Source organism: Cajanus cajan, chromosome 8 (genome assembly GCF_000230855.2).
Source record: "Cajanus cajan strain Asha chromosome 8, NIPB_CcT2T_4, whole genome shotgun sequence".
Taxonomy (NCBI): domain Eukaryota; kingdom Viridiplantae; phylum Streptophyta; class Magnoliopsida; order Fabales; family Fabaceae; genus Cajanus; species Cajanus cajan.
Window position 1 is genome coordinate 54886112 of NC_138524.1, and position 72089 is coordinate 54958200.

At 34.4% G+C, this 72089-nt stretch overlaps 3 protein-coding genes, 3 long non-coding RNA genes and 2 pseudogenes across 8 annotated transcripts; 4 read left to right on the plus strand and 4 right to left on the minus strand.

Moving 5' to 3' along the window:
* Positions 1 to 10435: 10435 nt before the first annotated feature.
* Positions 10436 to 11020, minus strand: LOC145950561 (uncharacterized). The gene has a single exon (XM_083061660.1). It carries the CDS (start codon positions 11018 to 11020, stop codon positions 10436 to 10438), a length of 585 nt encoding a protein of 194 aa, XP_082917786.1.
* Positions 11021 to 25327: 14307 nt separating this feature from the next.
* On the plus strand, positions 25328 to 25885 carry LOC145950613 (uncharacterized). The gene is made up of 3 exons (XR_014428407.1): positions 25328 to 25529; positions 25590 to 25712; positions 25821 to 25885. It is a non-coding gene; the product is annotated as an uncharacterized LOC145950613 (long non-coding RNA).
* Positions 25886 to 27909: 2024 nt separating this feature from the next.
* On the plus strand, positions 27910 to 29109 carry LOC145950702 (uncharacterized). Its single transcript, XR_014428571.1, has 4 exons — positions 27910 to 27983; positions 28108 to 28142; positions 28311 to 28360; positions 28983 to 29109. It is a non-coding gene; the product is annotated as an uncharacterized LOC145950702 (long non-coding RNA).
* Positions 29110 to 30356: 1247 nt separating this feature from the next.
* LOC145950562 (uncharacterized) lies at positions 30357 to 31066 on the plus strand. Its single transcript, XM_083061662.1, has 3 exons — positions 30357 to 30386; positions 30464 to 30890; positions 30980 to 31066. Exons 1-3 carry the CDS (start codon positions 30357 to 30359, stop codon positions 31009 to 31011), a joined length of 489 nt encoding a protein of 162 aa, XP_082917788.1. The 3' UTR covers positions 31012 to 31066.
* On the minus strand, positions 31064 to 37391 carry LOC145950563 (uncharacterized; annotated as a pseudogene).
* Positions 37392 to 38442: 1051 nt separating this feature from the next.
* Positions 38443 to 42834, minus strand: LOC145950703 (uncharacterized). The gene is made up of 2 exons (XR_014428572.1): positions 42217 to 42834; positions 38443 to 38658 (listed from the first exon to the last, which is right to left on the minus strand). It is a non-coding gene; the product is annotated as an uncharacterized LOC145950703 (long non-coding RNA).
* Positions 42835 to 53210: 10376 nt separating this feature from the next.
* On the plus strand, positions 53211 to 69161 carry LOC109799280 (flavin-containing monooxygenase FMO GS-OX5). 3 transcript variants are annotated; one of them, XM_083062368.1, is made up of 6 exons: positions 53211 to 53876; positions 64546 to 64683; positions 66164 to 66246; positions 66766 to 66901; positions 67729 to 67902; positions 68808 to 69159. In XM_083062368.1, exons 1-6 carry the CDS (start codon positions 53283 to 53285, stop codon positions 68991 to 68993), a joined length of 1311 nt encoding a protein of 436 aa, XP_082918494.1. In that variant the 5' UTR covers positions 53211 to 53282; the 3' UTR covers positions 68994 to 69159. The 3 variants fall into 3 exon arrangements, with proteins under 3 accessions (XP_082918494.1, XP_082918495.1, XP_082918496.1); XM_083062369.1 differs by lacking the exon at positions 64546 to 64683 and having other exon boundaries at positions 68808 to 69161; XM_083062370.1 differs by lacking the exon at positions 66766 to 66901 and having other exon boundaries at positions 67776 to 67902.
* Positions 69162 to 70798: 1637 nt separating this feature from the next.
* LOC145950564 (secreted RxLR effector protein 161 pseudogene) lies at positions 70799 to 71116 on the minus strand (annotated as a pseudogene).
* Positions 71117 to 72089: the final 973 nt, after the last annotated feature.

Below are 72089 nucleotides of genomic sequence, written 5' to 3' on the forward strand. Positions count from 1 at the left end.
GGCTTGATAAAGGCGTTATCAAACATGTACGAGAAGCCATCAACATCAAACAAGGTATTTCTGATTCGTCAACTAGTTAATACGAAGATGCGAGAAGGTGCTAGTGTTACAAATTATGTTAACGAATTTAATTCCTTACTATCAAGATTAGTATCAGTGGATATTAAATTTGATGATGAAGTACAAGCCCTATTGTTGCTTTTCTTGTTTCCTGATAGTTGGTCAGGAACTATCATAGTAGTCGCTAGTACATCTAGGACTACAAAATTGACTTTCAAAAGGAATTAGGGATTTAATCCTTGGTGAGGATGTTCGTAGGAGAAACGCCAAAGAATTAGTAGGTTCCTTATTAAGCACAAAAGGTAGAAGCAAAAGGCCTGAAAGGGGGCAAGGTTCTAGGCGTGACAGATCAAAGTCTAAGAAGCGAGAAATGTCCAATCCTTGCAAGGATATTATCTGTTGGAATTGTCAACAAAATGACTACTTCAGAAACTAGTGTATTGCTCCTATTGCTCCTAAAGAAAAGAGGCATGACAACACAGTGAATGCAACACAAGAAGACATTGATGATGCGTTGATCTATTGTGTTAAAAGTAAGTTTGAATCCTAGATCATGGATTATGTTTCATCTTTCCATGCTTCTCCTTACAAGGACTTGATGCAAAATTTTAGAACTAGGAATTTTGGCAAAGTTCGTCTAATAGATGATGAAGCTTTGGACATTATGGGCATGGCAGATATAAATCTTAGAACTTCTACGGGTACAATATGGATACTGAAGGATACCAGATATATTTCAGGACTCAAGAAAATGTTAATCTCTGTGGGTATGTTGGATGTTCAAGGATATCGAGTTACATTCAGAGATGGTCACTAGAAGGTGGTGAAAGGTAATCTAGTTGTTGCTCGTAGTTGGAAGAAAGGAACCCTTTACATGGTAGAATTACCTATAGAAGAAGTAAATCCAGTCAGTGGTGATGTTGGCCACTCTTCAATTCTGTGGCACCAAAGACTTGGTCATATTAGTGAAAAGGGTATGAAGATACTAATCTCAAAGGAGAAAATTTCATAACTAAAAGAGGTAGAAGTTGGTCTCTGTGAACCATGTGTGTTTGGAAAGCAAAACAGAGTTACTTTTTCCAAGTGAGGGAGGATCCCAAGATTGAGAAGTTGGAGCTTGTTCATATAGATATGTACGAACCAATATTAGTCTCATTATTGGGAGGATCACGATATTATGTCACCTTCATTGATGATTCCACTATAAAGGTATGGGTTTATTTTTTTAAGAAAAAATCAGAAGTATTTAATACTTGTAAGAAGTGGAAAGTTACTGTTGAGAATGAAACAAGATTAAAAATTAAATGTTTAAAGTCTGATAATGGTGGTGAATACAATAGTACTGAATTTTTTAATTATTATGCTGAGAATGGAATTAGAATGCTTAAAACTATTCTTGAGACACCTTAGTAGAATGGTGTTGTTGAAAGAATGAATAAGACCTTGAATGAGAGGGCAAAGAGTATGAGAGCTCATGCAGGGTTACTGAAGACATTTTGGGTAAATGCAGTGAGCATAGTAGCATACCTCATTAGTTAATTAAGGATCCTCAGCTCTCATAGGGTTCAAGATTCTTGAGGAGGAATGGCAAAGCAAGAATGTAAATCTTTCTCATTTGAAAGTATTTGGTTGTGTTTCTTGTGTTCATGTTAGAGATGCTGACAGGGACAAGCTTCATCCAAAAGCAAGAAAGTGCCTTTTTATTGGCTATGGAGCATGATATGGGATATCACTTTTGGGATGAAAAAAACAGAAAGATCATTAGAAGTAGAGATGTTACTTTCAATGAAAATGTAGTGTACAAGGATAGACTTGAGACAAATGTTGAAGCTGAAAAGAAACCAACAAAGAAGCAAAAGGCAGTGTTAAATGACATTACAGAAGATGACCTTGCAAGAAAAGATGAAAGCTCAGGAAACAGGATAGTTGAGGAGACCATTCCAGTCACTCTAGTAATTGAAGTGAGGAGATCTAGTAGAGTTATTAGGCCTCCTAATAGATTCTCTCCCTCAAAAAATTACTTGTTATTGACTAACGATGAGAACCTCTATGTTATCATGAGGCATTGCAGATGGATGCAGCTTAGTGGGAATTAGCCATGTAGGAGGAGAAGAACTCACTTGAGAAGAATAAAACTTGGTGTTTGATTGACCTACCAGTAGGAAAGAGGGCACTGCAGAACAAGTGGATGTTTAGGGTCAAGGAAGAACATGATGGAAACAAGAGATACAAGGCAAGGTTAGTGGTAAAAGGTTTTCAGCAAAAAAGAGGTATTAACTATAATGAGATTTTCTTTCCTGTAGTCAAAATGACTACCATTAGACTCTTGTTGAGCATTGTGTCTGCAGAGGATCTACATCTAGAGCAGCTAGATATTAAGACAACATTCTTACATGGTGACCTTGATGAGAACACTTACATGGTGCAAATAGAGGGTTTCCAAATAGCAGGGAAGGAGAACTTGGTTTGTAAGTTGACCAAGAGTTTGTATGGGTTGAAGCAAGCACCAAGGCAGTGGTACCTGAAGTTTAACAATTTTATGAGTAGGAAAGGGTACAAGAAATGTGTCATGGATCAGTGTTGTTATTTGAAAAATTTTGGTCCATCCTATATCATATTACTATTATATGTTGATGACATGTTAGTTGTAGGATCTAATATGGATGAAATCAATAGATTGAAGGCATAATTTTTTGAAGAGTTTGAAATGGAGGATTTGGGTACTGCAAAGCAGATTTTGGGCATAAACATTAGTAGAAACAGATTTAAAGGTTCCTTAATATTATCTCAAGAGAAGTATATTAGGAAATTGTTAAAGAAATTCAGCATGCAGGATGCCAAGATCGTAAGTACACCTTTGGGGGTTCACTTCAATCTCACAAAGGAGCATTCACCTAAGACGAATGAAGACAAGGCAGCAATGGCTAAGGTTCATTATGCATCTACAGTTGGTAGCTTAATGTATGCAATGGTATACACTAGACTAGACGTTGCTCATGTAGTGGGCATTTTTAGCAGATTCATGTCTAATTCAATAAGGAAACATTGAGAAGCTATCAAGTGGTTGCTATGCTACTTGAAAGGTACTTATAAGATTGCATTATCTTTCAATAAGAATGATGTTGTTTTGGAAGGATATTTTGATGCCAATTTGGGAGGTTGTTCAGACATAAGGAAGAGTACTATAGGATTTATTTTCATAGTAGGTGGTACAACAGTTAGTTGGATGTCTTGACTTCAAAAAAGTATTGCACTTTCAACCACAGAAGTAGAGTACATGGCTATTTCAGAAGTTGGTAAGGAAATGATTCGGTTGAAGAATTTTATTGAAGAGTTGCGCAAGAAGTAGTGTGATAGTGCTCTTTATAGTGATAATCAGAGTGTCATTCATCTTGCAAAGAATCTTGTGTTCCATGCGAAGACAAAGCACATCCAGTTGAGTACCATTTCATTAGAGGACTAATCAGTGATGGTACTTTGTTCTTGAAGAAGATCCCCGGGTCAGATCTAGAATCCTGCAAATATGTTAACCAAGGTGGTTACTACTAAGAAGTTGAAACTTTGCATAGCTTCAACTAGCCTTTATGAATAATTGTTGAGAAGGCATTGCACTAGCTTGGAGGTGTTACGATTTTGAGATTTACTAGATTTACTTTGGAATGCAGTTGATGTGATCAGCCTCTAAGTGGGATATTGTTGAGTATGTGGAGTCTGAAGGGTTTATTGGGCTTGGCCCATTTGCTTGTATTTTTTTTTTTATATAAATACTCATGTAATTATAAACCTAATTATGAAATAGAAAATACCATCTAATGAGGTCGTGGACATAGGTTATTTTGACCGAAGCACGTAAATCTCTGTGTCTTGTGAATTTACTTTGAGTGTGTTTGCAATCCCCAACACATTCTCACACTCACAATGCCTTCAATCTTCATTTTCTCATCATTTCACATCTTGAAATAACCAAACTCTCCATTAATGTTCAAGGTGTCAAACATTTCTCAATCTCTACAAATGTGTTTTAAATCAACAAAATCCATAATCTATTATTGACTTAACAACCTCCTGAATTGTTGGAAAAAAAAAAAAACACACATCCATCTTTATCTTCAAGGCCTTTGACCATATTAGTTTGAAAGTTTTCCCTATCTTTGTTCATAATTAACTTTTACTTTTTTTTCATTCCTCCCTCATTTGAGTGCATCTTTCTTGCTAATGACCTTGCTCCCTACAATAGTAACATGACATGATAATTATATCTCATTGTTATGTGGTTGAGATTTTAATCTTCCTCTTGACCCTTCTTGTCATCTTGAATGACTCCTTCTCTCGCTCAAACTCTTTCATTACTATTGTTTGACCTTCATTATTAATATTTTCGCTTCTCGTTATTATCTCATTTTATCTTAGAGTGACAACCTTGTTCATCTTCAACATTATCCTCCCTACCAGGAATGTTTTAATCCATAGCAATTTGGCCATTGTTTCTAAAAACTCCACCGCCCAAGGGTTTGTGTGCGTTTGTTTTCCCATTTTAACCCTCATTTTTTTTACTTACCATGAAACTAATTGTGATTTTCCATTGATCGGTTTTGCAAACACGTGTAGCTTTAGATTGCGATACATAGTTGTCATATTTCAGTTTTTTAACACACAAGTTATATGTGACCTTTTTTAACACAAAAATTACTAATTATTAATTATTATTTGAGAAAGTTATATTAAATATATTAATAACACTATAGATTCAGAATTATATATGATTTTCATGTCAAAAAATTAACTATTTTAATATTATATAAGAAATTTAACTTCTATTCAATCGATCATCTTCTTTCATGTAAATATATTCGAATAATTAACATTAAAAAACAAATCAAAGTCACACAAATATTCATAAAGTAATAAAATGAAATAACATCAATTCATATTTTTCCCTTTATACTATTTATGAACGTAACATATGTACATTTTCTAATTTGTATTTATTTTTATTAAAAGTATCTAATGATATTTTTAAAATAATTTTCTTAAAGTACACAAATAATTCAAACCTTTAAATGTTAAACATTTATTCATTAAATTAAAAAATTAAAATCATTTATTATAATTTAAAACGAAACCATGCACCACATACATCAGGTGAAATACACATATATTGTATATGCATCTATTAATTAATGATTCCATGAATTGCATATTCTAAACTTCCTTTTTTATTGGCCAAAAGCAGAAATAGTAAATGAGTTTCTAGGCTATCCTATTCTTAAAATAAAATAAAATTTACATAACCTGCCAAGACCTCTTATATTCTACCAACGTTGTAACTCCAACAATCCTACATTATATCCATAAATAGACGTAGTACTTATAATCCCTTCGAATTGAACATTCAACGGGATTCATTGACCACTCATAAAAAGAAATGAAAAATTATTCATTCTATTTGACAACCATAGCTAAGACTTGAATACATTTGATCAAATCAAATGCATATTACATGTTTGGTCTTCATTTTTGAAAATTGTTCTTACTGGAGATCTGTCGTAGAGATGATCCGCTGGGTAAGATCGGCGAGCCTCTTTCACCGGTACGTTTGATGTTCCAAGATGGGGGTGGTACCTGCAAAAGAGACTCCGATGCTAAAGTTAGTGTTTGTGGGTGTATGAGTCTCGTATAAGTAATGCACGTACCTTTGTGTGGATTAGGGTTTCGTTGGGCCTTAGGCCTGAGATCAGTTATGACCTATTTAGATAATGGACCTCGTCTTAGCCAAGGTCTCCCAACGCGTGTCCGAGGTGCGTATCCGAGGTCGTTCTGCGTTGTGATGCCGAGCTGGAGTTCGGCTTCGCGGTACGGATAGTACACTAGCCCCCCGAGCTCTGAAGACCGTGGGTCGAGGAGTTAATGCCGAGCTTGGAGGGGAGCCGTGACTCTTCGCATACACTTCCTTGCCATGCTGCCATGTTTCGAAACTGTCACCTCGTTCTCATAACGCGTGGGCGGCGCGTTAATGGGAAGTGACGGTTACGCAATGATGACTTGTGCTCGTCATAATGGGGCTCATTAAATGTGTCGCCAGTTTTGTCCCTTGGCTGACACGTGTTGTGGCCATTTGAATTTTGGAGAACCCCTTTTCTTGCTCTCGCGCCTCTTCTCCTTCCACTTTACTCTTTGCATTCTCTTTCCTCTCTAGCTTCTTGAGCACGCCGATTTTCTTTGCCTTCCTGCTTCTGCCATCTCCGTTTTCCTCCGTCGCCTTCTCCGGCAACCGAGTTTTCCTCCTCTCATTTATGTCTTTTCATTTGTCAGAGGAGTACCAGGTACTTCTATTTCTCAATCTTCTCCCTCTTCTAAAATCTTTTCTCCTTCTTGATGGCTGGTAATAGTGGTGCCGCTTCTTCTGCGCCTGCCAAGGGCAAGGGCAAGGCGCGCGGCAAGGCGGTGGCTACCGAGACGGCCGCCTCCGAAAAGAAAAAGGCGGAGAACCAGCCTAAGGAGCCCATCCCCGGCATTCCTGGCTACGACTGGGTCAGGAGTGACGTGGGGGAGTCCCAAAGTGTGTTGAGGTCGTTCATGGAGATTAATACGATACGAAAATCGCATAGGATCTGTGACTCTTCCGTCTCCAAGTTCATCTGACTCGAGCCTTGTCAGCCCGATGAGCGTGTCTGTATGAGGGGTCCTTCTGACCCTCCTTTCTTTTATGTGTACCAGTGTCTTTTTAGGGATTTAGGCGTGTGTCTTCCTTTTTCACAATTTGAGTGTGATTTTTTGAATTTTATCAACTCGGCACCTTGCTAGTTGCACCCCAACAGTTAGGGTTTTTTGCGGGCTTTTCAAGTCCTATGTTCAGCCTTGGGGATAAAGGTGTCTCTACCCGTTTTTCTCCATTTTTACCAGTTGAAAATGGGTGTTCCTCCTTATGGCTTGATGTCCCTAAGTGGGAGTAAGGCTGGGAGTCTATTTTCCCTTTATTCCCAGTCGTATAAAAATTTTAAACAAGAGTTCTTCCGGGTAGTGCTTGTGGATGTCAACCCGTTGGAGGATGGGGTGTTCTATTTCGGCGGGTTGCCGAAGTTCCCCTACTATTGGTGGCCAGCCCCGGCTAGATTTCACGGGGTGGGGAATTTGCAATTGTCGGCTTTAGAGTCCGCTGCCATTGCAAACCTTGAAGCGCTCCCTCGACCCTTGGATTGTAAGCTCGTCTTGTCGCTTGCTAATTCGGCGTACAAGGAGAGGGGTCTAGAGTGTGAGTATCTTGTCCTTTTCAGGTGTTAGGGTTTGTAATAATTTCTGTTGCTGATGTATTTGATTTCTTGTGTTTGCAGGCATAATGGGCAAGAACAAGTGGCTTGAGTTGAAGCACCGCTACAACGTTGCCGAAATTGAGGTCCTAGAGCCTCAAGAGGAGGAGGTGGCCCCCTGGAGACCCGGAGAAAAAGAAAGAGGGGAGGAAAGGAGGTCAGGGGGACCTTCGCCCCTCGAGATGCTGAGGAGGTGACCTCCAAGGCCGCCGATGCTGATGCGGTCGATCTAACCGGGGGTTCTCCGCCTGGGGGAGCTCCTCAGGTGGATGCCGAGGAGACCGCCCAGGCCGCCGAGCAGGTTTCCCAGGCCACCGAGGTTGGTGCCATCCTTTGTGGTTTTTCTTTTGTATTTCTCTTTTGTTGCTTGTCGACTTAAGAGGAAATTTGTATTTTTTGTAGGTGAGGCATGCTGCCGAGGTCCCGGTGGCTCCAAGTTCGGAGGTACAAGGGGCGGGTGCCCCCGTGGCTGAGCAGGAGGCGCCTGCCTCTACCTCTGCTGAGGCCCGCGGAAAGGGGCCAAGCTCCGAGGTCCCGACACCTACTCTCGCAACCTCGGCGCCACCGTCTGGCTCGTCGAAGGGGCACCCCAGAAGCCAGTACCTCGCCCATCGCTTCAGGAATGATAGTTCTCGGGTGCGGCTGGATCATGTGAGCGCTTCGGAGGACATAAATTCTCTGTGGAGTGTGGGGGTGACCTCGGAGAAGTTCTTCTCCAAAGAGTCGCTGAGTTTAGCCGATCAAGCCATGATCGAGACGGCCGGGCCAGTGGAAGGCCTTGATTCTGCTGAGGTCTTCCTGTAGAGGACCATTGCCATCGTGGATCACTGGAAGCACAAGTGGTCCAAGCAGCAGGAGGACCTGGCGAAGTTGAAGGGCCGAGTCCAGCCTTTGAGGGAAGAGAACAAGGCCTTGACGGATGAGAACCGGGCGTTGGCGGGCGCTCTCGGGGATGCTAAGTTGCAGAATGAGGCCAAGCTTCAAGCCACCCGGAGGGAGTTGGAGAGAGTTCATAAGTCCTTAGAGATTGCTCTGAGGTCCAAAGAGACTCACGCTGCCCATGTGAGTGAGCTGCAGGAACTCACCAATTCTTCCCGGAGTCGGGTTCGTTCCCTGGAGGACGAGGTAACTTCCCTCAAGGCTGATCTGGTGGCGGCGGTCGAGAAGCACCTTTGTGATGAGGTGCTTCTTGGTGGAAAAGAAGAGGAGGTTGTCGCTCTTAAGGTGGACCTCGCGAAGATGGCTGCAGAGAAGGCGGAGCTGGAGAAGAAGCTCGAGGAGACTGAGTGGGCTGTCCTATTCGAGCATAAGAGGGGATTTCTCAAGGCAGCTCGCCAGGCGAGGCTACTCGCACCGGGGTTCGACCTCTCCGCTATGCATGTGGATAAAGAGGTGCGCTTCGGGAGGCTGGTGAAAGAGGATGACCTCCAGGACAGCTCAAGCGAAAATGCTTCTACCTAAGCCGATTTTGTCATAGCTTAAGTTATTTTGTTCTCCTTTGTTTTTATTTTTCTTGAATTCATGTATTGAACTCGTGGAATTCGTTGTACATATATTGTTTTTTCGAGATTTTGTCTTCGTGCTTTCGATAGTTCTATTTGACCTTCTATTTTTGAACTTATGTGTTTTGCACTTGTGTGTTTTGTGCTTTTCTGGGGCTCAAACTTGGCCTGATGTAAATAATTCGTATTGAGGTTCAAACTCGACCTTAGGCTTAGAATGAAGTAAATCGTACCAAGGTTTGGATTCGACCTCGGCGTAAAGCAGAATAAATTGTTCCAAGGATCGAACTCGACCTTGGTTTTAGAGTGAAATAAATCGTGCAAGGTTCGAACTCGACCTCGGCGTAAGGTAACTCTTACTAAGGTTCGAACTCGACCTTAGATTTAGAGTAATATGGATTATATCAAGGTTCAAACTCGACCTCAGATTTAAGCAAAACGTATTAAGGTTCGAACTCGACCTCGGCGTAAAGTAAAGTAAATCGTGCTAAGGTTCAAACTCGACCTCGGATTTAGCGTAAAGCATCTTATGGTAAAATGATGTAAAATTAAGAAAATATGAATGTAAAAGAATGAGTTATTTTATTGATTGTATATATGTGCCTCGTTAAAAACCCTCTCAGCCAAAACCCATTTTTCTGTTTTTTGGGACAAAAACCTGAGGCGGGAAAAAAGTGCACAGCTCATTCTTACAAGTTTAGCTGAAATAGAATTTAAGGTGCGTGGCGTTCCAAGTCCGCGGGATAACTTTGCCGCTGAGTTCTTCTAGCCTGTATGCCCCATTTTCTAAGTCTTTTACAACTCAGAATGGGCCACCCCAGTTGGGTGCAAGCTTTCCGTCTGATGCATCTCTCCGTGCTTCGCCCAACAGTCGCCATACCAGGTCGCCAACTTGGAAAGAGCGAGGTCGCACTCGCGTATTGTATCTTCTGGAAGCTCGAAGTTTGCAGGCTTTTTCATGAATCCGAGCTTCGTCTCTGAGCTCGTCAATCAAGTCGAGGTCAGCTGCTAACTCTTGAGCGTTCTGCTCGCTGTTGAAGACCTGGCGTCGGTGAAATGTCTCTCCGATTTCCACTAGGATCATTGCGTCAGCTCCGTAAGTCATCATGTAAGGCGTTTCTTGCGTTGTTGACTGGGGGGTGAAATGGTATGCCCAGAGGATGCTAGGGAGTTCGTCGGCCCATTGCCCGTTAGCGTTTCTTAGCCGCTTCTTAAACTCTCGGAGGATGACCTTGTTGGCGGCTTCGGCTTGGCCATTAGTTTGGGGGTGCTCCACCGAGGTTGGAAGGGGTTTAATACCGAGTTCCCGGAGGAAGTCCTCAAAGCTTTGTGTGATGAACTGCCTGCCATTGTCAGTGACGAGGGAATGAGGGATGCCGAACTTGCATATGATGCTTTTCCAAGTGAATTTTTGGGCATTGTCGGTGGTGATCTTGGCGAGTGGGCATGCCTCGATCCACTTGGTGAAATAATCAATTGCCACCAGGAGAAATTTGAGTTGACCTTTCGCGGGGGGAAACGGTCCCAGGATATCCATTCCCCACTAGGCGAAAGGCCACGGAGACATCATCTGGTGGAGAGCTTCGGGTGGCTGTCGATGTGTGTTGCCGACTTCAAGGTGGGCCAGTAGTAACCAGCTCGGAGTACCCTGGCCGCCATCGAGCGCGCTCCGGAATGCATGCCACATATACCTCGGTGGATTTCTTCGATGACAAAAGCAGCTTGAGGTGTGGTCAAGCATTTGAGCAAAGGGGTGGAGATGCCGCACTTGAACAGTTCTTCTCTGACAATTACGAACTTAGCCGATTTTACCCTCATCTTCCGAGCTTCATCTTTATCCTCGGGTAGAGTTCTTGACTTCAAGTAGTTCCAAATACCTATCATCCACCCTTGTTCTTCGCTGTCGCTGGTGTTGACGACCTTGTCGTCCAAGCAGGGCGAATGCAAGGTTTCTTGGATAATGGTCTGATGTTGTCCAGGGCGTTTGGTACTAGCGAGCTTTGATAGGAGGTCAGCTCTGGTATTTTGCTCTCGCGGTACATGTTGTATAGTGAACTCGTCGAAGGACGAGATCTGGTGTGATGCCACGTGGAAATACCGTTGTAGAAGAACATCCTTGGCTTGGTATGTCCTGCTGAGCTGCTCTACCATGAGTTTTGAGTCGCTGTTGCAACTCACTCTCCGTGCTCCGAGATCGTGGGCTAACCTTAGCCCTGTGAGAAGTGCCTCGTACTCTGCTTGGTTGTTCGTCACCTTGAAACCGAACTTGAGGGACTGCTCCAAAGTGACTTGATTCGGTCCTTCCAAAATGATACATGCACCACCACCCTTAGAGTTGGAGGACCCATCAACATACATGTCGCCACCGGCCCGAAACGGGCTTTCGGCATTCGCGAAGGATGGTTGGACTCTCATTAGTTTTGAAAAGTGGTGGATTGTTAGAACGACTTATTCTCAAACTGAGACCTTATCGAACTAACAATTTTATTAAATGATTCACCAATCCATGTTAATCCCAAGCGGGACCCTCCATGGATTAGTAGTTTTCGCAAAAAGGGTTCTTGGAGTCGCCACCAATGTTTTACTCAAAACATTGGAAAAAGAGTTAAGGCAATTGATTTCGCAAATCAACTTAGGCCATTACAACCAGAGTTGGGTAAGGGAGTCGGTTACGTGCGGGGAAGGTGTTAGCACCCCACAACGCCCCTTTCGGGTTCCCTATGACAGATTATTTCATGAATAATAGCTTAAAATTATTAAATTACCCCTATTTATTAGAACGATATTAAGTGAATTATCTACATGATGAAAGCTTTAAATATGCAATGCAACAATCAGAAAGCGATAAAGAAAGCAATAAAAGACGAGTTTTGGAAGAAAACCTCTTGAAGCGTGCTTTTATATATTTAAAAGAACTAGGAGGCTTTTTGGCGCTCCTTCCCACTACACGCTCGCTTTCTCCTTTCCCTAAAATAAAATTTTTACTATGGAAATCAAATAGATTTCCCTTCGACTCGTTCGAATCTCAAGCAAATGGCTTATGATTCAAGAACTTCGTCGGATTGGCTTTCAGAGAGATTTCTAGGGCAGAGCACTGCTCAAAAACCCAAGAATACTCAGCCAGGGGGTCCAGAATAGCTGGAAAAGTGTGGAATGACGTCCAAATGACGTCTTATTTATAGGGGTGAGGCGCAGTACGGCCTCTGACATCAATACGGCCCGTACTGAAGATTTGAACTACAGTACGGCCGTATTGAATTCAGTACGGTCGTACTGAAGTTTCAAAAACTTCAGTACGGCCGTATTGGTTTCAGTACGGCCGCACTGAAGTTCAAAAACTTCAGTACGGCCGTATTGGGTTCAGTACGACCGTATTGTAGTGCAAATTGTTCAGTACGGCCGTACTGAACTTCCAGGAGGCCGTATTGAGCTTCAATTCTCCCACATCTTTATTTTAAGCTACTCTAAGACCTCTAAACCTACAGATAATCATCCTAGGGTCTTCCAGGAGTCCTTCTGGCTGACTTTCCTTCGGTCTTCGAGAGTCTTCGAGTCTTATTTCCGACCCGGACAATTTTAGGGGTCTACAGCTGCCCCCCCTTTACTTAGTCAAACGGCTTTTTGGTGTACTGGTTGACAAGTAAAGGAGTTGACCCAACTGTCCGGGGAATAGGCCATCCTTCTGACTTGTAGTGTCTTCCGGTGGAAAATTGTTGAGTAGCCTCTCCAGGTTTTGCTTCGCTCGCTGCCCGAGCCGGAAGCTGCATACCTCCGTGCTTCTGAACACTTTGGTAGCGTGAGTACCGCCTCTCCAGGCTCAACTTCACTCGACGCCCGAGCTGGAAGTTGTGAGTACTGCCTCTCCAGGCTTTGCTTCGCACGCCGCCCGAGCCGGAAGCTGTGAGTACCGCCTCTCCAGGCTCTGCTTCGGTGCTTCTGACATCCTAGGCAGTTGAGTTTGCCCTCTCCAGGGTTAGCTTCGCTTGCCGCCCAAGCTGGAAGCTGTGAGTACCGCCTCTCCAGGCTCAACTTCACTCGACGCCCGAGCCGGAAGTTGTGAGTACTGCCTCTCCAGGCTTAGCTTCGCTCGCCGCCCGAGCTGGAAGCTGCATACCTCCGTGTTTCTGATCACTTCGGTAGCGTGAGTACCGCCTCTCCAGGCTCTGCTTTGGTGTTTCTGACAACCTAGGCAGTTGAGTTTGCCCTCTCCAGGGTCTGCGGTTTGCCCTCCCCAGGGTTGCGTACCTCCGTGCTTCTAGTCACTTTGGTAGCATGAGTTTGCCCTCTCCAGGGTCTGCGGTTTGCCCTCCCCAGGGTTGCGTACCTCCGTGCTTCTGGTCACTTTGGTAGCGTGAGTTTGCCCTCTCCAGGGTTTGCGGTTTGCCCTCCCCAGGGTCTGCCTCCGTGTTTCTGACGACGTTGGCAGTGTGAGTTTGCCCTCTCCAGGGATTTGCCTCTCAACATGGGCAGCTGAGTTTGCCCTCTCCAGGGTTTTGAGATAAGTTTGTCTCCACAGTCCACAATGCTGCTTCGACGGTTTGTTTTTCTGATTTTGTGCCGCTGAGGGCTGGATAACGCAGGGATCCGTCTAGGGGATGTGCAGTCATTCATAGGTTTTTGTGCCCCAACTTGCATTGCTTAGTTGGTACCCATGGGGAATTTCTGACTCCTTGGGGTGTAGACACAAATGCTCTCTCTCTGAGTTGAGCGATGCCTTATGTTTGGCTAACGTCCTTTTGACGTAAGTGGAGTATCCCGGTTGTCCTTATTCGGGTGACTCTTTTTGATTTTCTGGTTTTATTGCCTCTGTGTAGGCTGTTATCCATTGGGGGATTCTGTTGTGATGATTTTGTCTCCACAGTCCACGATGCTGCTTCGACGGTTGTTTTTTTGATTTTTGTGCCACTGAGGGCTGGATAACGCAGGGATCCGTCTAGGGGATGTGCAGTTACTCATAGGTTCTTGTGTCCCAACTTTCCATTGCGTAGTTGGTGCCCACTGGGAAATTATGATTCCGTGGGGATGCAGACACAAAGATGCTCTTCCTGAGGTGAGCGATGCCTTATGATTGGCTGACGTCCTTTCGACGTTGGTGGAGTATCCCGGTTATCCTTATTCGGGTGACTCTTTTTTGGTTTTCTGATCTTGTTGCCTCTGTGTAGGCTATCATCCGCTGGGGGATTTTGTCGTTTTGTTGTGATTAGCCTCTTCTGTTAGGCAGATCATCTTGACGCTTGATGTTTGGCTCGATGCCGAATTCCGCTTGGGGAATATTTATTGATATATTTTTTTATTTTTCTCCTTTTGTAGGGGTGCCTCTTGAGTAGGCGACTGGGGATTTAGGGATCTTATGTATCCCAGAGTATTATTTAGGAAGCCTCTGCAGGCTTAGCCTCACTCAGCGCTTGAGTCAGAGAGCTATCTTCCACTGAGGAAGTTTCAAGTCCTTTGACTGAATATTTTGCTTGGATGATCGCGCTTCCATTGGGGATTTTGACGATCTTGCTTTGATAGCTCTCGCTGGGGATTTGTTCCATGAGCTTAAGCTGAGGTTTCTCTGGGGAGTATTATTTCTGCGAGCCTCTCCAGGCTCAATTATTATGTGAGAGTATTATTTCGGCGAGCCTCTCCAGGCTCAATTATTCTGTAAGAGTATTATTTCGGCAAGCCTCTCCAGGCTCAATTATTCTGGGAGAGTATTCTTTCGGCGAGCCTCTCCAGGCTCTATTATTCTGTAGGAGTATTATTTCGGCGAGCCTCTCCAGGCTCAATTATTCTGAGAGAGTATTATTTCAGCAAGCCTCTCCAGGCTCAATTATTCTGAGAGAGTATTATTTCGGCAAGCCTCTCCAGGCTCAATTATTCTGTGGGAGTATTATTTTAGCAAGCCTCTCCAGGCTCAATTATTTTGTGAGAGTATTATTTTGGCAAGCCTCTCCAGGCTCAGTTATTCTGAGAGAGTATTATTTCAGCAAGCCTCTCCAGGCTCAATTATTTTGTGAGAGTATTATTTTGGCAAGCCTCTCCAGGCTCAGTTATTCTGTATGGTCAAAGAGTATTGTTTCGGCGAGCCTCTCCAGGCTCAGTTATTCTGAGAGTATTATTTCGGCAAGCCTCTCCAGGCTCAGTTATTCTGTGGGAGTATTATTTCAGCAAGCCTCTCCAGGCTTAATTATTCTGTGGGAGTATTATTTCTGCAAGCCTCTCCAGGCTCAATTATTTTGTATAATTTGTTGGATTTTCTGTATTTTGCCTCTTTGTTGATTTTGGCTTTTTCTGTGTTTTTTCCTTTTTGTTGATTTCAGCTTTTGCTGTATTTTTTGTTAATTTTGGCTTTTTCTGTATTTTTGCCTTTTTTGTTGGTTTTGGCTTTTTCTGTACAGAAATGTCTCTAAGGAGTATTATTTTGGCAAGCCTCTTCAGGCTCAGTTATTCTGAGAGAGTATTATTTCGGCGAGCCTCTCCAGGCTCGATTATTCTGAGAGAGTATTATTTCGGCGAGCCTCTCCAGGCTCAGTTATTCTGAGAGAGTATTATTTCGGCAAGCCTCTCCAGGCTCGGTTATTCTGAGAGAGTATTATTTCGGCAAGCCTCTCCAGGCTCAGTTATTCTGAGAGTATTATTTCGGCAAGCCTCTCCAGGCTCAGTTATTCTGCACGTTTTATTGATTTTGTTTGCTGCTGTCATACACAAACAATTTTTCTATTTTTTCTATTTTATGTGATTGCCTCATGACGAGGTCTTTGAAAATTTCTTTGTAACCAATACGGCCATATCCATTTCAGTACGCCCGTATTGAATTGAAAATTTGTTCATAACCCTAATTTTGGTACGGGTGTACTGAACATGATACGGGCGTATTGTTTTTCTGAAGTTTATATTTTTTGTTTTTTTTTTCAATAAACAGAGAATAAGTGATCTTCCATTACACCTATCATCTGTATGCAGTATGATGCACCTAATTCTATTTGATTCACTTTTCAAAAGAATTAACCGATGCGTTTCTCTTTTTGGATTTTTGCCATTCCTCTAGACGGGCTATGCGCTGCCGATTTCTGTAACCGAGGAATGATGCATGTTACATTGAGATGGGTGTCATCAACCCAGTGATTTTTCCCTTCCTTTAGAAGACATGTCAACCCTCTTATTGACCACTATATCTCCATGTTTCCACTAGATTATCTTAAAATCGTTTGGGACAAGAGAGAAAAGAAAGGAAAGGTATATATTTTTCGAAAGTTTGTGTTTTAGAGGGGTTTTTATTTTCATTTTGAAAAATGGTTTTTGTAAGAATGGCTGGCCAAGGTAGGCTTATGTGTTTAGGCTTGTTTGATTAAACACTTATGAAGTTAAGCACGTCTTGGTTATTAACATTTGTGATTTGACAACTTGGATAGCTTTTCTTGAGCCCCTTTGTTGAATTCAGTTGGTGGTACCATCATGGATTTATTCTGTTTTTCGATTGCCCTAACTTTTGCCTAAAACACCCATTTGTGGAGTTTTAGCGGGCTTTTGTTTTTGTTCATTATTTTGGAACCCTAATTTTTGCCTAGGTCACCCTTTTGTGGGATTCCTAGCGGGTCTTTTGCTCTTATTTTTGCGCAGTCCCCTTTTTGGGTTTCCTGCCGAGCTTTTTGTTTTTTAGGATTTTTGTCCTGAATGGATTTCTTTTTATCCATGACGGCACTTATTGAGGCCAAGAAAAGGTGCTCCAAGTTGTCGTGCACATTTCCACACAAAATGATGTGGGTTTATTGATTATTAAGACGATTTTAACCTCACTTATGTTCATTCAAACAGGGTTAAATAATGTGGTTTAGAATTTTATTGCAAGCAAGAAAAGAAGCAATAAGAAATAATGAAGAATGATTTTATTATAATCATAGTGGAAACATGTGCCCTATCGAGGCTCGGGGGTCGGGCTGTCCCCGAGGAGTGATCTCTAATAGTCATCAGGTCTATACATCCCTATCGGAAGGAGAAGAGCACTTGATGACGACGACCGGCCTTGACGCTTGTGAACCGGCCTTCCTAAAGATCTGGCTTAAAGAACGTCGAGAAGGATCTTGATTCCTCTTCGTCCTTTGATCTTTATTAGGGTTGTATCCTAACCCTTGTTTCCCCGGATTATCCTTGATAATGGGTAGCTCGGGAATTCCTTGGGAATCCTTGCCAAGTCCTTGTCCTGGCAAGTATCCGTTCTAGGTGAGCATGGAGGCTACCTTCTTCATTTCTCGGGGAAACGTTTCAACATTGGCAATTTCCAATGCTTGGAAGGCGGTTTCTAGAGCTTCCTCCGCTGCATCCACGTAAGGTATGGTGGATGGCTTGCTGATGAGTATGTCGTCTTCAGCCTGTACAGTCACCAGCTTGTCACCCACTATGAATTTGACTTTCTGGTGGAGCGTAGAAGGAACAGCTTTTGCATCATGAATCCAAGGTCGGCCGAGGAGACAGCTGTATGCAGGAGTAATGTCCATCACTTGGAATTTGACATTGAAAATGGTGGGCCCAATTTGGATCGGAAGATTGATTTCTCCCACCACTTCTCTTTTGGACCCGTCGAAAGCTCGAACGATCATGTTGCTCGGGCGCATTTGGACTCCCTTGATTGCCACTTGATCAAGTGTTCTTTTTGGCAACACGTTCAAGGAAGATCCATTATCTACCAAGACTTTGGCGATGTGATACTCCTTGCACTTTACAGAGATGTGCAAGGGCTTGTTATGGTTCGGTCCCTCGTCGGGGATTTCTTCATCGGTAAAGGTAAGGTGATCATTAGCCGTAATGTGACTAACAATCCCCTCAAACTTGTCTTGGGAGATGGAATGCGACACATATGCTTCGTTCAAGACTTTCAACAAAGCTTGTCGATGCGGTTCAGAGCTTAGGATCAACGACAGCAGAGTGATTTTCGCTGGCGTCCTGTGAAGTTGATCCACGATGGAGTACTCACTTTGTTGAATGTACTTCAACAGCTCATCAGTCTCCTCCTCGGATTCCTTGTTTTCCTCGGTTTTCTCTTCTTTTTCTTTCCCTTTATTCTTGGGAGCTTTATCATGAAGATCTTCGGGAGTGTAGATCCTGCCACTCCTAGTCATGCCCCCAAGTCCAGCGATGTTGGAGATATCGCTGTCGGCAGAAGAATGGATGTCGTATATCCATGGCACAGCCTTATTTGATTCGTAAGGGAAAGGCCTTGGAGCAATGATCCTTAATGGTGTCGGACCTTCCCCTTTATTCGTCTTGATTACCAACAACGGAGTTGACGTGTGTTCGCTTGGTGCGGTTGTTGGCTTACACTTGATAACGAACGGCGTGCGATCCATTCTTTGAACATACGCATCGATTTAATTCTTTCTTTTTATTAATGTTTATTAATGGATTACTAGGAGAGATGTATGAAATGAATGACTCCTAGATCTCTCCATGATCTATATGCATGATATGAGATGATGGAGATGAATATACATGCATAGTGTTTATTCAACTAAGCATTATCATGTTTTGGGATTTTCCTAAGATGATGCATGATATTGCTTGGTTTGGATAAATACATATTTTTTCTTTTGGATATTTTGTATCTTTTTTGTATTTTTTGGGTGAAAAGGGAAACTACCTATATGAATGCAATGAAGGTAGATGTTAACACCATGTACTAGAAGATCTTTATTTCTATTTATTCTTATTATTTAAAAAAGAATGTTGTATGTTTAAAAAGTGCAATGTATGCTCATACAATTTCACATAATCAATGCACAAACAATTCACTCATCCACGAACAGTCACGAGCGAATCACGAGGTAGGGGTCTCCTGCAGAAAAGTGCATATTCAAGGAGGTTCTAACTGTTCTCACTTGGTCAAAGGCCCCCAAGGTGCCCCCATTATAGGGACCCAATTCCTCTCGTCGTAAGTCGATGGAAAGTTCCAACGCACTGTCGGACTTGAGTTCATGGTTATCACCTTGAGTGATGCTTTCCGACAACGGTCTACGGGCACCTATAGACCCATTCGACAACCGGCCGTACTAACATCCACTCCCTATGGCTTGCCACTCATGCCCCCGGGTATAGAGGGAACTGTTGTGTGCAAAGGTTTGTGTGCAATTTATATTTCAAACAATTGCGGAAATTAAACATACAACAGTTATTTAAAGCCACAAAAATAAATCATGTTATCATACAAGTAAGGGGTAATGAAGTAATTTTTAACTATTATTTGTTAAAAACAATCTGTCACTAAATGGGACTGACTCTCGAGGCTTCCCCAGTGGAGTCGCCATCTGTCGCCACCGGCCCGAAACGGGCTTTCGGCATTCGCGAAGGATGGTTGGACTCTCATTAGTTTTGAAAAGTGGTGGATTGTTAGAACGACTTATTCTCAAACTGAGACCTTATCGAACTAACAATTTTATTAAATGATTCACCAATCCATGTTAATCCCAAGCGGGACCCTCCATGGATTAGTAGTTTTCGCAAAAAGGGTTCTTGGAGTCACCACCAATGTTTTACTCAAAACATTGGAAAAAGAGTTAAGGCAATTGATTTCGCAAATCAACTTAGGCCATTACAACCAGAGTTGGGTAAGGGAGTCGGTTACGTGCGGGGAAGGTGTTAGCACCCCACAACGCCCCTTTCGGGTTCCCTATGACAGATTATTTCATAAATAATAGCTTAAAATTATTAAATTACCCCTATTTATTAGAACGATATTAAGTGAATTATCTACATGATGAAAGCTTTAAATATGCAATGCAACAATCAGAAAGCGATAAAGAAAGCAATAAAAGACGAGTTTTGGAAGAAAACCTCTTGAAGCGTGCTTTTATATATTTAAAAGAACTAGGAGGCTTTTTGGCGCTCCTTCCCACTACACGCTCGCTTTCTCCTTTCCCTAAAATAAAATTTTTACTATGGAAATCAAATAGATTTCCCTTCGACTCGTTCGAATCTCAAGCAAATGGCTTATGATTCAAGAACTTCGTCGGATTGGCTTTCAGAGAGATTTCTAGGGCAGAGCACTGCTCAAAAACCCAAGAATACTCAGCCAGGGGGTCCAGAATAGCTGGAAAAGTGTGGAATGACGTCCAAATGACGTCTTATTTATAGGGGTGAGGCACAGTACGGCCTCTAACATCAATACGGCCCGTACTGAAGATTTGAACTACAGTACGGCCGTATTGAATTCAGTACGGTCGTACTGAAGTTTCAAAAACTTCAGTACGGCCGTATTGGTTTCAGTACGGCCGCACTGAAGTTCAAAAACTTCAGTACGGCCGTATTGGGTTCAGTACGGCCGTATTGTAGTGCAAATTGTTCAGTACGGCCGTACTGAACTTCCAGGAGGCCGTATTGAGCTTCAATTCTCCCACATCTTTATTTTAAGCTACTCTAAGACCTCTAAACCTACAGATAATCATCCTAGGGTCTTCCAGGAGTCCTTCTGGCTGACTTTCCTTCGGTCTTCGAGAGTCTTCGAGTCTTATTTCCGACCCGGACAATTTTAGGGGTCTACAATACAAAGTCCATACTTGTGGCTCCTCGATCGAGGTTGGCGTCACGACTTTCGTACTGGATGCCAAACTCGGACAACTCGACTGACAATGCTATCATCCGTCCAGCGAGCTCTGGCTTTCTCAGGATTTGCTTTATTGGGTAGTCGGTCTTGACGACTACTTGGTGGCTTTGGAAGTAAGAATAGAGACGTCGGGCTGCCGTGACAAGCGCCAGTGTGAGCTTTTCAATCGTCTGATATCGTATCTCCGTGTCTTGGAGGACTCAGCTGATAAAATAGATCGGCGTTTGTGTTTTTTGGTGCTCCTGCACTATAACCGCGCTAATTGCGCTTTCTGCCACGGCCAGATAGAGGAGGAGGTTGGCTTGGTGATTCGGCCTCTGGAGGATTGGCGGAGTCGTGAGGAAGGTTTTGAAGCTTTTGAAAGCCTCCTCACATTGGTCCATCCACTCGAAGTTCTTCGGTTTCTGCAGCAGGGTGAAGATGGGCCCTACCTTGTCCGCCAATCTAGGGATAAAACGGGACAAGGAGACCAACCTTCCTGCCAAACGCTGGACATCTTTCACTGTCTAGGGACTCTTCATCTGAATGATGGCTTTACACTTCTCCGAATTGGCCTCAATCCCTCTACTAGTGATCATGAAACCAAGGAATTTTCCTCTTTGGATGCCGAAGACGCATTTCTCTGGGTTGAGACGCATGTTGTGTCTCCTGATCTGGCTGAACACCTCGTCCAGGTCAACAACATGGTCCTCGACTGAGGTGGTTTTGACCACCATGTCGTCAACATAGACTTCCATGTTCTGCCCGATCTACTGGTGGAAAACCTCGTCCATCAGTCGCTGGTAAGTGGCTCCTACATTCTTGAGACCGAAGGGCATCACTCAGTAGCAGTAATTGGCGTGATCGGTAATGAATGATGTGTGCACCTCGTTTGGTGGGTACATCATGATCTGGTTGTACCCGGAGTAAGCATCATGGAAACTGAGGAAGGCGTGTCTGGATGCTCCATCAACCAGCCTGTCGATGCTCGGCAAGGGGTATGAGTCCTTGGGGCATGCTTTGTTCAAGTCATTATAATCGACGCACATTCGCCACTTCCCCGAGCTCTTTTTTACCAACACCACGTTTGCCAGCCATGTGGTGTACCTGACCTCACGGATGAAGCCAGCGTTCAGTAACTTTTGTGTCTTGGTGATGATGGCCTCCCGCCTTTCACCACTGACTTTCCTCTTCCTCTGGGCCACTGGCTTCGCCTCCTTGTGAATTGCCAACCTGTGATAGATGAAGTTAGCATCTATACCTGGCATGTCGGCGCTGGACCATGCAAAGAGGTCGGCATTTTTGGAGATTTCAGCCTCTAGTTGTTGCCGTAACTCCGGGCTCAACTGCCTGCTGATTTTCGTGCACTGCCTAGGGAGCTTCCCGATCTAGAGGTCGTCGAGCTCGTCGATGGGACTCGGTCGTTCATCATGGGAGTTGGACCTCGGATCGAGGTCAGTGATATCCACGTGGGTGATGTGAGCCACTGTGGGGGGATCATTCTTGCAACGCTCGCCGGACGGAGAGATTTTCAAGCTTTCGGCGTAGCACTAGCGAGCCGTCTTCTGGTTTGCCTTGACAGAGATGATCTTGCCATCATTCCCTGGGAACTTCATGGTGAGATGTGGGGTGGACACCACTGCTCCGAGTTGGTTCAGCGTCGGCCTTCCAATAATGATATTGTAGGACGTGTTGGCTTCTACGAGGAGGTATCGGACCATAATCCTCCTTGTGGCGGGAGAGGTTCTGAAGGTTGTCAGCAGGTCCACATATCCTCGAGTGTGTACTCGCTCTCCTGCAAAACCGACTAGGGGCTATGTGTGAGGTTGGATGAGAGAGTGAGGGATATCTAACCTGAGGAACGTCGGCCAATACAGAACGTCAACCGAGCTTCATTGGTCAATCAACGTCTTGTGGACCTCCCAATTGGCGACCTCCATGGCGATAACCATTAGATCATCCTGGTTGGGGCTGACGCCAACGTAGTCGTCGTTAGTGAAGGTGATCGGCGGCGAGCTTTGATTCGAGGCCGAGGTAGCGGAGTGAACATTGTTGATGCTACGCAAATGTCATTTTCGCGTCGAGCTGCTAGAGCCTCCCCCTGCAAAGCCACCTGCAATTGTGTTGATGATGCCACGTAAGGGGGCTGAGCCTGTTTCCTGGCATATCTCGGCCTGCACTGCTCCACCAGCATTTTTCTGAGAGCCAGAGGGTTGGTCTGTGCGGGCTCCTGAACCACGACCTATGCCTCATCCTCGTCCATTGTATCCTCCTCGGTGGCCTTGTTGCCGCTGGACGAGTTCCTCTATGCGATCTCTGAGGGTGCGACGTTCCTCAGTGGTACCATGATTCTTATGGTATCGATAGTGCTTGAATTTGTCTAACTGTTGGGGCTGTGTCCTGGTGGTGGCAGGGTGAGTAGGTTGTTGTTGCTGGCCTCCTCCAGGATATGTACTCGGGGCACATTCAAAGGGGTGTAGAAGTCGTATCTCCCTCCTTTATTTACCCTAGCAGTCTTCTTGAACTGACTGTCGCTGTTGACTTTCACCTTGTCCTTGTGACCATTGTCTGGTTTCGCTTGTGACTTTCCGCGAACCTGATCACGAAAAGCAGAGTGTTCTTCCATCTGGATGTACCCAGCAACACGGGCACGGAGCTCGTCCATGTCGCGAGGAGCTTCACGACATAGGCTGTCGACGAACGGTCCAGGCTTGAGTGCCATGAGCATGGCGTGTAAGGCGACCTCGGGATTCAAATTTTGAATTTTCACCGAGATGGCGGCAAAGCGTTCCATGAACGTCCGTAGTGGTTCGTCGTCGCTCTGTCTGAGACTGGCCAGAGCAGCTGACGTTATGTGATGAGGTCGGCTCATTACATATTGCGCCGTGAACTGTCTGACCAGAGTGCCGAAGTTGTCAATCGACTCGGCTGGTAGCTGGGTATACCAGTTGAGTGCAGCCCCCTTGAGCGAGGTCGGAAAGACCCTACACAGAATAGCATCCTCATTAGTGTAAAGGTTTACCTGTGTAGTATATAGGTCGATGTGCTCATCCGGATCTGTCGTACCGTCGTAACGGTCGATGTGGAGAGGCTTCCATCCAAAAGGGAGAGGTGTTTCCATGATGCCATCCACAAAAGGATGACGGCGGAAGGTCGCTTGATTTCCCGTGACGTGGGCAGGAGCATTCCTGACCTCATGGGCCGACCTGTTCGTTGGTGCGTTTGACCGATGTGTGGCAGGCTGGGGAGTCGGTGCCCTAGGTTCTGTCGGCGGTTGAGAAATTGAGTGCCCCTTTTCCTCGTGTAGGTTACTCGGTTGAGGGGGTTGATCATAGGGGCGCCGAGGGAGCTGAGCGCGAATACGCTCATTCTCGGCGCATAGTGCCGCTAGGTCAACTTCATTAGAGGTACGCATCGCTGCTAGGTTAGTTTTGTGCTTGGCATGCATGCTTTGCAGATCGGCAGTGTGTTGCTGCCGCATCTGCTCGACCTGTTCGATCAATCGTCTCAATGCTGCTTCGTTGTCCATGCTAGCTGTGTGATCTAGGTCGTCAGTTGCGCGTCTGCTATGGCTTCTGGTGAAAACCATAAGCGTGGCCGATAAGAGCTGTCTTGATCGGCCCCACGGTGGGCGCCAAATGTTCTTACCGGAGATCTGTCGTAGAGATGATCCGCTGGGTAAGATCGGCGAGCCTCCTTCACCAGTACGTTTGATGCTCCAAGATAGGGGTGGTACCTGCAAAAGAGACTCTGATGCTAAAGTTAGTGTTTGTGGGTGTATGAGTCTCGTATAAGTAATGCACGTACCTTTGTGTGGATTAGGGTTTCATTGGGCCTTGGGCCTGAGATCAGTTATGACCTATTTAGATAACGCACTACAAGAAATCCATTAAATAGAGACTTATTTAGAGACGAAATTTATATAGTCACTTTAGCAACTTATTTAAATACTATTTTAGAGATTGATTATAGTTAGTCTCTAATTCAATCTCTATTGTCATTAATATTTTTAATGTAATTAGAGACTAAACTTTTAGTAGCTAATAATATAAAAAATATTATTTATTTAATTAGATACAACTTTTTTGGTCTCTAATTAAAATATAATCAGAGACAAAAATTTGGTCACTATTAAAACACTTTAGAAACCAATATTTTAGTCTTAAAGATGCACTAAAATTAGAGACTAAATTTTTTAGTTTCTAATTTAAATATTACTAGAGACTATTTTTTTGATCACTATTGACTCAAATTTAGATATCATTTTTTTAGTATCTAATTGTTCTATATTAGAAACCAATATATTAGTATCTAATAAAAATATAACAAGAAACTAATATTTCAGTCACTATTAAATTATTTGACACAAAAATATTTGGTCTCTAATTAAAATACACGAGTAAATAATAATTGATTTTTTAGTCTCTATTAACTCATTTTAGATACTTTTTAGTGTCTAATTATACTATATTAAAGACCAATATATCGATCTATGATAGAAATATAATATGTAACTGATTTTTTAATTAATATTAATTTATTTTAGATAAATCGAGCTCTAATTAAAAAATAATAAAGATTATTTTTGTAATTACTGTTAACTCATTTTAAAAATTATTTAAGTATATAATTAAAATTAATAAAAACTAAAATATTAATATTATGTATATAATATTTAAATTAGAAATACCTAAAATATCAAATATCTGCCACGCAAGAAATAGACTTTAAGAGTTACTTAATAATAATTAATAAAGATAAATCTTAAAAAAAAAAACATTTACGTGTGGAGACGAAGAGCCTCCACGAATTCTTCTTATCCACGTGTAGAGTCTTTATGAAGACAGGTCTTTTGAAGAGTGGAGCTCTGAGACATTTACGTGTAGAGAAAAGGATCTCTCTGAGACACTCACTCATTAAAGGAGCTCTGCAACTCTGTCAGCCTCATCGGTGTGGTGGCCACGGCCGTCGAACTCAAACACCTCCCCTCCGGCAAGGTGGTGGCGTGGACCCGCCTCTCCGTCAAGAAGAAGGCCACGTAAGCGTCCTCCATAAGCCTCACTTTCTGGGACGAAGAAGATTAAGGGATGGGAGTTGAATCCAGTAAGTTTAGCAAAGTTCATAGGAATCCAGTAAGTTTTTTTGTAATTCGAATTCAATTAGGAAGCTAAAAGGTATGGATCATCCGAGTTTCGAGATCTTCAACAATGGGGAAAAAGCGGGCGATGACGCCGGCGGAGGATGTTGACTTGTCCTCCATCAAGTACGAACGAGAGGTTGTGCAAGGTAACTTCACTGCCTTGCTTCTTCTGCAATCAATTTTGATTCAATTTTTTTCCTCTTTTGTTTAATTTATTTTTTTGCAGCTCTACATTTGACTGGATTTGTATTTAGATTCTTTGTGAGGATACTCGAAGCTCCGCTGGTAGGCCCTATCATAATAAATTATTTGAAGAAACAAAATAAAATTAACCAGGTTTATGTATGACTATTTTTTTCCTAGAAGTGTTTTGTTTCAGTTGTTCATTATCATTTACGAATGATACAACAGTAGCATAGCAAATTGACTAACTGTTGTCTATCTTTTTGTTCTTACGATTATGAACAATTATTGCAGTACACTGTGATACCTGAGGAACCCATGTTCAAACCTGAATATCCACCTCAAGGTGATTCTCTCTCCACATTTGTGAATTGTCAATTTGCAGTCTCAATATATTTTTATGTTTAAATTGTCATTTGTGAATTGTCAAAACAGAGTGAAAAGATTTTTCTTCTAGTGTATAAAGCACAAAGGTATTAACAAAAATAATCTCATAAATTCCATAATGTCCATAGAGATTTATGAATTTCAATTGAATAACCTGAAAATCAATAGAGATTTGCATGTAGCAATACGAACATGCCTTCCTTTCCTATTGTAATAAAAAGTTATGAATGAACTATAATCAATACACACCAGAAAAATGATAGTAGCTGCAGTTGTACTTTGTTGAGATTGATTGCATCTTCAAGTTGTATGTGAATAACTATGATGTCTCTATTGTTTGTGATTCAGGGGAAGAATATGCAAAGGATGGAGAAAGGAAAGGTTTGGGTGGAATTTGCAACGAGCTAATGTTTCCTTCCATCATTTCCACCACTTTACTCATTGCAGGTCGATTGGAAGGGTCGGTTTGTATGCACCACAAACTCACTATTGTCATTTTTCTCACCATTTCTTTTATCACTTTGGTTTTTAATACCTCGCAATTGAAACTCTTGGTTTAATTCAAGATGGCTGTAAAGCCAATGTGGAAACTAATTTTCACTTGAAAAATCAACTCTGCCATTAGTATTAATCTCTCTTGCACCAAGCATTTCCAAGATCATCATTCCATAACTATAGACATCTGATTTATGTGACACTCCACCAAAATTTCTGCAGAACAATTCAGGAGCAATATATCCTACAGTTCCCCTTGCAACCAGCATTGATATAGTACTTTTTTTCTCTTGGACATATTTTAGCAAGCCCAAAATCTGATATTTTGGGGCCAAACAACTCATCTAGCAGTATATTGTGAGGTTTAATGTCAAAATGCAAGATTCTAGTGTTACAACCCTTGTGCAAATAATAATAATTAACTTTTTAATTACTATTAACTCATTTTAGAAATTATTTAAGTATATAATTAAAATTAATAAAAATTAAAATATTAATATTATGTATATAATATTTTAATTGAGTCAATCAATTAATAGAAATTTAAATTATATTCTATTTTACTTTATTTTTAATATTTTTTTAAAATAAATATCAATGTTTTTGATAATTATCAAAGCCCAATCTTTAAACTTATATTTTGTCTAACTTACCAAAGCCCATTGTTAATTTTTAGAAATATAATATGCAACTAATTTTTCACTCATTGTTAATTTATTTTAGATAAATTGGACTCTAATTAAAATACACTAAACATTGATATTTTTTTTGTTATTGTTAACTCATTTTACAAACTGTTTTTTTTAAGTATATAATTAAAATTAATAAAATTAAAATATTAATATTATATATATATATATAATATTTTAGTTTAGTCAATCAATTAATAAAAATTTAAAATATTAATAAACATCATAAATATTCAATTATATTATATTTTTTTACTTTATTTAAAAATAAAATAAATATCAATTTAATTTTATAACTATCAAAGCCTAATCTTTAAATTTTGATTTTTAAACTTATAAAAACTCAAATTTTGATGGACATAAACATTGTTTTAGAGACAGATGGTTAAACAATTATTTTCTAAAATGTATCGCACAAATATATACTTATACAATTATATTATATTTTTTATTTTTTGAAAAAAAAAATAAAATATTTGCATGCTGAGATGAAGAGCTTCCATTAGAAGCACAAAATTATGCGTCAAGTATAGGAGCATTAAAAACTCAAATTTTGATGGACATAAGCATTGTTCACGTGGCCAATGAGGACACAAGAAAAAGCATGAGAATGGAGCGTCTTATTAAAAAGTAACGTGGAGTAACAGAAAAGATGCTTGTGTGGTATGAGTCTTCTCCTTTCTGATTTCTCTCTCTCTCTGTAATATTCATTTCTAATTCTCATTTTTCTTTTCTGTTTCACATTTATAATCCATAAGTTTACTCACCTCATTCACTCATTTTTCAGTCTGCGCAACTCAACTTATTTGCTCAAACCCTCAGGTATTGTTTCTTCTTCTATTTCTACTCATTTTACTCAATGCTCAAACCCTATATTCTTTCTTCTTCGTTTTCTACCCATTTTACTAGATACATATTCACCTTGAGGTAATTTTTTCTTTTTTTATCTTTTTTTTTCTTATGTGATGATAATCGTGGATTCTTCTATAGTCTCGCTCTGATGCTTGTGCCATAGCCACTATCTCCTCAATTTCGTCGAGGTATTTTTTTCATTATTTGTGGTGCTTGAGATATTTTTCTCACTATTTATGATATATCACAATGTCTATTATAGTTGTTTGGATTGATGTCTAATTTTTCTTATAATTGAAACCTTTAGTTGTTCTTAATTGTTCCTAACTTTCTGTATACAATTTCTATTGTTCCTAACCTTTATAAAAAGCAAAAACATTGTTGATTGGGTTCAATTCTATTAAAAAACAAAAGACACGGTTCTATCATCTTTGATAAAGTATCAAAGATAGTGTAATCATGTACTAAGATTGGTCAATTAGAAGAATGCACCCCTCAGAACAGAAAATCCTTTGTACCTTCAAAAACCATACTTTCAATGTTATGTCATATTCCTCCTATTCCTCTATATGAATTTGGACTCATGTACGTGAGAACAAAAGAATTCACTTTAGAACAACTCTCGAAAGAAAACAAAAACAAACTAATCTAATAATAATAATAATAATAATAACAATATTAATAATAATAATAATAATAATAATAATAATAATAATAACAGAGAGAGAGAGGTATCTTTGGAATAAGAAAGATTAAAACATTGCTTACCTTTTTAGATTTATATTAATTATAATTTTTTATACACAACAGAAGATGGATATTCGGCAAAGTCGTGGTTGGATGTATGATAGACTAAATTTAGATCGAAGGGGATATACTGACGCATTTTTAAATGGGGTAGATGAATTTGTGTCTTATGCATCCCTACAAACAAACTTATCAAATGGAAAAATGAGATGTCCTTGTTCTAAATGCAAAAACTTGAAGTTCTTAACTTCTGAAGAAGTTAAAGTTCATCTTTATAAGAAAGGATTCATACCTGATTATTGGTATTGGACATGTCATGGAGAAAGTGATCCAGACCTGTGTGCAACTTTAAATACCCATACTACTACACACGAGGGATATAATGATCATTTAAATAGATTTGAGAACATGGTTTATGATGTTGTTGGTTCAGACTATGAAACCCATTATGATCAAGAAATGGATGAGTCTCCAAATATAGATGCCCAAAAGTTTTATGACTTGCTACATGAAGCTCAAAAGCCATTATGGCCAGGATGTAATGATCATACTGAATTATCTGTTGCCGTTAGATTGTTGGCAATTAAATCAGAGGGAAACATGTCCCAACGATCTTTTGATCAAACAGTGGCTCTTATGAAGGAGACACATCCTCCAAATAATCTTATCCCAAAAGATTATTATAGGACAAAAAAAATAGTTTCAAAACTTGGTTTGACAGCGAAAAAGATTGATTGTTGTATCGATGGCTGTATGTTGTTCTATACTTTTGAAGATATGCAATTAAAAGAATGCAAGTTTTGTCATAAACCTCGTTACCAAAAAAAAAAGGTTGGCATGGGTAAACACAAAGAAGTACCTGTGAAGAGAATGCATTACTTACCACTCATTCCTAGGCTTAAGAGATTATATGCCTCAATGAGTTCTGCTCCACATATGAGGTGGCATTATGAGAATAGACGAGAACCAGGGGTGTTGTGTCATCCATCAGATGGTGAAGCCTGGAAGCACTTTGATCAAATGTATCCTGAATTTGCAAGTGAACCAAGAAATGTGAGGTTAGGTTTAAGTGCCGATGGTTTTGCGCCTTTTACTAATACTGCTAAACATTATTCTTGCTGGCCAGTAATTGTCACACCTTATAATCTTCCTCCAGAACTATGCATGACAATTCCTTATATGTTTTTGACATTGCTCATTCCTGGACCACATAATCCCAAAGGTAAGATAGATGTGTATTTGCAACCGTTGATAGATGAGCTAAAACAGTTATGGAATGAAGGACGCAACCGTTGATAGATGAGCTAAAACAGTTATGGAATGAAGGAGTGGTGACATATGACATTTCGAGAAAACAAAATTTTGTAATGAAAGCTACACTAATGTGGACTATTAGTGATTTTCCTGCATATGCAATGTTGTCAGGTTGGAGTACATATGGTAGACAGGAGATCAGAACAAGTTAATGTAATAAACTTTAATATTCTACTTTTAGTTTGTTTTTATTTTTGAAGTCATAACTATTCTTAAATTGGTGTTAATAGGAAAAATTTTCACGCATATTTGAAGAATTAACCCAAAAAGCAAATGAAGAAGGAACTACTCCACCAAATGAGTTAGATGTGTGGTGTGATGTAGCTGGAACCAAAGGAGGAAAAATATATGGCCTTGGAATGGAATCTTCTGTAGTGGCAGGAAGACCTTATTATCGTGGCTCTTCTTCTTCCTCAAATGAGTGGGTACAAAGACAAGAACTTGATGAACTAAAAAAAGATTTGGAAGAAGTTAAAAATGAAAGAGATGAGCTTCGAGTTAAAGTTTTAAATATTGAGAAACTCTTTGAGCAAAACAATGCAATGATACGACAATGGATGGATAGTATTAATCGTCATTCCATGCCACCTAGTATAGAGGATAGTGAAGATGAGGATGAGACACAACCACCCAGTCAACCATTTAATCCTAATAGAGGTAACTTCTTTGTGATAACATTTCAATTTTGTATAACATGTTTTTTTTTATCAATTATATATTTATTTATTTTGTACTTGTTTGTGTAGATGACTATTTTAGAAGAAACAAAAGAATGTGATGTACAAGAAGAGTTCTACGCACAACATAAAGGACATTTTGCTTTATGGAAGTCATACATGGATATGATTGGTTGCATTTTGCTTTAAAGTTTAATATGCATCTGCTAATAAATGGATATGATTCATTGGATTTTGCTTTAAAGTTTAATATGCATCTGCTAATAAATTGGTTGGATTTTGCTTTAAAGTTTCATTGTTCTAGATTGTAGATTGTAGATGTAGGTGCAATTTAAAACCTTGCTTTTGAGTATGCTGACATGTTGATTTTTAAGTGGTTTTTAATACTAGTGAGAATCAATGATCTATGAAATCTTGAGTTGCATCGTTTTTAATCTGCCTTTTCCTTTTAAGTTGCTTCCTTCAATTCATTGAGGATTTTGATGTTTGCAATTTGCACTATGTACTGACTTTGATACCAAATAAAGTATAGACCCTAAGCTTAGAGATCTAATTGTGGATCGCTTTTATTTTTGTGTTAACAAACTTCTGGTTTAGGTTATAAATAAATCTAGAAATGAAAACGAGATTAAGTTCAATTATTTTGAAGCTGAATTCCAATATTCAATTACCAAACCCCAATAAGGGTCAAGCCACAAATATGATATTCACCTATGTTTGCTAATTTATGTACTGCTTGTTGTGACAGAATTGCTTATATTCGAAAAAGTTAAACAATTATTGTAGAGAGTTTTAGGCTTTTAGTACTTTTCTATTGATAAAACATTTATATTGCAAGGTTTTATTGTATTGATTATTGATTCTGTTTGTCTTTTGCATTTGTGGTATTTGCTAAGAAGCATCCTACACGCTTCCTAAAAGGTTGCCTTTCAAAATCGTATTGGACATTCATTAGACATGTGATGTGTAATTGAGACTTATATTTAAGAGTGTGGGACAATTCAAATTCTAATTTTGCTGTATGACAATCTTTGCCTTTTGTGTCCATTGTGTGGGTGCATGACTCTTATTGTTGTATGACTATTCAAATTCTTGTACTGAATTTTGTGTGCCTCATGATTGCAGGAAATGGGAAAAATGCTTGACAAGGAAGAAGTTAGGCTTTCCAAGGAACCATCTTTATGTAATGAAACAATTACTATTGTTGTTCGAATGCTAGATGGTCATCGTTTAAACATCGCTTTCTCAAATAGATAGTGAGGATTGTATGTTTGGTGGATATTATGTGTAGTTTTAAAAAATTAAAAAATTTAATTACTTAATTTTCATGTTATTATATAGTGTATGATGACTTTTTGCATAATAGTTTAACATAAAATAAATATGTGAAGTAAATAAATAATTAATATTATACTTAAATAATTATTATGTTTTAGTAGAAAAATAATTGAAGTTAGGTATGTGGTGAATTTGAATAAAGAAGACAATAAATATGAAAGAAAATGGCATAAATAAGAAAGATGAATAAGGAAAAATTTTAGCGACTACTTTTTTTTATATTATATCAGTCACTTTGAGTCATTGAAAAATGGGTCACTAATTCAATTATTTTAAAATTTGGTCACTAAAATGGTTACTTTAGAATTAGTTATTATATCAGTCACTAAGTTGATTATTACAAAATAAGTTGCTAAGTTAGTCATTATAAAATAGGTTACTAAATTAGTTGTTATCAAAATTGGTATCTAAATTGGTTACTATAATATTGGTAATTAAAAGAGTTGCTATAAAATTGGTCAATGAGATGGTCATTAAAAATTGGTCAATAAATTGGTCATTGTAGAATAAGTTACTAAGTTGGTCAATATAAAATTAGTCGCAAAATTGGTCATAAAAAAATAGTCATTAAATTAGTTTTTAAATCAGACTTTAGTTTGGTAGCTAAAATTAGCAACCAGTAGTTTAGCTACTTTCTATAATTGGTATCTAATTTAGTCACTTATTGATTTAGTAACTGATTTTGTTAATTTAGAGACTAAAAATTTTGTCTCTAAAGACAAGTTTTCTTGTAGTGACGGACCTCGTCTTAGCCGAGGTCTCCCAGCACGTGTCCGAGGTGCGTATCCGAGGTCGTTCTGCGCTGTGATGCCGAGCTGAAGCTCGGCTTCGCGGTACGGATAGTACAAAAATAATGTTATTTTTATGCAACCATTTGGACCAAAAAGATGAAAACGTACAAACTATCATGTTGTGTTTTTTTTTTCTTTCCATATAATTCATCATACGTGTGTTGTAGAAAGTGAGCTTTACACTCCATGGGTAGCACTACCTTGACCTCGAACCCCCTATAGCAAAATTTCGAAATGGTTGACGAGAATTTGCAAGTGAACATGATATATATGGACAGTTGTTTCCTCCATGTCACATAATGGGAAAGAATAATCAAGATTTTGTACACCCTCTGACTCTCTCAAATCCAACCAATCACTCATCTTTTACTCTTAACGTATCATTTTCTCATAAATTGGAGCCAAGACGCATATAGAACCACAATTTCTCCGATACGAACTCAATTTGCACAAAAAAAACTCCAAAATCTACATATAAGAACCCTAACTTCTAAAAGAGGCAAACACATGACATAAACATAGGTTAACAATGAATTTTACATTAAATACATACAACCATGTTACCAGCATTTGCTTTAAAGTATTCATAACCCCTCCAATAACATACATTAACGTCCTAATAGATTGACGTACAATTCTACTACTCACAATTCCTATACATGCTATACATGCGATGTGAAGATAATTCTCAACCCCCTTTTCTCTTTTAACTTAGATTCACTACAAGAAATGTTACATATAGTGATATACAAAGTGTCATTATAGGTACAATATATGTAGGTATATGTCTATTTGACATATAGTTACACACAATGTTAATGTTGATTTTGAATGAGATTTAACAACATATTTTGTGTGTCACTATAGCCTATACCCACACTTTTTAATAATATACCAACATATATTATAGTTATTGTGTAGGTAAAAATAATTTTTAATGACATGTATAATATCATTATAGAGTGTGTGTCACTATATGACAATTTTCTTGTAGTGATGACTATCTATGATATAAAAGGCGCGGCCTCACACTTCCAAATGTTGCTATCAAAGGCTCATCGATAGAGTCACCTCTGCAAGTTCTCTCTAAATGTCAGAAGCCAAAAGAGTAAAGTTATTGAAAGTAACTCTCTAACCTCTCATATACTAATCTGATTTGGCTAAGTTAATAGTTAGGCTTCTAAAGTCCAAACCCAAAATTAACTCTTTAGCTCATCAACCCATATTTATTTATTTTTTATAAGAATAACCTTTATTATTTTGAAAGTCCATTAACTAAATTAATTAAACCAATAAAATAAATAATAACTAAACAATAATATTATTTTCATTTAATGAAATAGTGATGTTGGAATAGTGTGTTTCATTTATTTTATGGTGAAATGGCCTAAACTCATTAGATTTATCAAATTGTCACAACTAAAGTCACTGTGACAAAAAAAATTATGAAATAGAAGACTTGCCAACACAATTTATTAAGAAAAAAATACAAAATCTTAAAAGCAGTCTTAAAATTGGTTTTAGAGTCAATTATGCATAGAAAATATGTTAGAACCATTAAATGTCCACCCTCAGATGGTTACTCTTTGACCTAACGTGTAAACACTACTAGAAAAGTGTCATTTTCTTGCAAATTTTTCTACAAAAAAAATATTCGCAGAAATTTTTTGCGAATTTTCCTGCAAAAAAATATTCTTAGAAATTTTTTGTAAATTTATTTGCAAAAAATAATTTACAGATATTTCTTACAAATTTTCCTACAATTTTAATAATCATAGAAATTTTTTTCCATGGTAAAAATTTGCAGAAAATATTGTAAGAATTTTATTTTGTTTCTTGTAGATTTTCTTGCATAAATAAATTCACAAGTAATGTTTACTAAATGGTAGAAAAATTTTGCAGGTAACTTTTCTTGCGAATTTTCCTGCAAATTTTAATTTGCGGGAAAAATAAAAAAAATATTTAAATTTATAAGTTTAATATTTTATAAAAACTTCAAGTCCCACATCGATTGAAAATAAAGCAATTAAAGAATATATAAGTTGGGGCAACACTTACCTTACAAGCTTTTGTATGGTTGAGTGTTAGGTTTATAATCTACAATCTTATAATTTAAAGGGGGTGTATTGGATTAGGATTTTAAAGGACTTTTTTAGTTAAAAAAAATCCTGCGGATTTTAAAAGACTTTGCAGGATTTTCATGACTTTTAAGATTTTGTAGGATTCTACAAGACTTAAAATCAAGATTTTAATGGATTTTACAAGACTTTTAAATCAGGATTTTAATGGATTCTGTGGAATTTTGTAGAATTTTCGTGAATTTTTTACATTTGATAAGATTTAAAAAAAAAATCATACATTCAAATTCAAAAAGAGTCAAAGACAAAAATAATAAAAAAACAACAATTTCTAGATAAATAATAATAATAATAATTCTCCATAATATCCTATCCTCTTAAATAACATTCACCCACATATCCATAGCTATACTAGTCCTCCAAGCATTAGCGTCTTCTCGCTCTTGCTCCTGGGTTTGAATAATAGGCTCAAAAGTATGATCTTCATTAACCGGTAACGTTGAAGATGAAGGTTCATCCACTGCTTCAAATGGAAATTCATCAGAACGACATTTTTTACGTAGAAAGTTATGTAGTGCTGCACATACTAACACAAGTTCTACTTGTGTCTTAAATAAAAATGGAGGTGCTGACTTAAAAATTGTGAACCTTGATTTAAAAATACCAAATATTCTCTCGATCACATTCCTTAAAGACGCATGACGAAGATTGAACAATTCTTTCTCATTTTCAGGTTCATTACCATGACCTGCAAAATCTTGTAGATGATATCTTACACCTCGAAATAGAGCTAAAAATTGGCATTAATTAGGAAATACACAATCCACCAAAAAATATTTACCTAATTACATATGCAATATATATAATATTAAATACTGCAATGTCTTATGTTAATTTTCTTTTTTTAAAATATAAAAAAAATCATAATTTCACAATATAAAAATTAAAAAAAAATTCATAGTAAAAAAATATATATTATAGATTATGATATCAATTTCATCTTTCACCTTTTCCTTTTCTTGACGTGTGTTATAAAAAAAATTACCACTTGAAAGTTGAAATTTCAAGCATTTTTTTGTGTTATATAAAGGAACAAATTCAACTACATAAAATAAAATAAAGCAAGTCAACCAAAGAGAACAAACAGAAAAATAGAGCAAGTCAATGAAACTATCATTTACATCAGAGTTTCATAAAATAGGAGAATGAAATGGGAACAGTACTACAATATTATATATGAGCAATGAACAATAGTGCAGTATTATTAGCAGAAAAAAAAAATGGAGAAGACAGGAGCATAGAAAAAAAAGATGAAAAGCTTACTTGAAAATTCTTGAAACACTTGAAAAGTCACTTCAAACAATCCTTCAAATCCGATGGGTTTGGATGGGATTGTTTTATGAATTTGGTATTTATAGATAACACTAGAAAGTCCTTCAAAATCCCTCTCACACAACAATCCTTTAAAATCCTTATATTTTTGAATACCAATGGATTATTTTTAAGTTGTAAAAAATATCAAATGAATACCAATGAATTTTAATGGACTCTTAAAAAAATCTTGAAAATCCAGATTGAATATCATTGGATTGTTTTTAAGTGACATAAAATCCTGATTGAATATCAATGGACTTTTTTCCTCAAAAAAATGTCTTTTAAAATCCTACAAAATCCTAAACCAATACACCCCCCTAAAAGATTATGTATCACATGTTGGAGGCATGGAAACAAATGTTTCGGATGAATTCATTCTGAGCATTTGAGAGTTGAAAAATTATTGATAGAATTTATAGTAATTTTTTTAATTTTTTTCATAAAAAATATTCCTGCAAAAATTTCTTGCGAAAAAATTCGCAGGAAACTTTCCTGCGAAATTTTCTTTGCAAGAAATTTTCCTGCAAATTTTTTTCGCAAAAAATTTCGCAGGAAGATTTCCTGCAAATTTTAAAATTCGCAAAAATATATTATCCACGAAAGTATTATCTATAAATAAAATTTCGCAGAAAAACTTGCTGGAACAACGTTTCTTACGAATTTTTATGAAAAATACGCAGGAAAAGCTGCATGTAATAAGAGAAATTCTAGTAGTGAAAATAAAATTATCTTCCCATCTTGCTAATTAAGTTATTTACGAAACAAAATACTTTTTATTTACATTATAATTCTAAAAAAAATACATTATTTTTCATCTTAATCATTTCTAAAATTTTTGGAAATGGATATTTTGAAAAATATTTTGAAGTAAGGATTACCAAGATGTTGAATCTCAGGCATTCCTTAATTTCTCAAGCTAAAATCCACAATAGAATACCAACCACAACAATATAAATTAAAAGTTATTAAATTTTACTAATAATTAATATAGAAAAAATTGATTAATTTTGGAATAAATTATTTGCAAACAATATAGTTGAAAAATTAATTATTTTAAATTATTTAACTAGAATCTTATTGACAATTTACTATATGATCTTGATATTTTTGTATAACTAATATCTAGTTTTAAATTTAATATGAAAATATTATGATATAATTAGATAAGATTTTAAATTAGTATTTTATTAATGGTTGATAATTAGAAAATAAAACAAGGATAAATACATTTTTTGAATTTTATATCTTATATTTAAGATGAATAAATATATTAAGTTAATTAATAATCTATTTAAAATATTAAAATTTAATTTATAAAAATCATATTTTAAAAGAGAAGGGTTATAATAACACCGGTGTAACTTTTACTAAGTATTACATCGTTCAATAATTTTATATTAAATGTGAATTTTATAAATTCAACTGTTAGATTGAAAGTTTTTTACTCTTAGATCATATATACAAAATTTTATATTAATTCAAGATAATTTGATACTTCATTCTTGTAAAACAAAATTGACGTAATATATACATTTCAAAATATACTAAAACATGAACACTTTGATTACCTTAAAGTTGTTGTTTAATTTTAACAAAATTTGATATAAACATATAAAGTGATATGAACTTTCAATCTAACGGTTGGATTTACAAACTTCGCATTTAATATAAAGTTATTGAGCGGTGTAATACTTAGTAAAAGTTACAGCAATGTTATTATAATCCTTCACATTTTAAAAAATATAAATTATTATTTAAACTTTTAAATTTATAATAAATAATTTACATTGTATCATAATATTAATTTTAAATAGAAATAAGTAAATTGTTAATTATAAAAGTAAGTATATATATAAATAAAGAATAATTAAATATAATATAATTATTATTATTGATAATATAATTATTATATATATTATTATATTTTTATAACGGTCCGGATACACCGAAATGAGAGAGATCCAAAGATAATATAAGTATGAAATTGTATAGTTGAGGATGACTTAAATAAATTAATTTGTACTACCTATACTGATAGCATACATTTGCCTTTTGGTAGCTTATCTCATCAGAACTCCACAGTTAAACGTGCTTGACTTGGAGTAATATAAGGTTGGGTGACCTTCTAGGAAGTTTTCCAGAAACTGTGCAGTAAGGGCAAAACACGCTGAAATGTGAAATGTCATGAAATAGAATCTTTGAGAGGCCAAATATGCGGGTTGTTACATTAATAAATTTATTAAAATTAAAAAAAAAATTTCGACGGATATATCCGTCGGAATCATATAATAAAGATTTTCAAACAATTTCTAACGTATATATTCATCAGAAATTTCTGACAAATTTTTTTTCTGATGCCCATTTTTTCGACGAATTTGCATCCGTTGGAAATTTGTCGGAAATAAAGAATTTCTGATAGATGTTTCTTCTTTCCGACGGATTATGTCCGTCGAAAATTTACATTTTTCTTGTAGTGAAACAAGTAAGATATGTTTTTTTAAATACAAAAAAACTATCAATCTATATCAGTTGAGGTGAGAACAGATGTAGATAGGGATCTACATTCTACATTGTTTATCTTCATAACCTATAAATTTACATCGGTTTAAGCCAGAACTGATGTAAATTTATGTATAAATTTACATCAATTATGAAGAAAATCGATGTAGATTTAAGTATATATTTATATCGGTTTTCCTATAGAATTGATGTAAATTATGCATAATCTACATCGGTTTAAAAATTGATGTAGAAGTATATCCATTTTCTGAGTCACTTTATTTTACATCAGTTTTAGAATTGATGTAGATGACTTCATAGAACTGATGTACATAATGTGTCCTGTAGTAGTGTAACTTGTATATGCATATGATAACTTATCTCAAGGAGTAAAATCTCTTAGACTATCAACAACATTCCAACATGCTATCTTGTGATAAGAACCTTGTTTACCTTCACAAGAATTTGCACACCAAAAGAAAACTGGAGGAAAGTTTAAAAGACAAACTAAAAAAGCAGAATTAAGATAGATAAACTCAAATATAAGGAATATGTGTGACAAACTCAAAGAATAACAAGAATATAGATAAATAAAAATTCAAGCACAATTTGGAAACTAGGACATCAAAAGAGTAATCCTAAGATTGATTCTAAATTTGGATTACAAAATCAATAAAGAATTAAGTCTACTTCCAAATCAAATGTTAATTTATATGAAATGAAATGTGACAAATATTTTTGTAACGCTCTTAAAAAAAAAAATCTCCCCACAATATTTTTTTATATCAAAAATATTTTTCTCCTTTTTCTTGTAATTTCTTTTCCATTTTTTTACATTTTTGTTTTTCCTTCTTTTGGAGTTATTTTGTGACTACTATCTTTTTATTTTAGGTACCGTATCTATGTCACAAAATGTTCCAAAAATAAGAACACAAAATTGCAAAAAATTTAGAAGTAGAGAAAATTCAAAAGGACTCCAAAAATTGGTGAAATTTTGACAACTACTCTTGTCAAAATTTCAAAGTAAGAGTTCAAATGTAACATTACTGCAATCTCAAGAGTTTTCAATGATTCACAAAATTTTAGAATCAAATTGAATCACAAAAAATTTAAGGAAATAAGAAATAGTAAAAACTACTAAACATATGAAAACCTAACTCTACTAAGAATATGTTAATATATGATATAATAATATGCAAGAACTCAAATATTATAAACTAAAAGCACATTAATCAAGTCAGTCCATACATGTATATCATGTATTTTGCAAGTTTCAAAAAGAAAAAGGACTACTAGAAGTGATGACAAAACAAGGACTAAACAAGACTTCTGAGACATAATCATTTGCATAGATTTCAATAAAATTGACTCCTAAACTACATGAACTACATTCATAAATCAAACAACATATTAGACATCAAAAAATAAAGGAAAGCTTATAGAACAAGAATCCTAAGGTAATACAAAAAGATTTAGTTCATAGAAACTAGTACTAAAAATTGTTGAACCAAGATTTTTCAAGACATTTTAGATCTATCGTATAACATTCAAAAATATAGATATGACCAGCAAACATACTACAAGACATCTAAGAAGCACTAGACAACATGAAAATCTTTAGAAGAAACCTCCATGAAAGAATCAAAGCTCAGGTTACCAAATATGATGAAATTGGTTTAGAGATGGTTGATGCTTCTCTTCAACTAGGCTCAAAGTGCTCTCGACCTTCTTCCATGGACTTGAAAGGTTCAAAGAAAATCAACAAAGGTGGAGGAGGTATGCACCACTTCAAGTGGGTGAAGAACTTGTCACAAGGAAGAATTTCTTAATAAAAGTTCATAAGGAGAAAATTTTTCCAAAAAGAGAACTAAGCCTTTTGGAAGAGAACAAATATGAATTTAATTCTCAAAATACATCAAAAGTGGTCAAGTACATTGAAGAGAAAGAAAATATAGAGTTTGGTTAGTTTATGGTGCAAGGTAGACTAATCTTGGTTCTCCTTGGTGTCTTCGACAATGTAAGCCTCATTCAATATAGATAGTATGTAAGGGTACCAAGTTAATACAATTTGGATTATATTATTAAGAGAGAAATTAAGCTTAGAAGATTAATCCTTAACTAAGGACCATATTACCCAATTTATAATTAAAAAGGCCAAAGTCCATCAACCCAAAAGTGCAATGTAGTCAGCATAAATAGTGACATAAATTGACAAAAAACTATTATTCATTAATTACTTACATAGGCATCTCACTACTATATCAAAGACTTTTTATGTCGGGTATTTTGTACATTCTATGTCAAGCCTAAACGTGACATAGATCTCAATAATATAGAATATCCACATATTTTATGATAGGTCAACATGCAAGATAAAAAATTCACTTTCTAAGTCGGATAATCAACACTTGTCATACTATAGGTACCAAATATGATATTTTAATCACATTAACATTCACATTCTATGATCAGTGTGACCACATGCAACATAGAATGTGCACTTTTTATGTCGCATGTGGTCACATTCGAGTTCTATTTAACTTACATTTTCTAATTCATAATTTAGTTAAATAAACCTAAAATATGATATGCGTTTATTTAAATAATCCCTAAAACTATTTATAGTGTCAACTTTGTGAAGCTAGTTTGTCACGAAATTGACAACTAACATATGTAAGCCAAATCATATCCCCCAAGAGCTTGAAAGTAAGCACCAACCCCAATAGTTAAGCATTATAAGAAGATATCAAACAACCCAAATTAGCAACTTATAAAACCCCAAAATAGCCTCGATCAGCAACATATAAAGCATAAGTTTGATAATATATTTTACCCAAATCAACCCACAAAGCCCCAAAATAAGCAGTTATCTAAACCCCAAATTTAAGCAACACCTAGTCAGCCCCAACAAAAGTCCCAAATTTGACACATACATTTTACCAAAGGATTCAACTAGTACCACATAGACCATAAAAAGCCCTAATTTTGGTACATGCATTTCATCAAACACGTAATGTGCATTAACATAAAACAATTACACAAAGAGATTTAAGCATGTCTATGAACAAAAAGTAAAAATATCAATCAATCCCAGCTAGAAAACTCAATTAATCACCAAAAATTCGTATAAAATTGCAAGATGAAAACAAAGGTACACCAAAAATTAATATAAAAAACTAGGAGCTTGTCGAAAAATGAACGTCATTGCTCTTGGTTGTCGAATTACCTTGAAGCATCGTCGCAAGTCACCAGTATAGGAGTAGATGCATTGCACCCTTGCTAACTAGAGAGAATGAAGGAGAACAATGCACGAGAAAAGAACAATGTTTTGTTCTTAGAGAGGTGAACAATGCAATTTGGGCATTCCTAGCCTTATTAATAAGCTATGACAAGTGTGACTCTAGCCATCATAGAAATAACACATTTGATGACGGGTGTAATACTATCTGTCATAGAAAGATTAGAGTCAACTTAGAAGTTGACTTCACTAAGACATTCTATAACGGGTGAAGTTATACCTGAGTAACCCAACATAGAATGTTCTTTATATGGCGAGTAAAATCACACTCGTTATAGAATATTTTCTTATATTTACAAGTTTGTTACCGTCTCACTTTCTGTGGCATGTGAATTAGTTAACATCACCAATACATTTTATGATGGGCAAAGTTATATCTTACATAGAATATTCTTTTTACGATGAATAATGTCACTTCCATCATAGAATTTTTTCTTATATTTACGAATTTAGCATCGTCCCACTTTACATGTGGATTGGACCTCACATAGAATTTCCATCCTAGAAAGTGATTTGTACATTAGTATTTATGTCAAATTTTTATTTAAATGTTGAAGTGTTTTTTTTGCAAATATCATATACCCGACCCTTTGAATTTCACTATAGACTTATAAGATTTCAAGACCAAAGACAGTTGAAGTAAGTTAAGAAAAATGACTTATGTGTTATTCGACAGGTACAACTTTGTTATATCTTTCGTGTGCCAATCACGTTCACACAATTTAATCATCTATACAAACCAACTGATTCTACCAACACAAATCCTAATCACAAAACTGCAACACTTCACCTATGCACGTTACAAAATCATTATTTTTTTTTTGGCATTAGATTGTTATTCGCTTCTTGTTGTGAAAAATGTTAACGATAATGAACTATTAATTATATATAAATATAAATATAAAAGATAGAAATGAAAATTTGCATATTCAAGTCATTAAATTTTTTAATTTATATTATATATTTATAATTAACTTTTTATTAATAAATTATTTATTTATATCATATTGAATATATATATATATGTAAAATTATACTAATATATTTTAATTTATATTCATTACATTATTAATTTTTTTATAAATATATTAATAATATTAATTATTAACATTGATTTATCAATAATATTATCAATACTAATAATATCATATAGGGTTTTAAATTGCGGACTGCATCACGCATTGTTGCCACAATTTGTGGTTGCGACCTTATTCGTAACGGCATCGAACCGCAATTGTAGTGAGATTATAAATCACTCATTTTTTTTGCAACATAATGGTGTTGCGTCCGCAACATATCCGTAACGCATCCACGGTACGACAAATTAATACAATAATTATTCATTTTTCACTCTTTTTTTTTAAGAAAAAAAAAAGTAACGAGAATCTTCAGAGAATCATTTCAGAGAGAAATTAGAGAATATTTTTAGATCAATAATGTAGAAGATGACTTAAAAAATAAAATAAAAATGATAACTTAGAAGCTTAGAAACTCACTTTCGTACGAAACTCTAGAATGTGGATAATCCTCTATACCAAATAGGAAGCTTGCACTACTAGAATTTTTCTTATTACATACGACTTTTCCTACGAATTTTTCATAAAAAATTGCAGGAAACGTTATTCCTACAAATTTTTATGCGAAATTTTATTTGCAAGTAATACCTTTGTGGATAATATATTTTTGCGAATTTTAAAATTCGCAGGAAATTTTCCTGCGAAATTTCTTGCGAAAAAAATTGCAGAAAATTTTCCTACAAAAAATAATCTGTAAGAAAATTCGCAGGAAAGTTTCCTGCAAAAAAAAATCGCAGGAAACTTTCCTGTGAATTTTTTTGCAAGAAATTTGCAGGAAACTTTCCTGCGAATTTTTTTGCAAGAAATTCTGCAGGAATATTTTTATGAAAAAATAAAAAAAAAATTACTATAAATTATATATTTTAATAATTCATAATTTTTTATTTTCATGCCTCATACATAATCTTTTAAATTCTAAGATTGTAGATTATAAGTCTAACACTCAACCATACAATTCAACTTGTAAGGTAAGTGTTGTCCCAACTTATATACTCTTTAATTGTTTTATTTTCAATCGATGTGGGACTTGAAGATTTTTTAAAATATTAAACTTATGAATTTAAATATTTTTTTTATTTTTCTTGCGAATTAAAATTTGCAGGAAAATCCGCAGGAAAAGTTACCCTCAAAATTTTTCTACCATTTAGTAAACATTACTTGCGAATTTATTTTTGCAAGAAAATCTGCAAGAAACAAAATAAAATTCATAATATTTTCTGCAAATTTTTATCATGGAAAATTTTGTTCCATGATTATTAAAATTGTAGCAAAATTTGTAAGAAATATCTGTAAATTATTTTTTGCAAGAAAATTGGCAAAAAAATTCTGCGAATATTTTTTTGTAGGAAATTTTGCAAAAACTTTCTACAAATATTTTTTTTCAGGAAAATTTAAAAAAAAATGACATTTTTCTAGTAGTGTTGTTTGCTAACTATAAGTTTTCTTCCTCTTATCTCTGTTTTTCTTCGTTTCTTCTTGTTGTCGGTGTTGATCTATACAAGATCTTTGTAGCAAGTAAGCACATTCATCCTCAAAACACTGATTTGCATTACCACGTTGGATTTTGCAAACGAAACCCCTTTGTGCGAGCTAGAGCTCCCACAATTTTGAAGAAATAGGGGTCCAATGGTCCACTAGTCCAGCACTGACTACTAAATGAAATGGGATTAGTGATTTTGACTGCATTCCACCTCGCTAGGGTCCACAATTCTAGGGTGTATTTAGATATTTTGATATATTTTTTCAAAAAATATTTATTATATTAATTGAATATTATAAAACTTTTTATGTACTAATTTGAACGAGTGGCTGTGTGGCACTGTGAATTAATATGGCATTACACTTGGCACCCTTTGGCCTTTACTTCTGCGATTCTACCATATAACACTCTACTTATGGGTTCGAAATTTGGATTGGGGCATGGGGAGTAGCACCTGCACGGTTGGCAGGCAGCACCACAACACACAACAATGGAATTAATTGTTTGTGTAGGGTTGGAAACTTGGGAAATGAGAGGAAGAATTTTTTTTGTGAATTTGGAGGACATGGGGTTTTGTGAATTTAGTTTTATTTTTATGCTAATTTATTAACCATTAATTTAATTATTGATTCATATTATATTTCTAAAATTCTAATAAGATATATATACACAATGCTATTAAGTGAAGAATTTCCTAAGAAAATTAGAAGGTGCTCCAAGTAACGATATTGAATGGCATTTTGAAGTACCTATAGTAGGAAATCGCAACAATGTCCAATGTAAACTTTGTCAAATAATAATAAGGGGTGGCATTACAAGATTTAAACAATACATAACACATGATAAAGGTCAAGTAGCAGGTTATCCAAGAGTGATGTTATTTGTTAGGGAGAATATGATGAAACTTCTCAGAGATAAAAAAGAAAAGAAAATTGACTCTGGAAAAAGAAAAGAAGAATTTGAATCTTGATTAAGAGAAGATGATAAAGAAGATAGTGATAAGGAGATGAGGATACATGCACACCAAAGTATTAGATCACAACGTGAATGGGAAGATAGACAACAATTTAGACAAAAAACAAAGGGATCTAATAACATTTATGAATCAGGTGAAAGCTCTCGCGTGAGTGTTAGTTAAGCTTCAAGACAAGCAGATACTACTTTTGCTTTAAGATCTACAAATGTGGATCTTGTGAGAAGTAAAAGTATGAAACAACCAAATTAAAAAAGGTGGTAGTCTTATGAAAACATTAAAGAAGAAACTTGAAGAAGCGATAAGAAAGTTTATAATTTATGAACGCTTGCCTATGAATTTATCAAATTCTCCATGGTTGCATAATTTGATTGTTGCAGCGGCTGAGGTAGGCCCACCAGTTAAATGCCTTACACCTTATAGAAGTTTCTTATGTGTATTTAGAAGCTAACTATAAAAGCATGCAAGAATGGATAAGCAATTTGGAAACTACATGGAAGGAAAAATGGGTAACAATAATGTGTGATGGTTGGACAAATAGTATAAATCATACACATATTATGAATTTTCTAGTGTATTGTAGTAACGGAACAATTTTCTTGAAATCTATTGATGTTTCTAGTGTTGACACTAGAAATATTGATTACTACTTTCAATTATTGGATAAGGTTGTGGAGGAAGTGGGAGAAGAATTTGTAATTCAAGTTGTTACAGATAATGAAAAAGCACTTAAAGCATCTGGTCAAAAGTTGATGGAAAATAGACATTTATATTGGATTGCATGTGTAGCACATTGTTTGGATCTTTGTTTGGAGGATATAGGGGGAAAAAAGAATGTGCAAAATTTATTAAGTGATGTAAAAGTAGTAAAAACTTTTACCTACAACCATACAAGGATTGCAAATTTCATGAAATTACAACATGAAATTGAAAATAAGGCATCAAATGAGAAAAGTCAAGAAGAAATTGAAGGAAGTTTTAATCCAATTAATCTTGACTATATATTTCGAGAAGATGATCCATTATCTCCATGGATAAAAGAAAGAGAAAATCCATTTTTAGATGGAGTTCAAAATTCAAAATGGTTGCCTCGAATTGATATAGATGATGAAGGTGTGGAAGGTGGAGATAGTGATAATGATGGTGGTGACTTAAGCCCACCAAGTAATAATAGTGGTGATGATGATATTGATATTGAAGGTGAAGAAAATGATGGTGAGGATGAACAAAGACAAAATGATCCATATTAGGAGATTCTGTATAATAGGTGTGACACAAATCTGGTAATTGATTTCACTACTTCTATGCCAGGTATGATTCCTCTTGATTGTAACAACCCACCCTAGGCCGTCACATCCAGAACCAACCAAAGATAAAATATATATAATAAAGAAAATAGAGCAAGGTCCAACTACGCTAGAGTGTAAATATACAATAACATATAAAATTGTTTCCAAAATATATAACATATTTTTATAATAAAGTCATTATCCTCAGTAAGGTTATACAATAGTACAAAAAGGTAATATAATTACAACGTCATGAAGACATCAAAATAAGACACCCTAGGTGCTGGTCAAGCTCTAAACCTAGCCACTTCTCAAAGCAGCTATCCAAAAGACTCCTTGTTATCCCAAGGCCTCACACCTGATCTGCTCCCCCACATAGTGAGATCATCACAGTCCATCATGGAAATATAAGGGTTAGCACATATAAAACCAATCATAGTACATCATAATAAAATATCATTAAACAGATATTTATCCACAGTATTTATCCAGACCAACAAGTCATTTCCAAGCTAAAAATATAGACCAATCCAAAATATAATGTATACATATCCATGCTAACACATACATATTTTATGATAATAAAGAATCCATAACCAATGTATACAATCCATACCATATGTATACATATTCCACATCCAAAACAAAGTCACACCACTGTATAATCCATGATGTAACCAACACATCGAAACCAAATGTTGGCCTCAACACATCCAAACCAAGTGTTGATACGGTGAAACATGTCATCAACCCATGTCTCACGCCTAACCTCTCATGGAAAATATACAGTTGGATTACGTCGTCACGTAACCCTGGTGATCATGGCCACCTCATCCATCGGTATGACTCGGCCTGGACCCATACCGGTAGCAAATAGAATACTTAATTAGAGGAGTACTTCAGAATCCACCTAACATCTGAAGTGGTTTATTATATAACCTTTGGAAAAGTTCCATATTGGAATCCTCACCATGGAATTCCCAAATTCCATATTTTCTAAAGATTATATCCTGATCTCACCAAGAGATCTAATCCATACCATAACCTTACTCCTCTAAGTTCTATTAGCTTTCCAAACCACACATACATAGCATATTCCATAATTACATACAAACTTTTCCATAACCATGCCAAATCATTCAATATAATAATATAAATAATTAAACACCTAAAACAAATACCAACTTAAATAAATGACAATCTTCATATAAACAAAATAGTATATTAAAAGTTATACTACCCCTATCATGCTCATACATACTAGATTAAGTCTTATAAGTACTACCCTTACTTGGATAAACAAGAATCGAAACTAGGGCAGAATCTCCTCCTCTCCCTTCTCTTTTCTTTCCCCTAGCAGAACCTCCTTCTCTTGGATTTCTCTTTCTCTTTCCTCTTTTCTTTCCCCTCCTCTCTCTTTCTTTCTCTCTCTCTCCTCTTTCTCTCTCTAGGACCTCCTCTCTCAAAATCCTCCTTGTGAATCGGGATACTCCTTTTCCAAACACCCCAGCCCCTATTTATAGAGTTTTGCCCTGCCTAACCCGGAACGACCCGTTCTAAAAGTGGAACGCTCGTTCTGGGCCCTTTAAATCTACGCAAATTTTTGAACTGAAACGGCCCGTTCCAAAACCAGAACGGCCCGTTCCGAGACTCATCCAGAACGGCCCGTTCTCCTTCCAGAACGGCCCCTTCCAAAACCAGAATGGCCCGTTCTCCTTTTGGAACAGCCCGTTCTTAACTTCTTAACTAGTTCATTTTTGGTGCTTGGAACGGCCCGTTCCGCTTTTGGAAAAGCCCGTTCTAAATTACCAAAACACCCTATACCTTTATAAAAATTTACGAAAATGCCATTAATAAATAATAATAAAAAAATGGATATTACATTGATCATTCATTTCCAGGTAATAATAGAAGAGACAATTCACGAGTTAGAAGAGGAAAAAAAATGCATCATGTAAAGATTCTCCATCTTTATATATTGAACAAAGTTTTAGTGATTTCAATATTGATGATTCTTCAGAAAGTAGTCAAGGGTACTATCCACCACCAGTTTATCAATATCCTTATTTTAATGCATACAATCAATATGCAAGTAACCAAGTTCCCTCATACCATTAACCATCAATGAATTATAATGATCTTTTATATCAACAACAAAGTGGTAGATTTTTTTATTATGTTTTTGGACAAGGAGCCACAAAAGAGGATAGCCAAAGCGAGAGTGGAGGTTATAATCATCCTCGTCACTCTACTATGTGGTAATAAATATTATGTGAGTTAAAATTTTATTATATATAATTTTTTACTTGTGAAAAAACATTCATGCTTTTTATAGTTTTACAATATTAAGAATTTTTTTTTCATATTTTTTCCTTGTAAGTGAAATGCATCTCTGAAGGATGACATTATTTGTCAAATAATTGATAACAATGAAACTTGTAGGCAATCATTTTACTCTATGTCAAGCCATTTCCTTTTTTCTTTCTTATCTATTTGAAATTTGTCTACATGTATATGCCTTTAATTTTTTATTTGTGTCAATGAGACAATTTGCTTTTGAGAAATTATGACAAATATTAAGCAGGAATTAATTCAACCACTATTGAGTTTCTCTTATTTTTAAATTAATTTTAAAATAAATTAAATTATTCACTAAAATAATAGAATATTTTTAAGAAAACAGGAATAAAAATGTATAAATTATAAAAAATATATCGATAATTATAATTTTTTATATAATATTTAATGTAAATAATTAATAATTTTACGTTGCAATAGTTGCAATCCACATCACAATACCTACAACTATAATAATCGCGATCGTAATCACAATTTAAAATCGTGATATCATCAATAATAAATATATATATATATATATATATATATATTTAGTATATTGAAGAAAAAAATCCCACGAGATTAAAGTCCATACTTGATGAGCCGCCATCATAGACCATAGACCAGTTTAGATGAATTTTAAAAGTTTACGACTCGTAAAATTTGAAAAACGTACGATGTGCACTTCTAGAAAATCAATTACCATTAAACTTTTATACATGTTTGAATAGTTAATAAGTAAAATAAAATAGGATATTGTACTAACCGCATTCCGCATCCGGGCTCTGAGCCTGGATTAGCGAAATAAAGGTCATATCGGGCACGCACCGAACAATAACAGCCCGGAGCCCGGGTTAATCACACCGGAACCCGGGGATCTCAGGCCCAAGACCCAAAGCAACCCTAAATCACCTCAAGGTACGTACATTATATATATGAGACTATTATTCGTGCAAACCCTAACTTTGGCATCGGAGTCTCTTTTGCAGGTACCTCCCCCATCTTGGAGCACCAACACATTAAGCAAAGGAGACTCACTGATCTTACTGGGCAGACCATCCCTACAGCCAAATTCTGGTAAGAACAGATATGATTGCATATTATTATTTAAGATATATTACAGTAAAATGAAGTAAAGAAATCATTTTTACTATTTGAAAAATAATTGAAATTTTAAGAAATTATATAGTTAATAGTTTAATATAATATAATACTTTCATCGCATTTCATTCTACTTAATTTTGTTTTCAAATTAAGGAAAGACGAATATAATTAGCAATGGATAAAAAAGAAAAGCTAACAATAACAAATACAATCGGTAGATAAATAGTTTTCAATTTTAAGTACCTTTTGATTCATGAAAATCAAATATAGTAATAAGGATTTATAATACTCACACATTTTGTTTAACCCAAATGAGCTAAACTCCCTAGTTGTAGAGATGATAAAATGGTTGCGGACCCTAATGTTATTCGTAAATATATCTACATATAAGACGGGTAAATATCTATTTATATTAGAATGAGTATGAAGTATATATATATATATATATATATATATATATATATATATATATATATATATATAATTTTAATAATAATTTATTTATTTATTTAAATTATATTTGTTTTTTGAAATTTATAGTATGTATTTTAATTTATAATTTTAATTTCAGTATAATTTTTTTCACAAGTTTTGGAAAATATTATTAACACATAATCATGATGTTGGAAGTTTAATTACAACTTTTATTATGTTGATTTTTTTAAAACTTTATTTACAAGAATTGAATGTTTTGTAATCTTTATTTTATAAGAATTGTCATACTAAAATTATGTAATTTTAAAGACATAACAAATTAATATTATGTTTGTCTGCGTGAAATGTTATCTTTATTAATTTATTATTTTATTTACTTTATATATAAGTAAAATGGGAGTCGTGGGTGCAGGTATGGGTAGACGAATACCTAGCGAGTACAAGGATGATGATTAAAATTGTTATCCATACGAATTGAGACTGTGTACATGTATTATTTTTAAACGAGAGTATGGAGACGATTATTATAAGACCCACCCAAACCATACACATTTTCATCCCTACCTAGTGGAGTAAGATTTAAATCTGGTCATATTCATGGGAAAAAAATTGAGAGGAAAAATACCAATTTTATTCCCTCACAATGGCTTAACTAGGGGTGACAAGTAAACTCGTATCCGTGGGTAATACTTGAATCCACTATGACTTTGATGGAGAATATCTAATTTCATCGGGCACGGATACAGGTACAATAATACTCGATTAATTAAATCAGATACGAGGATGGGGATGAGAATGAGTATATACATACCCTTGGTACCCGTACTTAGGGATGTCAAAAAAATCTGTACCCGCAAGCATCCACAATTTTTTTTTTGCAACAAATAGAAAATAAATATTATAAATGAATACCTATGAGTAACAGGTTAACAGGGAGGGTACGGGTATCATAGTATCCTTACTCGTGGATAGCCGTACCTGTTAATATTTAATTTATTTGGACTTGTATGAATTTAATTTTATTTAAACTTGTATAAATTTGGTTTAATTTGGACTTATAATAGTTAAGTATTATATTTTATTATATTTTATTTTGGTTTATGTGTAATCAAACTATTTTATTTTAACAATTATTGTTTGAATTTTAAACTTGATTGAACGTTTAAAATTCAGTTTTTAAATCTAACTACTCATTGTTATTAGTATAATTGTGAAGAATATTTGAATTTTAATTTTATAATCTTCAAATTTTTTTATGCAGATTTTATTCAAATTTTAGTTATAATCTTCAAACCTTTTCATGCATATTTTTATAACTTTTAAAAGAAAAAACTATTATAATAACTAATATGTATGGTTAAAATATTTTGTTAAATATTTTTAAGATATTTTTTTAGTAAATACTCGTGTAAGTACTCATGGATATTGAAAAAATATGTGTTTACCCGCTCAACGAATACCTGCACAAATATGAGGACGGGTTTGAGGAGGGTAGTGTGAAGCTACTATTCGTATCCGTCTTGCCCTGTTGACATCCATACTTATACTCGTATCTGTTTTAAATTTTTAAATATTTAATTTATTTTCTTTAGAATTTATTTAACATTTATGTAATTCTTACCCTATTTTTTTAATTTATATTAAATAAAATTTAATTAATATAACTTTATGTTAATTATTTTTTTATTATATTTTTTTGTTAAAAAAAATGATATGTAATTAATTTTTAGATACTTGAAGAGAATATAAATTTCATACTCATTAGATATAAAGACAAGAATAAGAATAGGATACAAGAAAAGAAATAGATAAATTCATATTCTCTCCGTACCATTGCCATTCCAAAACTTAACCACTCGTTGGCTTGAAACCGGTTTTAGATGAAGCAAGAGCACCGAACATGATTTAAGTGACATTTAATGGGAGATCCAAATTGTCAAAATGCCACTAATTAATAAAAAATCATTCAATATGAGAGACAAATTTTCAGGTATTAGACACCATATAAGGATAAGAGAGATAATATAGAAGACTAAGTTATATCTTTGAATGTTCAGGTATTAGATAGCCACTCAGTTTCTAGAGACAAATTTTCAAACTAGAACAATTTTTAAATAATATAATATAAAAAACAGTAATTAATGTTATTATTCATTTTCTTCCATGGTATATCTTTTCATCAATCTTTTTATTTTCACACAAATAGATGTAATATTGAAACATATAGATTAAAACGAATTATTAGGCAATTTTATTTTGCAGGCATTGTGTGCTCCGCGCGCAACGTACGTCGTCGTTTCATGACGATGAATCGCTCCGTGAAAGTGGCGGTAATCGGGGCAGGTGTATCGGGCCTCGTGGCCGCGCGCGAGCTCCAACGCGAAGGCCACAACGTCGTCGTTTTCGAGCAAAACGACGACGTGGGAGGAAACTGGGTCTACGACCCGCGAACCGAGTCCGACCCTCTCTGCCTCGACCCGAACCGCGAAACCATCCACGGGAGCCTCTACGCCTCCCTCCGAACCAACCTCCCGAGGGCGCTCATGAGCTTCCGCGACTTCCCGTTCCTGAGGACCGGACACGACCCGAGAACGTTCCCGAGCCACGAGGAAGTGCTCCGTTTTATAAAGCGGTTTGCGGAGGAGTTTGGGATACGAAAGGTGACTAGGTTCGGCACGAGGGTGGTTCGGGTAGAGAGGGAGGAGGGTCGGTGGGTGGTGGAGTGGTTGGTTCGGGGATCCGGTTCGGTTAGCCGCGAAGTATTCGAAGCGGTTGTGGTGTGTTCGGGTCATAACTCGGTTCCTAGAATTGCAGAAATTGCAGGGATTGAGAACTGGAGAGGGTTCCAAATGCATAGCCATAACTATCGTGTACCTGAACCTTTTCGCGACCAGGTACTTTCAAGCTACCACCTTACATATACTTCTTCAGTTATCTGAATATAATTTAATATTTTTTAAATAAATTAATTTTTTATAATAAGCTAGTTAAACATTTTTTAATCACAATAGCTTAAAGTAAGAAAATATATTATTATTATTATTATTATTTATACTATAAGATGGCAAAATATAATAGATAATAATAGAAATAAAATAATGTTAATTGTAACAAATTCTAAATTCTGAAATCGCTTTTGGTTAGAGACTTAGTGCGTGTTTGGATTTGCGTTTGTAAAATTGATTTGAGATTAACGTGATTTTGTATAATTGATTTTAAGTAAACGTGATTTTAAACTAACGTGATTTTTGTTTGAGTACATTTATTAGAAAATTGATTTTCATATTAAATGATGTTTGGAAAATAGTTATCAAAATTGATTTTAAGTGTATAATTACCAAAATAGACCTTAGTTAATTGTTGATTTTTTTGTAGTGTAATGTATTATTTTTTAGTTGTATATTGACATGTATATTATTAATTTTATAACATGTTAAAAATAACAATTAATATATTACCTTATTATATAAATGGATATATATATATAAAAACAAGTAAAAATAAAGTGAATTAACAATATATAAAGTAGGAACACTAACATAGGAAAAATGAAAAATATTTTTTAATGCAATAAAACATTAACCTACAACATCAATACTAATGTTTGTTCTTCAATTGTACAATTTCATCTCGTATTGAATCTCGAACTTGATCCATTTTGGATGAAGAAATAACATTTAGAACTTGATCTTTCTCTAAGTTAACTGTACCATGATAATTATCATCTGATTCAAAGGTTATGTTCTCATCTTCATAACTGCTAAAATCAATATCACTTTCTGCATTCCTTCTAATAAAATTGTGTATAGCCATTGTTGCACATACAATTTGCACTTGGGTTTCCAGTTTATACTTAGGCATGTGTCGCAAGATTGCAAATCTATTCTTCCATACCCCAAAGGTTCTCTCAATTGTACACCTTAAACTTGAGTGGTAATAATTGAAAATTTCATTATTATTTTCAAACCCATTTTGACGTCTAAAATCCGGTAGATGATAACGTTCGCATCTATAGGGACCAAGATATCCCACTGGTGTTGGATAACCAGCATCTACCAAATAATATTTACATATTAAAAAAGTAAAAAAAAAATGTTAATATAATTTAATTGAAATTGGAATTCAATTGTATTGATATAAATAAATAATACCTTGAGGAGGATGTGGAAAATTCAAGTTGGCAGTTGTGAGAGCATGATCGAAGATTCGAGCATCATGTGCAGTACCTTCCCATCCAGCTAGTACAAAAGTAAAACACATGTTCCAATCACAAACTGCCATTATATTTTGTGTTGGAGTACCCTTTCTCCCAATAAATCTTGCTTGGTCACTAGGAGTAACCACACATGGAACATGAGTTCCATCAATTGCCCCTATTGCATTCTTAAAAAATGGCCAGTATCTTGTATCATTTTCTATTTTGGCTTGACTATCATGAAATAGAGGATCTTGTGGCCTAATATATTCTACACATAACTTAAGGCAAGCATTTAATACCTTATGGATATGTCTATTAATAGTCTCTCCAGAGTGTTGAAACCTCTCTTGAAGCATCCTATTTCCTACCCCATGTCCAACCATGTTTAAAAAAATTGCAACCATTTCTTCAACTCGCATGCGCTTAGAGGCCCTTAAACCATGGTCAACTAACTTAGAGCAAAGATTGTAAAAAATATGTTTTTTCATACGAAACATCTCATAACAACGAATAGGATGACCTTGCAATATTTCGTGCACCCATGCATGACCTGTTTGTTCACTTGTTCTACGTGGCTCTTTACATAGATGCTTTATTGCATATTCACCAATAAGCACACCCACATATGATGCTTCTTCCATAAATTCATCATCTTCATCATTGTTTGATTCCAATTGTAGAAACTGCTCATTCATTTTTACCTACACAAAAATATAAAATAATATCATGTTTTAATTTAACAAAATAAAAATAAAACACATAGAACAAGATGCTCAGTTTTAATTATGAAACATAGAAAAGAAACAATTGCATTTGAAAAAACTAAAACAAAGTCTAGAAACAGAAATATTACCTCTCGTCTCGTGACTTCTTCCTTAAGAAGAACCAGCCACACTTGTACTTCTTAACTGGAAGCAATGAGATCTGTTCTTGGGAGAGACCGCGACTCTGAGTTCCAACTGACTCACCTAATTCAAGTAGTTCCTACAAAAAAAATGATATCAATGTGGGGAAAAGATAAAGGAATAAAACCAAGTCAAAGAAGTCTATACTTCCAACTTTTATTTATTGCTATTCATCGAGATGGTTCGCATAACAGGGAATTTAGATCGCATCTCTGCAAGAAATAATCCCAAAGAACAAAGATTAAAGTTTGATTCTTTTGTTTATCAATTTTCATAAAGGTGTTATCTCTCAGCCATAGCTTTTCAGTTTCTTAGTTTTTCTGTTAACTTTTCCGTTATTTCGTTATGCCTTTCTGTTATTTCTGTTCAGCCATCATGTATGTATACCATTCATGAGCAGTAATAAAAGTGAACTGTTGTTGATCATTCTTCACGTTTTCTACGTATTCCGATTGCTGCACTTTGTTATTATCCAATCCAATTTCAGAATTTCTAGCTAGCATTAGTATAGTTAGTGTTGCTTCTCTGAAACTCTTTTGCTGTTCTGATTGCACTGTGTCTTCCTCTGCTGCATATCATGAAAATAATGAAATAGAAGAACAGCACACATAGAAAATGAAATTGTAGTTGATGATGAGGTATAGTAACTCCTATTTGGCTAATAAAATTGGTCAAGGTGGTTTTGGGGAAGTCTATTATGCAGAGCTGAAAGGCGAGGTTTGTGATCTCTTTTGTTAGTTCTGACTTTTTATTACTTGTTTTTGAAAGAAAGGTTGCATATTCTTTTGGCTATCATTGGTTTTTCAATTAATGCAGCATTTATCCTCTGGATTTTTTACCCAGTTTTTTAGAGTATGTGAAATGCTTAAATTGAGACAATACTTTCACTACTGTGGAGAATTGTACCAAATATTGAACAACTCTTCATATTTAAACTTTTTTGTTTTCTGATTTCAACAGCTTAGGCCATTTTACTTATATTATGATAATTCAACTTTGATGGTCGGCCCTTTAGTTTTCTGTTACAGTGGCAAGTGTAGACACTTTTGATTTATACTATGTAGGGGATAGTAATGTGTACTTGTACACATAATTTATATAACACGATCCAACTCCCAAAAACATATATCAAATAGCAGCTTATTTAGACTCGTCTAAGTTTATTAGCAAAAAGGAAACAGATTAGGAAACTTGCAACAGAAAACTGGACTGTAGGAGATGTTAAAAAGACATTTCCCAACAAGAAACTAATCAGAAGTAAATGTTGAGTACCAAATCATGTGTACCCTGTCTACATTTTGTCACATCAATGCATATGAGAGCCTATACAACAAACATACAGCACACTAGCATACATAATAGGGAAAAAAACATTGATACAGTAGAAAGACATAGCAAAAACTTAATAGACACACCTAAATCTATAAGAACAACTCCCTAAACTTAATACAACATAAATTTAAAGTAATAAATAAGGATTTAAGTTGAACACTTAACAGACACATCTAGTTATTTCCCTTAAATAGTAAAGGATTTTTAACTGCATCCCTAAGCCAATGCATCCTTTTCTCATCTAACCCACGTAAAGCAACAAACATTTCTCTTGCCGGTTTGAACAACATCAAGTTGCAACATTGTGTATGAAAGACATCATCATTTTCTAATTCAGGTAACGTCTTAAGCTCATTCACCACTTCCTGAATTGATGCAGTTGCTACAACTTCATTACGTGACCTACATGCATCCGCTAGCACACTAACTGCATCGGCTATTCTTACAGAAGTAGTTGTCTTCTTCTTACTAAACTTTTCAATGTGATTGCTTCTTTTTCTTTTTTCTCCACTCTTTTGGCTACCAATCCCTTGGCTAATTGTTCCTTGTGAATCATTTAAATTAATCCCCCCTAAAGCATTTGTAGCACCAACACTTGCATCTTCACTATCACCCGAGCCTTCCTCTACATCTAAACAAATTCCCTCTAGACTTGGACGATACACATCATTCATATCAACCCCAACATTAGGAGGCAACACTCCAGATGAGGGACTCCATTCGTACTCTCCATTAGCAACTACATCCTTAAAAAGTACAGTTAAATTGTGAGCAAATGGAAGTCCCTTGTTTCTAAACTTTCCGTATAGAGGATTTTCCTGCACATTCACAATTTATAATAGGATAAATACATTAACGTAAAAGCTTACAATTCTTATATATATGAAATCAATTACAATAACACATACCAATTGCTTTCTCTCCCACCACTCATCATTTGCATCAACAGTATTCTTCACATTGTCCCATCCAAGCCCAGTTTCTTTACCAAATAATTTATACCATAACCTCCACTCCCTTCTTAAATTATCAAACCTATTTTTAAACTTTGTTTTTTCATAAACCTTTCCTGTTAACTCCTTAAATTTGGTTGCAATTCCAATCCATCCTTTCTTAGTAAAACTAGTACCCAACCGTTCGCCGTTAGTCACTTGTTCCAAGCATGCTATGATAAAACATTCAGTTGCTTTAAGATCCCAGCAAACTTTTTCTTTCTCAGAACCCATACTTCTACATTAAAAGGTTTAACAAAATATAACTTAGCAAATAGTAGCTAAAATTAATACTTAAATGCAACTTAAAATTTATACCAGCCACACCAACAGATTCATAGTAGCATTTGCAGTAAACCCGATAGAACACATCAATACAAGTCTGATATACCTGATCAATGCTCCCAGGTCCAATCAATACAAGTACTACACCAGATGCATCTAGTATATCCTGTCGATAGAACACATCCATGTTAGGAGGCAATATACTTTTAGTGAAATAGAAACATTTACCATGAAATAAGAAAGATGATATAGGATTCCTCTTGCGAAAACTTCAAGCTGAAAGCTTGTAAGAACATAGTAATTTAAAGTCTGTTTGAATACAAGTTTATAAGTATTTTTGAGAACAAGAGAGAAGAAAAATGACAACGGCAAAAAACTTTACCTTCTTGGATGCAAGATAATCTGCCCTTTTACGGCACAACACGCACCTGTAAATGTACAGAGAAAAAAAAAAGGAGCACAAGTGATTGTTAAACAAACTCAAACAATAACTAGCACATGATACATCTATGATCTTACTAAAGGGTAAGTTAATTTGTGCAGTAAATATGATAAAATCGCAATCACCCAAACTGACGTGCAAATGCTAAACGGCTTTCCTATCTTTCCACAAGTCTGAAATTGGAATCCCGTAAGTTTCATAGTTTTTCAAACCAACAAATTTTATACCAGCCACACCAACAGATTCATAGAGGTTGTTGGTTAGCATTGAAGTACAAAATAAATGCCCAATAAATTTTCTGGTTCACAGGTGCAACATGTACACACGCAAGGAGGAAAAATTTCTAAATCGGTGAAAATAAAATTGATGAGAAGAATCAAAACATTACACAAGGAGGAAAGAACCCTAATGATGAAAATAAAATTGATGAGAAGAATCAGAACATTTATGAATTAGGTGAGGAGAAAGGGAACATTGAAGTTTCATGAGGACAAATGAGGAAAATCAAAAATCCACTTACCAAAATCAATTTCCTGAAAACGTAGAAGCAAGAATATACTGGATTCAGCCAAAATTGATTTTCGTTGATGGAATCGTGTGAAGAAGAAACATCCAAACATGCTTTCACAGAGATGAATTGCGTTTGCGGAAGGAAATACGCGCGTTGCCCGAATCCAAACACGCACTTAGAACTGTTAAAATTGGATAATTTGACCCATTTAGCTGTCCCATCTCAATTCACTTTTTAAGTGGGTTGATCCGATTCGACCCACCAAATTTATTATCCAAAATTTTCTAGTCAGAAAAAAAAATAATTTAAAATAAATTTCAATATGAAATAATCACTAATCTAAAGTAAAAATTATCAAACTAAGTATCATGCATACAATATTAAACTTAAATTAAAAAGTGTACAACTTTAAAAAATTAAAACAAAAAAAATAAAAATCCTTTCATGAGAGTGATTATTTATCAATATTAAATTTTATTGGTGGTTTGAGTAAATAAATTTATAACAATTTCATGTTGTTTAACATTGATTTTATCTTTATCTATAAAAAAATGATATATTGTTAAAATAACACGTATATAATAATAAATAGTTAAGTGAGTTGTTAGTGGATTGTCAGTGGGCTGGGTTGATGGGATTGTAAGTGGGTTAGGTAGGTAGTCCAGCGCATCACGAGCTTAACCTGGATGGGCTGGGTTGAAAGTAGACTGGATAACATTTTTTGACCAATCATAATTTTTTTTTTTGACTTGACCCAACTCGTTTTCAAAGTGGGTCGGATTAACCCATAGGATGAGAGCTCACTTTGATGACTCTACGTTTGGTACATGACATATTATAACAAATGCTAATCATTTGTTATCTTAATAATTATAAAAATAATCATAAAAGTAACATTATAAAATAAATTTGACCCACAAAACTAATCCAATCCACTTTGAGCTAGTAATTACAAATTTGAGTCAGATTGGTCGAGATCAAAATGGATTTGGGTCTAATTTTTATTTTATCAAATTGATAGAATACAATTCTAGGAGAAGAACTATTTGAAGAATTGCAAGAACTAGGAACTCCTATGACAGAAAGAAACCCGAAAACTGTATTGAATTAAGAGAGAATTGAGAAATGTTTACAAATGAATTTGAATAATCTCTACAATAACAGAAATAACAGAATTTCGAGCTATACAAAGTCCTATATCACAAATCCACTTAATTTATTGAGTTAATTGAGTAAGTACATTGAATCAAGACTATTGTTACACCTCTTAATTTAATAAGTTGAGTCAAATTCAAGAACTGCAAGCTCAAACCATATTGAACTTATTTCTAAGTTTATTTGCAAACAATAAAATAAATAATTAAATGACAAAATTTGTTTACAAACGATAAGTATGTCCATCTAACAAATTTAAGACCTATAGGAAAATCAAGTATATCTGGCTCACGTGTCACCCTAACACCCATGTAAGAAGACTCTAATTAATATTATATCTTGTTTGAATTTTGGAAAGGAATAATGCATTTTAACTGTGACTAAATTTTAAAATATCCTATGTGACCATTCACACCAAATCTCTATGCAAGGATTCCCTTGTTTTTCATTCAGCAATCATTGTGACTTTAGTTTTAGTGTAGGATTTAAAGTTGGCTTTGACGTGTTATGCACTTCGGGTTGTGAGGCTTTATTATTAGGTCTTAAATAAATTTTAAAGTGAGACTTTTTTAAAATTAATAATATTTTTTAGTAAAAAGATTCAAATATTTTAGATAAAAATATAAAAATAATAATTATATTTTTATATTTTTAAGAGATAAATCTTTTTAGGATAAACTTTTTTTTTTAAAAAAGTAAATTTTTAAATTATAGATTTTAAAAAAATTATATAAATATTAATGTAATTTTTTTTTCTAAAGAGATCCAAAATAAGAGTCTTCTTAACTTTATGTTTGGGTCGTTCCGGCTCTCTAGTAGCCTTGTTAACTGGCTCAGCATGATGTTTTATTTGAGAGGGATGAGTGAATAAGAAAAAGGTCTAAAGTCATTTTGTTTTTGGATTTCAAAAATATTTTTTTTGTTATAGGATTCAAAGTTGTTTGATTATTAAAAAATTTGACTAATTAATGAATAACTAATTGCCACACCATGACTTTGTTAAAACTTATATGGTAAGCTAATAAAAGGATTAAAATTATCCATTTTTTAAAATGTGTAAATCAAAATCAATTCATTAAAACTATGATGACCAAAATTGTTTAAAAATTAAATTAGAGGACAAAAAATATAATTAAGCCAAGAGTTAAATGAATATGCATTATTTTTAGTTAATTTTTTAAGATAAAATTTATTTTTTAGTCTTTCAAATTTTTGGTAATTATTTTTTTGTCCTCCAATACTCACTATAATTAAAAAAAATTATTTTTTAGTTTCTGTATACAGTTTTTTAATTTAAAATATGTGTTTTAAGTCTCTAAAATATATATAAAAAATTATTTTAGTCCTTGATAACTTGTCAAGTCATTATCAAATAGACTAATCTTCAAATTTAAAATTTATTATTTTATTTCTTATAATTTAAAAAAAAATGTTTTCTAGTCTCTCATCACAACTAATAACATAATTGAAAATGACTAATTAAGACAATTATCTTGTATTAATTATGCAATATTTTTATTGATAATGAAATTAGTATAAAAATTTTGTTTGATATAAGTAGTAATTATATTTTTTTTTGAGGGTTTCATTCAAAATAATTGGAACAATACATGAGGGAATAAATTCAAAAGTGTGAGAGCTAGCATAACGTCGTGACGCCCTAGCTAAACAGTGAGCGACCCAATTCGCTTGCCTCAGAATGAACTTTAGTGATAAGTTCGGATGATTGTGTAGCAATCTTCTACACTTATTAAGAAGAGACCCATATTCTGAGTGGTGTGATTGAGTCCTAAATAGAGCATCAAGGACAGATTTACAATCCGACTCAATGGTTACGTGGATGAGGCTCAAAGCTACTATCCATTGGATGGCTGTATGTAGGGTTGTAGCTTCAGCCTCATGAACAGGTGGAAGGCCATGAGCCCAACCAGTTTTGGCTGTGAGAAAATGTCCATGATCATTTTGAATGCACATGCTATACCCAAAGTAGGATGAGTCTTGGAAGAGAGCAGCGTCAATATTGCACGTAAATGTCCCTACATGGGGCTTTTTCCACTATAGATCGTGTACAGGAGGGATCCTTTGTGTTGATGATCTTGCTTGTGCCACTTGCCAATCCTGAAAATGTTGTTTTGCTTGTGAGATGGCTACACCTGAAGGTGGGGTGCCCTGATCCCAAACCTTAGCATTCCAACGCCTCCAGATACAGCCAAGCGTGACCACGACTTCAACAATATGGCTTTGAGATATGCTGCCAAGTAAGGAAAAGATGACCTCTACAATTCCTTCACCTACATCTACTAAGGGTTTAATATGTTGCCATATGCCAGTTGCTTGTCATACGGTATGTGCTTCTTGACAACCAAAGAAGATGTGCAATTGTTTTCTTGTGCAGCTTCACAGTGGGGACAAAGGGAGGTACAAGGAACTCCCTTTTGCTGAAGGCGTTGGTGTGAAGGAAGGTAGTCTCTAAGAAGTCTCCAAAGAAAGATTTTCATGTTATGTGAAATAAGTAAAGCTCATAACTTTTTCAAATCACCAGGGAGCCTTGAGATAGAGTTGCATAACAAGGACTCCATAATAAGATAATAAGCAGATTTAACAGAGTACGAGCCTTTCCTGTTGAGACACTGAAAGTGATTTTTTTTTTCAATATTGAGTATAACTGTGCATTCGCTTATGAGAGTTGAATAGGTGTCTCATTAATAAATTTTATGATAAATGAAACAAATTAGTAGTTAATACATTTCAAAATAAATCTCTTTCTTATTTATAATTATATTAAAAAAAACATTTGGTATTACTTTAATGTATTTTTATATTAAAGTCAACAAATTTATTATATATTATAATTTTTAATTAGGTAATAATGTAAAAATATTTTATACTGTTACTTCATGTTTTTTTCTCTAATAAAAATTTGTATATAAGAATCATAATAACTTATTGTTATAGGTATAGTTCTTTTACTGAAGAAAAAAAGTTAGTGAAACTCTTAGTGCATATGTTTTTTTCAGGTTACTGAAACAAACTCTTGAAATAAAAATTGACTGTTTTCTAAAAAAAAGGTGATTCTTTTATACAAAAGGAACATTATAACAAAAGGAATTTGGTTACTTTTAGAAGAAAAAAAATTACATAGTTTTAAGTTTTTAGAATTTTTTTCATCCCTTTTGATAAATTCCTATACCTTTCTTCATGTCCCACCTAGTTAATTTTCTCTGCCTCCCATTTAGTCTTTGCAATATGTAGTAAACTAGGTTGGGTTGTACTGAGCTCAACCACTCAATGAGATGTTAGGCCTTAACTTCAAATTTGGAGCATCAATTAAATCAAATCTTTAGCTTGTTATGAGTATTGCTTGCATAAACCTATTCAAACTATATTTTCATTGAGCTTAAGTCTTATTTTACAAATTAAATCTTAGATAATTCTGTTTGGGTACAAATAAAAATGTTTTTGAGAATTTTTTTTTACTGAAAAATATTTTTTATTTTTAGTAGAGAATTTCTAAAAAAACGTTTACAACTTATATCCAAGCATATTCTTATTTATTTATTTTTTAGCTCAAATGAATTATTATCCTTTCTGAACTTAGCTCACAGAAACTTGTACATACCCTTTCAACGGCTTCATATGTTAACATCATTACTAAGCACATTAACTACCCTTAAGTCAATTTGTTCATTGCTTATCACCTTGTTTTGTTGTTTAATTACAAAATTCATTGCAAATCTCTACAGATTGTGCTTTTAGTTGGTTATGGACCTAGTGCTTTTGATATCTCACAAGATATTTTACCAACGGCGAAGGAGGTTCATATAGCAGTCAAAGATAATCGATTCGGTGTCAAGTTTGAAAATTTAATTTACCACGATATGGTATGTATATATACAGCTTCTACCTATTATGTTACTAGCAGACAGATTCTCAATTCTATATTCTTTACAGGTTAATTTATATATGTTTTTATTTTATGTTAAGTGAGTCGGTTTTGATTTTGGTTCTAGTAAATTTTTTTCTTTATTTTTTTTATCTTTCTAAAATTTAAACTATGTTTTTAGTCTTATTACTCTATAATCTTTCTTAAATTACTTATTTGTTTATTAGAAAGTCAAGTGACAATTTTAAGTAGTATCTATAACCATATGTAATACATTGTTAGTTAATTAATGATACTTTTATTATTATTTTTTATAAAACTTTAAAATAAATATTATTTATATACTTTAAAATGATTATTAGAAAAATAGTGACTTTAAGTTTTAGAGAGATAAGAATTAAAGAAGAATGTTTAAGTAGGACTAAAACAATTTTTTTTTATCATTTTACAAGAATAAAAAATAATGTTTACAAAATTTAGAAGATGAAAAAAAAAATTTACAGGTCAAAATTCGTTTATTTTACTAAGAGTAAAATCATATTTAAACTTTGTTTATTATTATTACAATAGAGAATATACTTAAACTGTTTACCTAAACCCTATGAACTATATACACGTATAGGTTGACACCTCGCTGGGCAATATATTTGAAGTTTAATCTCATCATCATTCACCATTTTCATTTTTTAGCTGAATAAACAGAGGGTGATTAGAATATTTTTTATAATAATTTCTTATTTTGTTTTTTTATTATAAAATATGTTAAATTAAAAAAATAGGTTTAATATTTTTTTTCATAAAAATATCATCATTTTCAGTCTCCTATTTTTTTTTATTAATTTATTTGTGAAAGTCTCCCAATGTTTTAAAAATAGTAGTTTTAGTCTCTCAACTGACATGTTTGAATGACAAATAAAATAAATACGAAGGAAAGAAAAAAAAATGTGAAAAATATTTATTATTTGGAGATTAAATAAAATAAGAAGATGAAAAAATAGAGAAAGAAATGGTGTTTTTAAAGTCTGTCAACAATGGCCTATTTTAAACAAGAGACCTTTTCAAATTTTAAACAAAATATGAACTTACAATTAACTATATGTTTATATTATCATGGACTAAAAAAAATCCTATGTTTATATTAGACTGTAATAAAATTTTAGATAAATATAATTGAGATTTGTGTTCAAATTAATGTGGATAACTGTTTTTAAATTAAAATGTGTAACAAATTAACGTGTGGAATTAAAGACATTATCCAAATGTTTATATTTTATAAACATTAAAATTGGTGGGTCTAGCTCCATGTTTTGAAGTGTATGTGGTTTGCGAAATGAATGTCATACTATACAATTTCATTCAAATAGAGAAAAAGTTTGGACATGCTTTTGATATATAAAAGAAACTAAATATTTTTAGCTGTTTCGTTTTTATATGATATATAAATGCCATTGATCCTTGTAGTTTTATTTTCTTTGCAGATAAAATGTGTGAATGAAGATGGCTCGATTACCTTTCAAGATGGATCATCAATTTTCGCAGATACCATAATCCACTGTACTGGGTATACTAAGAAATTCAAGCATTTTTATCTTTATTAGTTGACATGTATCGTTTCTGCAGTAAAAATAAATAATAAATAAATACAAATTTTAAGAATCAATTGATGCCCATATTTCATACATTGTTGCTTTACTCATAGCAATTAAATTTAGTTTCACTTTTGAGTTTTGTTACTATGGTCATTTTGTGAAATTTGTTCCTCTATTTTGTTTTTACAGTTTTGAACTCCACTATTTTAATTATGTAATTTTAGTCTGTCTAATAATATGATATATCCAACATTTAACCAAAATGCTAATTCTACATATTAACCATAGAGTGCTGACAGAACAGTTTCAGATAGTGTCATTACATATTGTTAACAAATGAATCAGAATTATACGATTTAAATAGTATGAAGTCAAATTTACAAAAAGAAAAGAAGGAACCAACTTTGTGAAATTATAATAATAAAGGAACCAAAAGTCAACCCTAAAAATAACTTCATATGGAATGATTTTGTGCCTAAATTTGTTCACAGATACAAATACCATTTTCCATTTCTTGAAACCAAAGGAATTGTAACAGTTGAAGACAAATGTGTTGGGCCATTATACAAACACATCTTTCCTCCAGCATTAGCACCTTGGCTTTCTTTCATTGGGATCGCCACCAAGGTTATGTTGAATATTAAATTTTCCCCTTCTTTTCTTTCCATTATTGTGAAAAAACAGCACTAAATTCCAACAATTGTTGCAAGCATATTTCGAAAACCTTGGCTTCAATGACTAGCCTTAACTCTTAGTATATGAATACACTTTCTGCAAGCCATATTTTAATATCAGTTAAATAAAATATGTTAGAATGGGTTAGGGATGGATTTTGTTTTGTGGATGATAAAGTTGATGATTACAAAAAGAACCAATCATGTAAATTTGAATGTGAGATATCCCTCCAAAGAAAAGGGTTCAAACCTGTGTCTAGGGTTAGCACAAGGTCATTATTATTAATGCGAATCAACATTCATCATTTCCTTCGAAGATTCATTTGCTTTGTTGTTACCTGCAAGGGAAAAGAACACTTCACGTTTTTATGTATCTGTTCATGAGGAGTTTTAATAGAAAATTATTGCAACAAAAATAATTTTAAATTTAAGAATAAAAAAAGGAAATCAAGAAGATGCTTACTAATATCTCGTTTATAACATATATAAATTAGTGAAAAAGAAATATTTCATACCTTTTAATTTTTAAAATAAAAAATTTAGTAAATAATTATTAATAGTTATTCAGCAAATGTAAGATATTGTGATATGAAGGACTAAAAATACATTAATTTTTTACCTTTTTTTTTTTTTCTTTACCAATTAAGGAATAGAATAGTTTAATAAAAAGTAGAGATCAAATCAATTATCAATGGAAATATTCTGATTATATATAGTATAAATTATTGAATTTAATAATATTGGGTAACTGAGAAGGTGAATTGAACTTGGTGTGATCAGGAGGCTATCTTTCTTCTTGCTGAATTACAATCTATGTATGTTGCAAGAGTTTTATCTGGAAAGATTCTTTTACCTACTGAAGAAGAGATGATGGATGCTGTTGAAGATATCTATCGACAAATGGAGAACAATGGCTTGCCCAAAACCTGTGCTCTTTCCCTTCGTCCATTGCAGGTATCCTTTTTTTTTATTTATTTATTTATTATTATTATTTTTTTTATTTTGGAGACAATTTTATTCGAGGTTTATAGAATCAGATATTAAATATAAGAACTTCTACAACCGAGTTTTAAATTTTGATTCATATTATATTGTGAATTTCTTCTACTACTCCCGACCTTTGGTTATTCTACACTAATTAAATGAATCATGGATGAATAAAATATCAATTCTACGTATAGTGATGAACGTGCATGATTAATAATATTTACAAATTTTTTACGTCTACACACAATATAGGTAATTTCATTTAGATTTATTTTTATACATTTTTACCCTAAATTTCTTTCACTTTATTCATCGATTAGACATTATAAGTGTAATTTTTATGGAATAATTGTAAAAGTTAATATATTCTATTTATATGTTTAATAATATGTGTTTAATATAAAATTTATATGATGAAAATATATAAAAAGATGTATTCCAGTTAAATGTTTAATTTCTTTCATTTATATGTGTGGGAAAAATATTGGCAAATTAATATTTCTTCATATAGACCTTTTTCAATCTTTTATGATCTTGGGCATATGCTATTGGATACTTGGATTTGTAACATCACCTTTTCATTTAGATATACTAAATGTCATCAATACAAATGGGTCGACACTTATGTTTATTATTTAATGACTAAAGTTTAAATTCCGTCTTAAATATAGATTCTGGACTAAATCAAGAGTACTATTTTATTTCTATAAGAATCGACTCTGACAGAAGGAGTTCACCTTCTTAACAAATTAATGAAAAAAAAAACTCATTTAACTGCCCATAATAAAAGGACTACATTAATTCACATGTATATATGTGTGCAAAATTGTAAATTATTCTTGTGGTTAAGATTAATTGAATTTGTCTGGCAGGTTGATTATAAACATTGGTTAGCTGCACAAAATGGGTTGCCTCCTTTGGAAGAGTGGAGGGAAAATCTCTTAGCAGAATGCTTCAAGAAATTAATTGAATTGCCTGACAAATACAGAGACCAATGGGACGATGCTTATTGGGATTCCGTCTTTCAAACTACATCTACTTCCCAAAATCGAATATAAATACACAATGTTAAGTATCTTCTACCACATAAAAACTATGGGATTGTAGCCATAATTAAATTAAATTATCCAAATATAAATATAATTTTTCAGACATTTCCTATATCACTAGGTATTGATCCTCGATGTATGTTAATCGCGAGTGTAATAAATTTGAAAGTAATCCAAATTGTCTCTACAAAAAAGTAATGTTGGTTGATTTTTGATAGTAGTGGTGTTGGGGGCAAAATCTAATGAAGCAAAATATCCCTCCTCCACATGTGCAGATAAATAGGGACAACAAAGAATATTTCTACAGCACAATATTAATGGCAGAAAAAATAAATATCATGATACCACAATCTTAACGTGGAAAACTATCCAAAGAAGGGAGAAAAAAACTTGGGATAAGTCTAACAAAAATTTCCACTAAAAATATTAATGTGTACACCAAGTATTCCGATATATGACCTAACAAGTAGATACAATCAAACAACAATAATAGAAAAACTCCATACAAATGACTATTATAATTAGAGGTGTAAAAATTGATTTAACTTATTAGGTTGGCCTATCAAGTCATATATATAAAACGAGATCAAATGATATCGATATAATTTATATTTGTTCTTATATTGTTATATAACTTTATATTAGATGATTACTTTTAAAATTTATCGTTAGATTGAAATTTTTTTATGTGAAAAATTCATAATAATAACTTAGATAATGAACAATATAAGATACAATATTATAGTATGTTCGAGTAAAATTTAAAAAGAATTGCGTACTCAAAATTAACGAGGGTCTATCTCTTTTGTTTTGAACATGTGAGAGAAGACTACTCTTTTTTTTGGTAGACAGAAGATGAAAATGTGTGTTTTTTTTTTAACATTTGAATGAACTAATTGGATACTAGTTCTATATCCTTATCAGTAGAGACTATAGACCTTTCAATAAGATATTGAACAGTCCAACCTATCACAAACTAATCGTCAGAAATTTAGTATACATTACCCATAAATTAATAATAACGTGCAATATAATTGATATTAACATATAACTATAATTTATTAATTAATAATAATAATAATAATAATAATAATAATAATAGAGAATAATTATATAAATATAACATTCTCCCACTTGGATAACATTAATCAATAAATTAAATATACCAATTACAACGCAAGCACATATATCAAAAAACAATATAAGAAATATAAACATGAACCACAAAGATAGTAGTATCTAATAGAGATACATATACCTTATGCTTATATTTCATAAATAATGGATAATGAAAAATATAATAAATATGTGATCCCAAAAAATGGTCAAAGCATTTTTATATGCTAAAAGAGATGTAATGAAAATGATGTCATTGATAAATTTACATCTCATGAAATCCATAATAATAAAATGTAAATTTCAGACTCCAATTAACCCAATACATCAAAAAACTTAACCACACCTATATGAGTTACATGATTTTGAAAAACTCCAATAGCCAAGTCTTTAGTTAGTGGACTTGCTAACATATTTTATGTAGCAACATGTTCAATCTGAGTATGAAAATCCAAAAGTTTCTCTTTAACAAACAAAAAATTTAATTTATACCAAAATGCTTTGAGCGAGTAGAACTTCTATTATTTTGAGAGAAATGCACAACAACAGTATTGTTGTAATATATCACAAGTGGCTTAGAAATACTTTCAACAATATGAAAGCCAAAATTCAAATTTTTAACCTACACAACTTGACAAATAGCCTCATAACAAGCGACATACTATGTCTCCATGGTAGTAGTAGTTATAAGAGTCTGTTTAACGCTTCCAAGAAATAACTCCTCCTGCTATCATAAAAACAAAGTCGAAAGTAGATTTTCGATTATTAGGACAACCAGCAAAATCAGAATCAGAATAACCAATGACCTGAAGTTGATCAGACTTCTTATAGGTCAATATATGATCCTTGGTTCCCTGCAAATATCTAAAGACCTTTTTAATAGCTTTCCAATGACCTAAACCCGGGTCACTCAAGTATCTCCCTAAAGCATTAACAACGAAAGCAATATCGGGACGAGTACAAACTTGAACATACATCAAGCTACCAACAAGGGAAGCATATGAGACCTTTTCCATTTCAAATTTATCATTATCATTTTAAGGACATTGAGATTTAGAGAATTTGTCACCTTTTTGAACAAGTGCAGCACATGGGGAGCAAAATTACATGTTAAACTGTTTGAGGACTTTATCAATATACCCCCTCTAAGACAATTGCCACATCACCCATCATAAAAAATATGAATGCCTAGAACAGCAGAGGCATCACTAAGGTCCTTCATATCACTACAAGAAAAATGCTAATTTTCGACGGAAAAAGGTAAATTTCTAACGGATTTTATTTTTTTCGACTTTGTTTTTTCTGGGATTTAAATCTGTCAAAAAAAGTGGCGTCGAAAAAAAAATCCGTTAGAAATAATTTAATCCGTTGGAAATTTCTGACGAAAAATTCGGTCAGAAATTTCTGACAAAAATATCCATCAGGAAATTTTGATGAAATATTCTGTCAGAAATTATATTTTTTTTTAATTTTAATAAATTTATTAATGTAACAGTCCTCATATTTGGCTTCTCAAGGGTTTTACTTCACAACATTTCACTTTTTAGCGTGTTTTATCCTTGCGCAATTTCTGGGAAGCTTCCTAGAAGGTCACCCATCCCAATACTACTCCAGGTCAAGCACGCTTAACTGTAAAGTTCTAATGAGTAAGCTACCGAAATGTATATGTATATTGTCAGTATAACTTATACAAATTAATTCATTTAAGTCATCCTCAAATATACAATCTCATAATTGTACTATAATAATAATATATAATAATTTTATATTACAAATAATAATAATAATAATAATAATAATAATAATAATAATATATTCAATTATTCTTTATTTATATGTACTTACTTTTATAATTAACATCTACTTATTTCTATTTAAAATTATAATTTAAATTATTTAATTTTATAATTTATAATGATAATATAATTTATAAAATTATAAATATTTATTTATTACATACTTATAAATTAAATTTTAAAATTTTAAAAA

Bases quoted from the DNA above. Each gene is read 5' to 3' on its own strand.
- LOC145950561 (XM_083061660.1), bottom strand. From the start codon at position 11,020: ATGGTAGAGCAGCTCAGCAGGACATACCAAGCCAAGGATGTTCTTCTA.
- LOC145950562 (XM_083061662.1), top strand. From the start codon at position 30,357: ATGGTAGACAGGAGATCAGAACAAGTTAAT. The intron at 30,387-30,463 runs GTAATAAACTTT...TGGTGTTAATAG, and splicing joins GGAGATCAGAACAAGTTAAT to GAAAAATTTTCACGCATATT. The intron at 30,891-30,979 runs GTAACTTCTTTG...TTGTTTGTGTAG, and splicing joins ACCATTTAATCCTAATAGAG to ATGACTATTTTAGAAGAAAC.
- LOC109799280 (XM_083062368.1), top strand. From the start codon at position 53,283: ATGACGATGAATCGCTCCGTGAAAGTGGCGGTAATCGGGGCAGGTGTA. The intron at 53,877-64,545 runs GTACTTTCAAGC...AAATCTCTACAG, and splicing joins CTGAACCTTTTCGCGACCAG to ATTGTGCTTTTAGTTGGTTA. The intron at 67,903-68,807 runs GTATCCTTTTTT...TTTGTCTGGCAG, and splicing joins TTTCCCTTCGTCCATTGCAG to GTTGATTATAAACATTGGTT.